This window comes from Eulemur rufifrons, chromosome 24 (assembly GCF_041146395.1).
Source record: "Eulemur rufifrons isolate Redbay chromosome 24, OSU_ERuf_1, whole genome shotgun sequence".
NCBI lineage: Eukaryota > Metazoa > Chordata > Mammalia > Primates > Lemuridae > Eulemur > Eulemur rufifrons.
The window spans coordinates 820,339-884,717 of NC_091006.1; the positions used below are offsets into that span (position 1 = coordinate 820,339).

A 64,379-nucleotide genomic window follows, 5' to 3' on the forward strand; every position below is an offset into this window, starting at 1 on the left:
GTTTGCCCATTTGTCTGTGTGCTGCCGGTGGCTGCTCCGGCTCTACAGCAGTAGGCTGCGTAGTTGCTACAGAGACCCTGGCTCTCCTGCCCAAAATAGTTATTTTGTTCCAAAATACTTATTATTTGGCCCTTTACAGGAAAAGTTCAGCAATTCATGACTTAGATTTACCAATTATTAATATTTTGCCCCATTTATTTTCTGTCTCTCGCTGAAACATTTGTGTGAGTCTTGATGCCTCGCTCCGAAATACTTCCGTGTCTGTCTCAGTTTCTTAGACCAGAAGGTGGGAACAACAGGTCTGGTGTGGGGAGAGATAAGATAACACAAAATGTTTAGCACACAGTGCTTGGCACGTAGAGGACGGAAGCTAAAAAAGGATCTGATCAAAATTCCTGGCATTTTTCTCAGAGGTGGCTGGCAGAACCCCTAACTTGAAAACCCTGAGCCTTGGTGCTTCCTGAAACCCTCTGCCTGCAGGCGGGAAGCCAGCTTTTCCCCAGAAAGGACTTCTTACGCGAGGAGCAGAAAAAGCCTCAGGGAAGCCTCATTTTTTCCACAGCTTGTGGCTTGGCTGACTCAACTTCTGCCTTTCCCTGAGTCACGAGTTTTTCCTCTTATTTGGAGGAGCAGGTCCTCCACCCAGCTATCCCCACCCACGGCCAGCGTGTGCTGGAGAGGAGGTGGACCGCTGGGCGATCAGATTCGAGCTGCCTCCAGGGCACTTCTCAGTGCTGCACTCAGAGCTGGAAGGAAGAACAGAAGAAGAGACTGAGGCCCAAGTGGGCCCTGGACAAGGCTTGGAGGGGTCTCCTGACTCCAGGACCAACAGGTGTGTGTTCTCCCTCTGGTTTTCCAGAATCACGAAAAGGCTTCCCTTTCCGGGATGTCTGCTTCTACCAGGCTCAGTGTGGGATGCAGGACACCACACCAAGACAGCGCCGCCTTCACCGGGGCCTGGGCACCGGGGCAGCCATGGAACACGGCCTTGAGGGCTCAGCTTGCAGTGCTGCACGGGTGACAGTGTGCACACTTGGGATGGCATTTCTCAGAGTCCCAGTGTCCCAGCTATAACTCAGCCTGCGGGATCTCAGACCTCGTCCCTTGCACCTCTGTGCCGGGTAGAGGCCTGGCTACGTCCTCAGGACTCGTCACTTCAAACAGTCACCCAACTGGAGGTATACAAGTGGGTAAAATGGCCCAAGGAGGAACCCACAGCGACTGTGGGGACTGCTGTGGGTGGGAGATCGCAGCCCCATTTAAAGGGGACAGCACTGTGTGGACACGAGGGCCAGCATTTTCATAACTTCTGATTTAAGAAAAGCTGAAAATCCTGATTTTATGTGAACTCTCCCAATACACAATGTTCACAGCAATGAATTTTTTAAAATATTTAAACACTTTGTGAGGCAAAAAGACATGCCGTTGGGGTCAGATTTGGTCCAGGGTGACCTACCAGGCTGTGGCTTGTGCCGGACACTCCGTAAACACTGCCCTTGCCAGGGCGGGTAATGGCAGTGGACAGCTGGTGGCCTCTCCCTTGCCAATCGCTCCACCCCTCCTCCTTCTCTGTCCCGTCCTTCCCTTTCCAGCGGGGAGAGGCACATCACCGGCTGGGCGCCCTCACGGCCTCGCCCACCCCCAGGAGAGCAGGCGCCACTGCTCCAGCCCCTGAGCACCAGCCCTGGAGGCCGGAGGAGCCCGGGCTGAGCAAAGGGTGCAACAGCCGCGCAGAGACTCCCCGAGCGGTCTCAGCCCTTCCCCGCGCTGCGCCCCTCCCGGCTGGGACCCGGCCCAGCGGGCACTGCAGGGCCCTGAGCCAGCCCCTCCTCAAAGCGCCCAGGCTCCGTAAGGGACATTAACTGCGTTCCTACCACGTGCTCAACTGTCCTGATGAACGCAGTCTGGCCCTGGGCACGCGCCTAGCTGGGGGGACAAGTGGCCTAAGGGGAGGACCACAGGTAGGGAGAGATGCTGTGAGGTTGTGGAGGGGCGGGGGTGGAAACAGAGCTCTGCTGTGGTGGCCAGGGAAGCCTCTCAAGGAGGTGACAGTTTGAGGCCAGGGAAGCCTCTCAAGGAGGTGACAGTTTGAGACCTGAGCGAGGCAGGGAAGTGCAAAGGCCTTGGGGGTTCTGAGGAACAGGAAAGGCTGGTGCGAGGGCGGCAGAGGCCGAGCGTGCGTGGTGAGGCCGAGGCGGTTTCGTGCAGGACAGGACGGAAGGGGCCAAGACGGCGGTAGCGCTACCTGCGGGGAACCGCGGAGCCGGGCGATACGGGGCCCACCGGACGATTCTCTTTCCTTCAGTGTACGTTTGAAATTTTCCTCTATAAAAAGTTTAAAATACAAAGTGCTGCTGATTTTCAACATTGTGATTATTAATGTCTGATTGTGCTGTGGGGTGACCGACGTCGGCTAGGCAGGGAGGCCGGCGCGAGGCATCAGAAAGCACAGCCCAGCGCCCTCCGGGGCGCCCCGTCTCAGGGGTCGGGCAGCCAGAGGCAGCGTGCAGCGGCCGGCGGAAAGGGAAACGGGGCGGGGGTCGAACGGGGGAGCCAGCCCAGGGGTGGGGGCCCAAGCCCACCCCGGCCAGCCTCGCCGCCGCGAGCGCAGCCCGCAGACCCGGCTGCCGCTGTGCGCCCGCTGAGCTCCCGGACGCGGCCGGCTGGCGGGCGCCCAGGCTCTGCCCGCTGCGCCCCGGGGGTGTCCAGGCTCCGCCCCTCTGCGCTCCGGGGGCGCCCAGGCACCGCCCCCTGCGCCCCAGGGCTCCGATTGGCCGAGCCGCCTGCGAGGGGCGTGTCGGGCGAGGCTGGACCGCGGGTGGGCGCCGGCCCTGGCAGGATCCGCGGATCCGGTGACAGTTCGCGCCCGCGAACCGGGCTGCGGGGCTGATCGGGCGGATCGGGCTGCAGGGCGGCGGCGCGGGCCGCTGGAGCAGGTGAGCCCCACCCCCTCCTGGCCGCTGCGCGGAGCGGGCTTCCCTCCGCCACCCCCAACTCCCAGCGCCGGCGGCCGTCGAGGGGGCTCCGGCCCGGCGGGGCGCTGGTCGTTGGGTGTGGGGTGGGGGCTGCAGGGGCAGGGGAGAGCAGGTGGGGACCCAGAGGCAGGGTGCGTGGGGGGGCGGGGAGCACGAGGTGAGAGTGGCGGAGGCCGGTGCTGCTGCGTGGAGTCGAGTCGTGGTGCTCGTCGGGCCCGGGCTCCCTGGTCCCTGCCTGCGGAGTCTGGGGACGTGGCAGGACAACTGCCCCACATGGGTAGGGGTGGGGGAGCCCAGATGGCAGCATTTTCCGGGTGTTCCTGGTTCACACCGACCCCTCATCCCCGAACCACCGGCCGGTAAGGCGTCCTGGTGGGAGCTGTCAGAGCTAGCAGGGCCGGCCTGATTTCCCACTTCTGGGGGGAAGTGGCTGAGGCCCCCAGAGAGAGGGCTGGAACCTCCCTCCCGCTCTGCTGGAGAGGTGTCATCAGCTCCCTTTGCAGCTGGGAAAACAGGGGTTGGAGTCACCCTGAAACTTGGTCTCCCGGGCTCAAGGGGACCGACCACTCCTGGAATTTGAGCAAAGCTGCTATTTCACCACCTGGGAGGGTCTGAGTCCAAGGAGGAGGGAGGGTTAGAGCTGGGTCACCCTGTGCGCAGCACACAGTTCCCACTGGTGCCTGTGTGAGCCGCGATGACTGGCTCGGGCCTGTGTCCCTGCACACGCCAGCCCTTGGGGCCACAGACACCGGCAGAGCAGCCGAGCTCAGGGACCGGCCCAGCCCACTCCACAGGACAGGGCTTGAGCAGTGTGGCCTGGAGGGCAGGGCCGCCCAGCCGGGCCAGTAAACCTGTGCAGGCACCAAGCCTGTCAGGTATTTGGAGAGGAGCCCCACCCGCCCTCTGGACCTGAGGGTTTCCGGTTCTGTCTTTGGTTGAGAAGAGCCCTCAGCAGCTCGTGCTTATTTGGGAGCCGGGCTTCCCAGTCACTTATCTGAGACCTTACACGGTGCCTCTGATGGCAGTGGTAGAACATTCCCTGCCTGGGCTTTCGTGAGGGTTAAATGAGATAATACACACCATATGCCTAACATTGTGCCCGGCCAGCTGTGAGCTCTGGGCCAACGGCACCGCCAGGGTTTTTTCCTTGTTACTGATCTTTTCCTGGGGGAGGGACCTCCAGGAAGCACAGTGCTGGGCAAGGCTGGAAGGACAGGACGCTTGCACTTGGGGAGAGTCGGATCCTCCCTCTGGCCCCTGTGCCTGCAGGAGGCCCCTGCGGCCCTGAGAACCTCCCTCTCCCCCGGCTCCTGCTGCGGCTGCTCGCTGTGCTCATCCCACCTGCAGCTGCGCCCTGGGGACTTTGCCTGGCTGGTTCCTGCATGGTATTCACGGTGGGGTGAGGTCGCTTCCTTCCAAGGCCCTCCCTGGGCCCCACTGCCACCCCACGGCAGCCCCAGCCCCACCAGGCAGGCCAGCGTGGCTCGGGCTCTCAGGAAATACTTGTTGATTTCCCTCTGGTCAGGCCCCCCAGGAGAAGTGTTCACTACTGAAGGGCCTGGGCTCTAGCTCCCTGCTGTGATCTGGCACCCAGCGCAGTGCTTGGCACATAGTAGGACTTCAGTAAACGTTTGGGAGATGAAGTCAGGCAGGCATGGAAGCAGGGTGGGCCTGGCTGGGGCTGAGGTCCTGCAGGGACAGAGGGCCCCAGGCGGGAAGCCAAGGGCCAGGTTGTCCCAGAATTCTGACTCCCTCTGTGACCATGGCCATGGGCATCCCTCTCTGATGAGCAGCGTCCCCACGAGTGACCCAAGGGGAGGGATGGACCAGGGTGCCCCCCAGCTCCTACTTTCCAGGGTTCCCAGGTCGGGGAGCCAGGCATCTCTTACTAACCCCAAAGGCTGTGCTCCCCTGAGTTCCGTCAGGACAGAGCCCTGTGTCGGGCGTGTCCCCGGAGCAGGTGTGCTGTGCGTTGTACAGTGTGGGGTGAATCCGGGGTTGGCCTCTCTGTAGAGGGCAGGTAGTAAACAGGTTAGATTCTAAGCCGCATAGTCTCGGGCACAGGTGGCTGTGTTCCAGCAAAATTGTAATGAGAAAAGCTGGCAGTGGCCAGGTCTGGTGTGGGTCTCCCGTCCTTGCTGTGGGTCCCCTATCACACCTCCACTGCCACGCACCGAACCCTGGCCACGGCGCCCGCAGCCACGCCACGCAGCGGCTCTCAGGATGCGGCTCCCAGCCACAGTGCTCAACAGAGCACCGTCGGCCCAGCCCAGGTGCTGGGATGGCAGAGCCGGGAGCCCCCCACCCCTCTGAACCCCCGGAAAGGATGCAGGTCTGTTCCTCTCCCTGCCTCCCAGGCCCACTGACCTGCGCAGTGGCCGCCCCTCTGCCAGCAGCCCTGGGGGCCACGCTGGGGTCACCACAGGTGTTATCTGAGGCCCTGAGGCTGCCAGGAGGCGACATCTTGAGTGTCTTCCTGAGGCAAGTGTCCCCAGATGAGCGGGCCAGGGCTCAGCACTCCTCCCTGGTCGCAGGTGAGGGACATTCACTTTCCCGGTGAGAGCAGTAAACCTGTCTGACTCCAGGCTGCTTTGTTTACCAAGAGAAACCTTCAGCCCTCGGCCCGACAAACCAGGGTGTGAAGGTACGGTGTCAGAGGAAGGGCGTGCAGGCGAAGGGTGTGCAGAGGAAGGGTGTGCAGAGAAAGGGCGTGCAGACGAAGGGTGTGCAGAGAAAGGGCGTGCAGAGAAAGGGCGTGCAGACGAAGGGCGTGCAGACGAAGGGTGTGCAGAGAAAGGGCGTGCAGACGAAGGGCGTGCAGACGAAGGGCGTGCAGAGAAAGGGCGTGCAGACGAAGGGCGTGCAGAGAAAGGGCGTGCAGACAAAGGGCGTGCAGAGAAAGGGCGTGCAGACGAAGGGTGTGCAGAGAAAGGGCGTGCAGGTGAAGGGCGTGCAGGCGAAGGGCGTGCAGACGAAGGGTGTGCAGAGGAAGGGCGTGCAGACGAAGGGTGTGCAGGTGAAGGGCGTGCAGACGAAGGGTGTGCAGAGGAAGGGTGTGCAGGCGAAGGGTGTGCAGAGGAAGGGTGTGCAGGTGAAGGGCGTGCAGACGAAGGGCGTGCAGACGAAGGGTGTGCAGAGAAAGGGCGTGCAGACGAAGGGCGTGCAGGCGAAGGGCGTGCAGAGAAAGGGCGTGCAGACGAAGGGCGTGCAGGCGAAGGGCGTGCAGACGAAGGGCGTGCAGACGAAGGGCGTGCAGGCGAAGGGCGTGCAGAGAAAGGGCGTGCAGGTGAAGGGCGTGCAGACGAAGGGCGTGCAGACGAAGGGCGTGCAGACACAGCGGCCTCACCACCGGTCCTACCCGAGGCCCCGCGCGGTTTGGAGGAGAGGAGCGTGCAAGCCCCTGTGTGAGGTCAGCCCAGAGCCCAGACCCCTTTCATCACCACCAGGTACCCCCCACCCCTCCTGGCCCACAGTTTGCCACCGGCAGCTGGACGGTGGCTGTCACGTTCTAGAAGGGTCTGTAAGTGACAGGCAGGGGCAGAGCAGCATGGGGGTCCCGTATGGGGTGTTCTGTGCCCTTCCAAGAGCCCAGGAGACGGTGTCGAAGGCCCTCCCCTCTGCGGCCGGGTCCGCTCTGGCTTCAGTGCCCCGACGCACAGCTCTCCCCTCCCTGGGTACCGCTCCTCACTTCTAACACACCTGGGTGGCATCTGTCGGAGGTAGACCTGGGCAAGCCGGCCCCCAGAGCTCAACAAGCCCGCGGGGCTGGGTGGGGACCACCTGCTCTCCAGGCACGAGGCCCACCTGCCTCAGCTGCCAAATGTGCAGGCTTCAGTCTGCAGCGCGGGATGGGGTTTTCATCCAGTTCTCCCGCAACCCGCCTGCTCCCCGCACAGGTGTGGTCTCCCTGCCAAGCCCAGCCCAGCCCTGCGTCCCACTTTGGGACCTGCTCTGCAGTCCCCAGCCCATGGAGCCCAGGACTCAATCCAGACACTTGTCCTGTGGTCCTTTTCTTTGTAAGGACCTTAAAATGAGAAAGAGAGAGAAAGAAACACGTTTCTGCTCCTCAGAGTTGACGGGTGTTAGGATTTCATCTCATTTGTTCTAACAAAAGAGACAAAACATCACGGAGGAAGGTGACAGGTGACATGCTCCCTGAGCCCCCGTTCCTGGTCACACCCGGGCCCTCTCCCCAGGCTGCTCCCCCTGACTTTGGTTTGTGTCCATCCTGTCTTTTTTTTTTTTACCATCTTAACCATTTTCAAGTGTGTGGTCCAACAGTGTTAAGTGTGTTCACGCTGCGGTGACACAGATCTCTGCAACTTCTTCATCTTTTAAAACTGAAACTCCATACACACTGAATGACTCCCCCCTCCCCCCCAGCCCTGGCAACCACCACTCCGATTTCCGTCTCTATGAATTTGACCCCTTCAAATATCTCCTCCAAGTGGAATCCTGACGGTATTGTCCTTTTGTCGCTGGCTAGCTTCGTGTGACATGGTCCTCAAGGTGCATGGATGTTGTAGCGTGTGTCTGGACTTTCCTCCTCCTTAAGGCTGAAGTCCACAGTGTGCACCCACCGCCGGCAGTCACCACTCAGCCCGCCGGTGGACACTGGGTCGCTTCCACCTCGTGGCCACCGTGAATAAAGCTCAGTCCTGCTGGACGTGGGTCCCACAGCAGGACTCCTGAATCACATGGTGAAGCTATTTTTAATGTTTTAAGGAACCTCCGTTAGATAGTCTTACCGACTGAGCACAAGTCTCCTAATTCTCCACATCCTCACCAACACTTGTTGTTCCCTGGGTTTTTTTACTAGTAGGAGGTTCCCTGCTATCTGTTTTTCTTCATAGGGTTCTTGAACACTTTAAAAGTGTTATGCAATTTTTGCATGATGGTGTCACTTTACGCATGCAAGTTGCTTTTTTCCACTTGGCGTTTGCTGTCTGTCATGCTCTGTGTTGACCTGTTTATTCCACTGTGTGAGTAGACCCTGGTGTTTGATCCTTTTCCCTGCTGGTGGGCATTCCAGTTGTGTCTGCTCTGTGCGGGACAGAATTCTGGTTTTGTCAGATTGTCCATCAGCCCGGGACTCTGTGATCCATCAGGGCAGGACGGCTCAGGGCTATCGGGGATAATCCGCCAGGTTTGCAATAGCAGCCAAGATCAGCAACCTAAAAATAGCAGTTCTTATGTAAGGTGGTGTGGGCCGCCCTTCTCATGACACCTTGTGATCTAAAGAGCCAGTGATACCAGACTCGGGGGGCCAGCACCCCTCTTACGCAATGCATCTGCCCCACCCCCACTCTGATCCTCACGGGGGGCCCGACTTAACTTCCAGAAGTGCAGCTCGGGGACCCAGAACACCGCGGGTGTGAGCAGCTCAGCCACGGGTGCTGTGCGTCTGAACACACGTGCACATGTGGCGGTGGGGGCGGCCCTCACCGCTTCCTCTGCAGAGGGGAGAGCTGAGTCATGCATGGCGGCCCTGGAGAACTTTGGAAAGGTTTACTCATTCACGAGCTGCTTATGAAGCACCTACTGTGTGTTTGGCATGGCTGTAAGAATTGGGGGACAGCGATGAACAAGAAAAGGCTCCTGTTCTTATAGAGCCAAGGATTGAGTAGGAGAATGGAAGACACACGAGCAAAGAATAGACCAGGAAATCCCAGGCCCTGATATGTCCTAGGTGGCGTCTTAGAGAAGGGGTCAGCAGACTTTCTGTAAAGGGCAGATGGTAAATACTTCAGGCTTTGCAGCCATGTGGTCTCCGTGACTGCCTCTGCCTTGGCAGCGTGGCCGCGTGGCCGCAGCCAGACAACAGTAAAGGAAAGAGCGGGGCTGTGTCCCAGTAAAACCTCCTTTGTGGAAACAGGCCGCGGGCCATGTTTGACCCTCAGACCATAGCTTGCCAACTCCGGTCCTGGGTCGGGGGAGAAGCCGCGTGAGCTGGGGTTGTCAGGGAGAATCTTTCTGAAAGGGAGATGGAAACCGAGAGAGTCTGGTTGCAGGAAGGAGCAGGCCATGGGACAGTCTGTTTCCGGCAAGACGAGATGTCACCTTGCTGTCAGTGCAGTGGCGGAGTTGTGGGCTGAGCAGTGGGCAGCCCATCTAGACTTGAGAGATTAAGGTGGTGAGACTTGCTGCCGGGTTGAATATTGCAGGTGCAGGAAAGAGGAGACTCCGGGATGCAGCCTGGGCTTGGTGTCTGAGCTGCCAGGTGAGCGGTGGTTCTGTGGATGCAGGAGGAGCTGGGAGGGGCAGGCCCGGGGGTGCTGGATTCGGTGTTGGGCGTGGTGAGCCTGAGGGGTTTCTAGAGGAGCAGTAGACATCGGTGCCCAAAGCTCAGTGGAGAGGCCAGGCCTGGGGGCCTGGGCCGGGGAGTGGTCTTCAAAGCCGTGAGTCTGTGGGCTCAAAGGCAGTGGGTGTGGACAGAGCAGAGGGAGGCCCGGCGTGAACTCTGAGTTAGTGCTTAGTGCTGAGTGCTTGGTGCTTAGTGCTTGGTGCTTAGTGCATCGGCAGGGGACCTGAGTGGGCTGCACTCTCCATGGGGAAAGGCAGTGGTGCCAGCCCTGGGCCCCCCACTTACTATCAGAGCCTCAGTTTCGCTCCCGTAGGGCGGGATTCTGCCTCCGAGGGTTGGGGTGAGGACTGATGAGATATAGTCATGCTTGTCACAGAGGAAGCACTCAGCTCCTGGTGCCTGTCACCTGTCACCGGGTGAGCGAGTGTCTTGCAGGGTCGCTGATGTTTGGTCTGGGGGACAGGGCAGTCTGGCCGGCTGGGGTCCCAGCACCCACGTGGCCCGGCACACGCTGTTCCAGCACACGCACCTGCATCCTTCCCGCGGACGGGGAGACCCAAGTGCCAGGTAGCGCAGCTGGTGCCCAGGGCAGGAGCAGCTAATGGGAGGCTCCTTGGCCCCCAGGTGGACACCGTTGGGGCCCGCTCTGCCCTGTCCCTCCAGGCTCCTGGGGGACTGAACCTGTTGCCCTCGGTGTAGCCCACTCAGTAGCCCACTCTTATCGCTGCCTTCCCATCCCCGTCTGGCTTCCACGGTCCCCTCCCTGGGGAGCCCCCTTCCCCTCCCAGTAATTCCTTGTGCTCCTGGCCTGAGGGCCGGTTTCCGGGGCAGTGGGTTTCTGTGGCTGGGCAGCCGGGTGGGCTTCCTGGGACACAGCGGGGTGCTAAGTGGGTTGTCTGGTGCGGCAGTGAGTGAGTCGGGGGTGGTTGGTGTGGTTCAGAGCCCCGGCCGTGCCTGGGCAGCCTGATGCCTCCTGTCTGCCCTCCGTCCACAGCCGGCGCCAGGGACGATGGTGGACCACCTGGCGAACACGGAGATCAACACGCAGCGGATCGCGGCCGTGGAGAGCTGCTTTGGGGCGTCGGGCCAGCCGCTCGCCCTGCCGGGCCGCGTGCTGCTGGGCGAGGGCGTGCTGACCAAGGAGTGCCGCAAGAAGGCCAAGCCGCGCATCTTCTTCCTCTTCAACGACATCCTGGTGTACGGCAGCATCGTGCTCAACAAGCGCAAGTACCGCAGCCAGCACATCATTCCGCTGGAGGAGGTGACGCTGGAGCCGCTGCCCGAGACGCTGCAGGCCAAGAACCGCTGGATGATCAAGACGGCCAAGAAGTCCTTCGTGGTGTCGGCCGCCTCCACCACGGAGCGCCAGGAGTGGATCAGCCACATCGAGGAGTGTGTGCGGCGGCAGCTGCTGGCCACCGGCCGCCAGCCCACGACGGAGCACGCGGCGCCCTGGATCCCCGACAAGGCCACGGACATCTGCATGCGCTGTACGCAGACGCGCTTCTCCGCGCTCACCCGGCGCCACCACTGCCGCAAGTGCGGCTTCGTGGTCTGCGCGGAGTGCTCCCGCGAGCGCTTCCTGCTGCCGCGCCTGTCCCCCAAGCCGCTGCGCGTCTGCAGCCTGTGCTACCGGGAGCTGGCCGCCCAGAAGCGGAGGGAGGAGGCGGAGGAGCAGGGCCAGGGGTCCCCGGGGCAGCCGGCCCACCTGGCTGGGGCCGCGTGCGGAGCGTCCAGCGGAGACGACGACGACTCGGACGAGGACCGCGAGGGCAGTGGGGACGGGGACTGGCCCAGCCGCGTGCAGTTCTACGCCGCGGGCGTCTCCTGGTCAGCCTTCCACAGCTGACGCCGGCCGGGGCTTCTGAGCCAGGCAGCTCCACTGCCCAGGCCCCCAGCAGGGCGGGGTGCCCCGGGACCCTACCACGGTGGTGGTGGGCACCCCGTGGGGAGCGGCTCCTCCCCCTGGATTCCAAGTGCCTTTTGCTGGACGTCACACCCTTCTAGTTCCACTTCAGGTAATTATCTCCCCGTTTAGCAAGCCCCAAAACACTCAGGCTTCTTGGGAAGAAATGCCCTGTCTCAGCCCTACAGGCTGCAGCTGCAGAAAACCCCTTGAATTAGACAAACCCAGGCGTGCCGGGCATTTGGGGACCCCTCTGACCCCAGGCAAGCACACCCATGGGAGAGCAGAAGTCCGGGAAGCCAAGGCCTGCCCACTACCACGCCGCTGCCCATCCCTGGCCGGCTGGGCCCTGCCAGTCTGGGCACGTGGGCACCCCTCAACCAGGCAGGAGACCGCCGAGCCGTGGCTGCCCACCGGGTCCCGGGACTGCAGCCTGGCCGGAGGAGGCCTCTGCCCCCTTCCTCCCTCCAGGTGTCCAAATGTCTGATGTCTCTTTCTATCCTGTCCTCCTCTCTCCCTGCAGCCAGCGAAACCGGCGTTTTCTGTTAGGACTCTTACTTGCAGGGACAGAAACCCTACCCGGGCTGGCTTCATAATAAAAAGGAAAGTTTATTGACATGTGTGGTCAACAAGTCCAGGAGTGTTCTTGCTTCAGACACGGCTGAAACCGTGCTGGTTGGCAAAAATCAACCACCGTCCACCACACTGGGTGCTCCTGGGAATGGTGGTGGCCCGGTGTAGATGGATGTCCTCTGTCCTCGTCACACCTTGGCTGGGCTCCTCGGGGAACAGGTCTGTCCGGGTGCTGTGACCGTGGCCTGGCGCCACTCACTTTGGTGTGGGCTGTCTTAACGGATGGGACGGAGGCTGGCTCTGCCTCGGCCTTCCTGGTTGAAAGGTCTGTCCCCTGCCGTCTCCCGCCTGGCCTCTGGGGACGGTGCCATCCCCTGGGGAAACTGGGCCCCAGGCAGAGCGAACAGCCTTGGCTCAGGGCGAGTGTGTGTTGGGCCCGGAGAGCAAAGCCTGCCCGGAGCCGCAGGTGCTTCTGCTCCAGTCCCTCCCCAGCGCCCCGTCGGCCTTGGCCAGAGCCCACTGTGGCGCAGAGCAGGGTCACTTTGGCTACAGGTGGTGTCTGGGGCTGGGAAGGCTCCCCCGGCCCACACAGCACCGTGTGCAAACCCCGTCAGGGCTCCTTCCCCGGGTTAAGCACCATCCTCTCGGGCCGTTCTCAGATGTTCACGGGCCAACCTGGACGGTCCGGTCAGAGTGCAGGTTCTGATTTGGCAGGTCGGGGCCCAGCTCCCAGGGGCGGCTGCTGGCACCGCCAGACTGCAGGCCACATTTGGGGTGGGAGGGCGTACTGTTGACATCTGGGCACCCCTGCCAGGGCGGGTGGGAGGGGTAGAGTCTGAAGCGCCCAGGACCTGCCCGTGACTCTTCCCGCATGGGCAGAGTGACGGCGAGGGGGGCGGGGGGCAGAGGTGCTTCCAGGAATGACTGTTTGTTTACAGGCCCTTCCCCCGCTTGGCCTCCTGGACCACACAAACTGGGTCAGGCTAGTTCTCCTTCCCAGGCAGGGGGGCAGCAAGTGCAAAGGCCCTGGGGAAGGAAGGAGCCGCGGCCCCCGAGGCAGTGGGACTAGCTCGGGTGCACTGGGAGTCACAGGAAGCTTCAGCAAGGCAGCAAGTCTGCTCTTGGCGTGCAAGATGGCTGTGTGTAGGTGGCCAGGGAGGGGAGAGTGGAGTGAGGCAGGCACGGGAACCGGGCAGCCCTCCGCACCCCCGGAGATCCCCAGCAGGGGAACTGGGCTCCACTGAGGTCCCATCTGCCGCCATTCTCGTCTCTGGCTATGGATCAGAAGCCTCAGCGGTCCCCCCGCCCCCCGACCTCACAGGCTCCCAGGGGCTGGCCGCCTCTCCCTTGCTTTGCTGAGACGTTAAGCAGGCACTTGAGTCCCAGCCTCTCGGCTGACAGCAGAGGGGACGGGGAAGCAAGATGACCACCTGGGCTGAATGTCTGTCCCGGGCCGAGTGTGAGTTTGAGTGATGTTGGTGCCCCCGGCCACTGAAGCACAGGGGACTTGCTGGACCCGGCACATGAGTGTGGGCAGGAAAGGCGCCGCCCTGGAGGCCTTGTCTCTGCCCTCTAACATGTTTGGTCCCTCCAGAGACAGCCTCATGGCCAGGCTCAGGTCAAGGGCCGGGCCGGGCTGAGCCCACCCAGAATGTTCTCAGGGAGGGCCATGCTCCGGAGCAGTAAGGACTGCGACCTGCGGCCAGGCTGCACAGGGCACGTGTCTGTGTCACCTACTTGCTGGCGGGGGCCCCTGCCAGCCCCGTTCTCAGGTGGGGAAGGTCACTCGAGGCACTGAGAGTCATCCTTCGTCAGGGCCACACGGCTGCCCAGCTCTTGGCCACCGCTCTGCCCCCACACCTGGAGGTCAGGGGTCCTCTGCGCTTTGCAGATGTTCCCTTTCCCGGGAGTGGAGCCCGAGATCTGGCAAGCGCCGGAGCTGCTGGGCCTGGATCCAGCCCTCGCTCTCCTGCCTGGGCCTTGGCTTGCAAGGCCTGGCGAGGACACAGGAACCAGCTGTCCTGCCAGCCGAGTGCTCCCGTCCACCCCTGGGATCTTGCCCCAGCTGTGCCTGGACTCCATGTCCCTGCCAGAGCCGGCCCTTCCCGCAGGCCGCACGGGTCCCTGGGAGATGCAGAGGGCCAGGGGACGGCCTGAGGGCCAGGCCATGCATCTGAGGGCGTCCCAGTCCCACCGCCACCACCCACCTCGGCATCACCTGGACCACCCTTGCAGGAACCGGCCCAGACGGGAACAGCTCCAGGTGGAAGGTGAAGTCACACCGTGACCTCAGGGCATTTGGGGACTGGTGACAGTCCTGCTTCCCTCTAGAGTCCTGCGGATTCAGGGTTCCTGCAGGACGCACACTGGCGAGGCTTTTACAACGGGGTTAATTTGAGTGGCTGCTACCTGTGAGTTCTGACTGGTGGCATTTCCAGGTGCCAAGTTTCGTTAAAGGGCCTCCCTGTGTGGGTGCTGGTAACACTGAGTGTTCCCTGCCTGAGGCCGGGAGCCAGTCGGGGGTCACAGGACCCCAGGAAGCCTGCCCCTCCTTGATGACGGTGGTGGGGTGCGGGTGCAGGTGCCCATGGTGGCAGTGACTGACACCTACTGAGGCCTGTGTGTGCACTGGCTCCGGGGACCAGAGCCAGGTCACACAAGGCCATCCTAGGGCTAAAGGAGATTTGGCCTGAGCCCTGACAGGGACAGACAAAGCCAGAGGAAGGACCTCCCAGAACAGCTGGGAGGGCTTCCTGGAGGAGGCGGTGTTTGGATAGTAGTCTCCTCGGGGACCAGGACTCCGAGTCTCTTTGTTAACTGTGCTTTCCCGACCTGAGCACTGACCATTTGTTGAAGGAATAGATGAATTAAGTAAGAAATGGGGGGGGGGGGAGTAGGGCAAAGGATGACAGTGAAATGGCAGGTGAGCCTCAGCCTGAGCCTCCTGTCCTGGTGCTGGCTCAGATCCGCTCTTCCTGGCCTCTCCATAGCGGTCGGGACCACCTGCACCCGACACTAACTCCCAGGCAGGGGCAGGGCTTGCCCACCCCACCCCACCCCACCCCTCCCAGGCAGAGCTTTCTGGGCAGTGCATTTGACCTGTGTGTGGTCTGGCCGGGCTCCCCGAGGGACATCGCCCAGGCTGGTGTCAGGGTTCTCTCCTGCCCAGCCGGTTCTTTGAACACAGCCGGAAAGAGGCTGCCGGGGGAGGTCAGGGCCACTCCTGGGCCCGGCTGCCGGGTCGCCCTGGAAGTGCTGGAGGCTGACCTAGTTCTCAGCCAGGACCTGGGGTCTCTGGGCCACACGTGCAAACCACGGCAGCCACTTCCGCTGGGGCTGCCTGACGGGCGGCAGGAAGTGAGCCTCTCGGAGGCTGAGGGCAGAGGCCAAGTGTGGCCCTTTCACGCCTGGCGTGGCGGGCTCTGGGCTGTCTGCTGCCGCCCCTGCATCCCGCCCCCATCTGGCACCCTCGCCCCCCACGCATGTGCCGTCCTGCCCTGAGCAGACTGGGTGGAGCCTGTGCCTGGAGTGGAACCAGAGGGCCCAACTGGGGCCGGGCTGGGGCCAGGGGTGGGCAGGGGCAGGAGCGGGGAGAGGGGTCCGCCTTGCTGAGCACAGCAGGCCGGGACTCCAGGCTCCACCCCACACTGCCCGGCCCTGCCCATCAGCTTGGCCCTCTCAGTGCAACCTGGCACAGATGCCACCTCCACCCTGCAGCCTTCCTGCGCTGCCCTGGGGCGCTGTGGCTCCCCTTCTGTGCTCCCCAAGGACCAGCACCCCTGCTCCTGCTCTCCCACCCTCCGCCTTCCACGAGGGGCTTCAGCTGCCCTGTGCCGGTCGGAGCTCCCGGAAGGCAGGGGGTCCTGCAGCCTCCACGGCCCCCAGCCCAGGGCCCTGCACCACTGGGCATTGCACAGCTGCCTCTCTTGGAAGGTGGCGTTGTGACCTCCTCAGCTCCTGGGGACACTGGGAAGATGTCACAGGGACCCAAAGTCCACGTGTCCCAAACCGAGGCCACCAGCTTCGCTTAACCTGCTTATCCTGCCTCTGGAGACCCCTGCACCTGGGCATCCCAGCCCACACCAGGGCACCCCTCCCACTCTTCCCTGGCTCTTCTGCCCCTCCCCGTGCCCTTCCAGGTGACCCAGGCCCAGAGCTGAGGGGTCCAGTGCTTTCAGCGCCTAAAGGAGCTTCCTCATGGCCACAGAGGTGGGTGTGGGCCAGGCTTGCTGGACCCCACTGGGTGGAGTCCTCGCCCCGAGGGAGGGCGGGTGGGCCTGTGTACACGCGTGTGCATGCATGCGCACACACCCCCTCAGCCCGCCCTCCCAGGGAGGCCCGGGCTCCCCAGCCTGCCTCCGTCCTCCCCCCCCAGGACCCCCCATCTCAGACTGGCTTTGGGGTCAGTGTGGGAGGGAGAAAGAGGGTTGAGTGCAGAGAGCTCACGCCCAGGAAAGGAGAGCGAAACCCAAGGGTGACTCCGTGTCCAGGCTGGGAGGGCCTGTCCCGGCACGGCCAACACACATGAGCAGATGACGCTCAGGGCGGGACGAGAGCGGGGGCCAGCTGTGGCCTCTGGTCCCCCGCGCCCCCAGCCCGGCGCCCTGTCTCCTGCTGGCTCTCCCCCCACCGCAGAGCCCGGCCCTGACCGGAATGTTCCAGCGCTCAAAACAGAAAGGCAGGCAGGGAAGGCACGGGGTGTGGGCAGCTGCAGCCAGACATTTCTGGGCAAAAACAAGGGGAAATTGCGATCTCTGGAGCATCAGTGCGGGGGGGGGGGGGGGGGGGGGGCGGGGTCCTGCCAGATGATCTGACCCCAAAGCACAGGCTTCCCAAGAGCAGCTCCTGCCCCCTGTGGCCCCCAGCCTGGGAGGGAGGCGGCCTGGGGCTCAGGGCCGGTCATCGGTGCCGCCCAAAGGGCCCCTGAAGCCCCAGGCTTGCTCAGCACAGCTGTGCTCACGCGGTCCTCTGGCTGCCCGCAGCAGGAAGGACTCCAGAACACACACGTGTACACACACACATACACACACGGAAACTTCTCTCGGTTTGCAAATTACCAACATCCTTAAAATACCAAAATGCCTTTCTTCACATCTGGGACAGCAATCTGGCCCCCACCCAGGAAGCTGAGGCCTTTGAACCTTTGCAGCCCAGGGCCAAGCCGGCCACTTGCCTGCACAACCAATTCCTGAGAAATCCTCTCCCCGCGGCCCGAGCTGGGGCTGGTGCAGGGAGGCCAGGGTTGAAGCAGAACAGCTCAGTGAGGAGGAAGTGGGCCCGTGGGAGCCACCGCACAGACAGAGCAGTGCAGGGGACCCTGGGCTTCTGACAAAACCCTTTGTGTGTCGTACACCCAGGACAGGCCCCCTGAGCTGTTCCCTCCCCTGGCAACCCCAGTGGCTCACAGCACACACCCACCTGCCTCTGGGGGTGAGTTCCCGGGTGGTGGGTGCCTGGCCTGCCCTGGGCAAGGTTCCCCCACCAGGGAGTCACCTTCCTGGGGGGCCTCCTCTTCCTCACCTTCAGCTGCCTGGTTTGGTACAGCTGAGCCCACCCACATCCTGGCTCTGGAAGGGGGCCCAGGACAGCGCATCCCACCCTGCCCGTGGTCTGCCAGGCCAGCAGCGTCCCCTCCCCTCTGCGCAGGGGAAGGGGTGGCCCTAAGACCACATGGACAGGTCAGGCATTGTCCGGCTCTCAGGGGGGTCCAGGGAAAGGCACTGAGGAGAGGGTGTTGGGGTCCGGATTCACCCCCAGGATGAGGCTGCCGACAGGCTGGGTGGGAGCTGGGTGGGAGCGGTGCTGTGCAGATTTCAATTCAATTAGGGAGGAATCCACCCAGCAAGGCGCAGCTCCAAGGCACGAAAACAGAACATTCAAAAGCACAATGGACACAGTGATTGTTCCCTTTATTCAAGTCAGAAACAATGGGACGTCTCACTCAGCTGCGGTCTCCTGCCTCACAAGCCTCACAAGCCACTTACCAGAGGAGTCAAAACGCCCAGAAAGGAACATAATTCAGAGGCAAACCTGATTTGGGGAAACAAAGCCACCCAGCCCTCCTCAGCTTCGGGAGTGGTTTGCGTTGCTTAAGCACCCGTCCGCTGTTAGGTCCAAGGTATTTCTGCATATTGACCTCCTCCCCAAAGGCCGAGGAATAGTGGTTAGGGAAATCAGTAAGTCTGCAAAGAAGCACTAGGAGGAAATTCGCATGGGGTTGGACACATAGTTCAGAAGACGGGGCAGCCAGTCAGCTAGCTGGGTCGTCCTCCCTTGGGATTTTTGTTTTGGTTTTTGAGGTATAACCTATGTCCAGTAAAACACACAAATTATAACCATGAGATTTTGCGCACGTACACACACACACACACACACACACACACGCGTAAGCACCAAACAGACCTCCAGCACCCCCAGAAGGCTCCCTCCAGCCCTTCCCAGCAGCTCCTGCCTCCAAGGGTTAACTGGCGTTCTGACTTCTATCACTGCAAGTTTTTCCTGATTTTTTTTTCACATCATACAAATATAATTTCCCTGTATGTTGTAAGGTTTTAAGACCGGAGTCCACAGGAGGGGCGGCACAGTCAAAAGTTAAAGCAACCTCCTGGGTTTCGGCACCAAATGCAAGGTTTTTTGGATTGGTCGGCGCCAGAGAAAGAAAGACGAGCAGAGTTGAAAGGGATAAATAAAGAGGCTTTATCAGAGCACTCCCGGGTGGGGGTAACGAGTCCCAAGAGAGGGACCCGGGCGAGCCTCCCGGGACCCACGGAGTCTGGGTGGGCTTATATACGTTTTTAGGGCTGGGGGATGGGAGTTTCTCTGGAGGGAAGGTTTCGGCAGGAACAGTGAGGAATTTCTTTGTTTCAGCTTTAGGGCGGGTATTGAGGGATAGGAGGGGCTTCTTCTTTTTTCATTAGGGAAGGGAGGGGTGCCTGCCACCAGCCTTACATATGTGTCATTCTGTTCTGACTTCTTTTGTTCGACATTGTGACTGTGAGATTCCTCCAAATCGTGGGTATCCACAATTTGTTCTTTGTCATCGTGGTCAAGTATTCTACTTTATGAACCTTCCACGATTCTTATCCATTCTACTGTGGGTGGACATTTGGGTTGTTTCCAGTTTGGGATTAGGATGAATAAAACTGCTACGAACACAGGCGTCTCCTGGTGGACATAAACCGTAAACACTCATTTCTGTTGGGCGCGTAACTGGGAGCGGAACTGCTGGACCATGGGGTGTATGTGAATTCGACTTGAGTAGAAGCTGCCGGTTTTCTGTGGTGGTTGTTCCAATTCACACCCCACCAGCAGGACCTGAGCGTTCCGGTGGCTCCACATTCTCACCCACGCTTCAGTCCTTTTCACCACAGTCACGTTGGCGGGTGACTCGGAACGCAAGTCCCAGACACTGTCCTGCAGTCGGGAGCTGCCCTCACGGAGGCGGCGGCTGTTTCTCCAGCACCGTCAGAGTGGTGCGTGGCACCAAGATCGCGCCAGTGTTAGGCTGGTTCCAGAGATGGAGTCAGCATGTTTATGGCTTGCACGGGTCGGCATGATGCAAAAGTTAAAGGAGAGAAAACTGCCTGCCAGCTTTTAAATCTTTTATTTATTAATTCAACAAATATTTATTGAGTGCCTACAAGCAACAGGGATACAACTGTGAATAAAACAGGCCAAAATCCCTCTCCTGCCAGAGCTCACTCTGGAGAAGGGAGACAGACAATAAACACAATTTTAAAGTACGTTAAAGTCTCTGGCATCTTTTCCAGCAGCAGGAAGATTCCACAGAGGGGCCACGCTATTTGGACATACTCATGCCTGCCCAGCGTTAGTCACTCAGCCCTGCTGGCGTGCTTTTTCATCTGTTTTCTGGAAAGATTCTCTCCACCCTTCTTCTCGACACCGATCCTCTCACTTGGGAACTGAGTGGAGTAGAACATCAGCAGGTGTAGGTGCTGTGGGTAATGACAAGGCAGGAGAGGAGGCCGGGGCTACAGCTGCAGGTGGAGGGGCCAGGCCAGGCATCACTGAACAGGTGAACTTTAAGACCTGAAGGAAATGAGCGGAGAGTCATGCAGATACTTGGGAGAAGAACATTCAAGGCGGAGGGAGCAGCGCGTGCTAATGCCCTGGGGTGGATGTTCCTGGTGTGGTCCAGGGTGGAGGAAGGCGGGTGGCCGGGAGACTGCAGAGCTGATGTCAGAGAGGTGAGGGGGAGAGGCGATGACGGGGGCCCCAGGCACTGCAAGGACTTTGACTTTTCCTTGGAAGGCACAGGGACCACGGGAGGGCTGTCGGCAGGGAGCGGCACAGTCCAACTCCCCTTTTAGCAGGATCACTCGTTGTGCCAGGGTCACTAAAGGAGTGAGGGCAGCTGACACCACCCAGGAGTGAGAGGTGACGATGGCCTGACCCCGTGGAGGTGCTGAGCAGAGATTAAATTATGGCCACACTGGAAGTCAGAACCAACAGAACTTCGAATGGATTGGCTAAGGGGTAAGAGAGAAGGAAAGAAGTCCAAGCAACTGCAAGGAGGAAGTTACTGGTTTCCGAGATGGAGAAGGCTGATGAAGAAGCTATTTTTGTTTGTGGTGTTTGTTTTGGTGGGGTTTTTGCAGGGGTGGGGGAGGGGGGACGGGTACCGGGAACTCTGTTTTTTCGTGTGAAGTTGGAGATTCCTGCTAGATGTGGAGAGATCGAGTGGGCTGGAGCAAAGTCTGGGCCGCCAAACACATCTGGGAGTCATCAGTGAGTAAGCCAGCCAGCGCCTGGACGCGAGCCCCAAGGGAGTGAGCGCAGACAGAGAGGGGGGGGTGGTCCAAGAAACGGGCCTTGGGACACTGCCGTGTTTACGGGTCAGGCCAGGAGGCAGCAGGCAGCCAGGCAGGGGCAGACCCGGAGCGAGGACTCCGGCCCGGAGAGCAGGGAGTGATCAGCTGTGCCCGATGCTGCCAATGGGTCAAGGAAGGGGAGGGATGAGCGGACCCTGGGTCTGACGTGGAGGTCAGTGGCGCCCTCGATAAAGATCTTGGAGTGGTCGGAGCAGCTGCCGCGGGAAGGGATCGAGGGAACAGGGGGAGACACACTGGCAACAGTGAGCACAGGAAACTCACCTGCCCGGTCCCCCTGCCAGGGGGCAGAGAGAAACAGAGCTAACGGGGAAGCAGGGCCCACGTGAGTTGTGTTTTTTATTTTTCAACAGCATTATTGAGGCATCACTCACATCCCATAAAAGCCACCCCCTTTTCAAGGTCTACAATTCCATGGTTTCCAGTACAGTCGCAAGGTTGTGCAACCATCGCCACTGTCTAACTTCAGGACATTTTCATCACCCCAGAAAGAAGCCCCGCCCCCACGGCCCTCCCCCCGTCCTTGGCAACCAGCCCCCTGCTTTCCGACTCTGCCATCTGCCGACTCCGCGCATTTCACACACATGGAATCATGCGCTGTGCGGTCTTTTGTGACTAGCTTCTTTCACTCCGTGTTTCCAGGTTTCCTCCAAGTTGTAGCGCGTGTCAGTACGTAATTCCTTTTTATGGCTAAGTAATAGTCCATTGTACGTTATAGACAAGTTTTGGTGTGGACGTATGTTTCTCGTGCTCTTGGGTATATGCCTCGGGGTAGAATTGCTGGGTCATGTGGCAACAATGTTTATCATTTTGAAGAGCTGCCAGACTCTTTCCGAAAGTGGCTGCACCATTTTATGTTCCCACCAGCAGTGGATAAAGGTTCCAATTTCTTCCCAACCTCGTCGGTACTTATTGTCTTTATCTTACCCATCCTAGGAGGGGAGAAGTGGAATCTCACTGCGGTTTTGATGACCGATGGCATTAGATATCTTCTCGTGTGCTTCTTGTTTATTGCTAAATTAGGTTATTTATCTCTTTATTGTTGAGTTGTGAGAGTGCTTTATATATTCTAGATATTAGTCCCTTATCAGATACATGATTTTGCTATTATTTTCTCCCATTTCATGGTTTTTTTTTTTTTCACTTTCTTGATGGTGTCTGATGCACAAAGTCGTTAATTTTCATGAAGTCCCATTTACTTATTTTTTCCTTTTGTCGCTTGTGTTTTCGTATCATATCTCAGAAACCATTGCCTAATCCAAGGTCATAAAGAGTTATTCCTGTGTTTTCACCTAAAAGTTTTATAGTCTTAGTTCTTATATTAGGTTGATTTTGACTTGATTTTTTATATGGTATAAAGTTGGGGGCTGACTTCATTATTTTGCATGTTGTCAAACAGTTGTCCCAGCACTATATACTGAAGAGACTATAAATTTTCTCCACGGAATTCTCCTAATACCCTTGTGAATTTTTTTTTGTTTTTTAACATGGGAGAACTAAGGCACATGTTCACGCTGACGAGACAGGACACGCAGAGGGGGGGAAATGGGACGAAGGGAGGAAGAGGAGAATGGCTGGATCAGCGTCCTCGGGTGGGAGAGGGGAGGGGACCTGGTGCCCAGCAGAGGAGGTGGCATTAGTCAAGAGTGAGGTCAGCTCCTAGTAACAGGAGGAAAGATGCGTTTCATGGGCACAGATGTCAGTACGGGGCATTCTCTTCTTGTTGCTTCCCTTCTGTTAGTGAAGCAGGAGGCCAGGCTACCAGTGGAGAGGACAGAGGAGGAAGGTTGGGGGCCCCAGGGCAGAAGAGGCTAGAGGGAGAGGAAAGGCCTGGGAGGACACAGGGTAACTGCCAGCAACCCTGCAGCCCCATCGGGGCTTAGCCACGGTGAGTTGAAACTGAGCTCAGTCAGTGTGGTCAGGTGTTTTTCCTCAGCCATATCCGGCCAGGCAGGAGCAGGTGGGCAGGCGGTGGAGACCTGGGGATGCTGTCCCTTAAGGCCTCTGTGGCAGGGTGACCTATTTGTTCCTGGGGCAGGGCAAGGCTGGTTCTTAGTGGCTGCAGCAAGAAACCCTCTCTCCCTGGGGATGTTCAGGTTCATCCAGGTAGGAGGTCTTCACCCACACATCAGGTCCACTTGACTTCCCATCTATGCTTAAACAACAGAAATTTATTTTTTCATAGTTCAGGAGGCTGGAAGTCCAGCATCTAGGAGCCAGCATGGTCAGGTTCTGGGGAGGGCTCTCTTCCTGGCTTACAGAGGCCACCTTCTGAGCCCTCACATGGAGGAGACAGCAAGCTCTCGTGTCTCTTCTAGTAAGGTCACTGATCCTGTGATGAGGGCCTCAGCCTCATGTCCTCATCTAGACCTAACTATCTCCCAAAGGTCCGACCTCCAAGTATCATCACATTGGGGGTTAGGCCTTCAATATGCGAATTTTGGGGGGACACAATTCAGTCCACAGCACCCCTCACCTGTTCTCATGGGTTCCTGGCTCTTACAGGATGTGTCTGTATCATTGGCAATCCAGGTGGAAAAGAGCAACCTTTCATTTTTATATTTTCTGCTGTGTATCTGATAGAGTTGTGATGCCAATACAGTAGCCGCTGGCCACATGTGACTTGACATGTGGCCAGTCAGAACTGAGATGTGCTGTTAAGTGTAAAATATACACCAGGTTTCAAAGACTTAATGTGAAAAAAACTGAAAATAGCTCAATCATCTTTTACATCCATTACCTGTTGAAAGGACAATATGTTGGCTATGTGGGGTTAAAGTATATTATGGAATTAATTTCATCCATTTGTTCTTTTTAAAAGTGTGGTTACTAGAAAATTTCAAATTACACATGTGGCTCACATTTTTTGCTTGTATTGTATTTCCACTGGATAGTGCTGACATAGAAGACGCTGCATCCAAAACAGCTGGCAGCAAGGCAGGGCTCTGACCTTGGTCAGTGAGCTCTCGTGGGTCACGCGATCTGGGATTGTGCTTTGGAACTTAACCTTGTGGTGGGACCACACCTCTGAGGAGGGTAGGGTCCAAAGTGGGCTCCTGAGGACAGTGCCTTGAGTCATGGTGGCCTTGGACAGTCCCTGGGAGGCAGCCCCAGGGAGGTGGGGACCCACAGCCGGCTCTCCGTAAATCTGAGTAGGCTGGTTCTTGTTTGGTTTAAGGACACATACAGGACTCACACTGTTAAACACTGGAACCCCCTCAGGCACGAGATGCCCGCCCTTCGAGACTCACGCCTGCCCCGCTCTGAGCTGTGCCTTCAGCCGGCAGCCGCGATCACCAGCACCATTTGCAATCCCTCTTTCTCTTTTTTCCCCCTCCAAGCACAGAAATATGAATTTGCTGTAAGGTCAATGTGTATGGGGCAAGTGAATCTCACACAGCCACCCAGTTTACTATTTGTTAAACTGGCTATTGGTATTCCGTAATCTTGCTCACACACAGTTTAACCATTTCCTTGTAGTTCGACATTGGAAGTATTTCCACTTTTTCCTGCTATTACAAATAGCAGTGCTATGAATATCTTCATTTTTTTCCCACTTGAATTATTTTGTTGGCACGTTTTTCCTAAAGTGAAATTGGTTGGCTGGAAAGTATATACAATTTTATAGTCCCCGTGACTTTTCCTTCAAATCACTCTCCCAAAAGACCGCACTGCTCTGTACCGCCTCCTCTGTGATTTCCCACAGCCCTGGCAGCTCTGCTTGATCATTTGTATTTATTTATACTAATTAATTGGGATATAATTGATATATCCTAGATATTATATTTACATTGGCTTAATTGCTAACGAGAATGACTAAAGTCCTTCTCTGAAAACCCAGAACAATAAATAGCCACCGTGTCAATAGTTTAGAGAAACACTTTTCAACTGTCTCCATTACCAGAATTTGGGGGTGCCCACAGCAGCCTCCCCCAGCTAATAAAGCCGTTTCTCTCCTCCCTACAAGCTGCAAACACCAGACATTCCCCTTCCCTGTGTGATTCAGACGAGTCCCAGCGGTTCTTAACTGCCAGGTGTTGATCCTTCAGGACTGGAGACGTTCTGTTTTCCAGGCAGAAAGGTTTCAGGAGACGCGGCTGACGTCCTGTCACTGCGCACTCGGGAAGGCTCGGCCTCTCCGCGCACACACGGGACCCCAAGCAGCCTCCCACGGTGCCACCCGCCGGCGGGGACTGCGCACGCGGCCGCTAGGTGGCACCTGGCGGTAACTAATGCGGGAGCAGGCTCCCCGCGCCGGGCCTGTCCCCAGGGCCTGTCCCCTGGCCTGCTCCCCGGCCTGTCCCCAGGCTGGTCTGGCCCCCGCTCTCCAAGCCAGACATCTCAAAACACAGAACAGAAAAGTTAATTCTAGCTAAAAATACACCATCTGCCTGTGAACGATCTCGCTGGGCGCTGTCATATCAACACCCGAAACAGGTTAATAACCGGCCCGGAGCAGACGGTTTCTTTTTATAATTCCTGGGGCCCCCCACGAAGGCTTCCTCCTCCTCTGCTCCCTTGCCCGCTGGCCACCCGGTGTACCCGGTGACACTGGGCGCGGCACAAACGGAGCCCCAGCCCCACCACCCGCCACTGCCAGCCCCACCGGCCACCACAGCCACCGGTGCAGCAGCTGCAGCCCCACTGAGCCCTGTTCACCCCCCGGGGTTGACCGCAGGGGCCCTGGGGGCTGCCAGCACCCAGCACCCACCCGGAGCGGGTGGCTGCCAAGGGGCCACCCCAGCGTCTTGCACAGGTAACAGCAGAGGGACGGCCAAGCAGCAGCCGGTCAGCCCCACCCACAGGCAAAAGAAACTGTAAGGTTTCTTTGAAGTAGCCGGCGCCAGAGAAAGACAGACGAGCAGAGTTGAAAGGGATAAGTAAAGAGAATTTATTGGGGTGCTCCCGGGTGGGGGTAACGAGCCCCTGAGAAAGGGACCCGGGCGAGCCTCACGGGACCCATGGTACCCAGAGAAGCTGCGCTGCCCAGAAGTCTGAGTGGGTTTATATAGGTTTTTAGGGCTGGGGGATAGGATCTTCTTCGGCCAGGAGATGTCGGTGCCAGGAGTAAGGAATTTCTTTGTTTAAGTTTTGGGGCGGGTACTGAGAGACAGGAGGAGCCGCCTCTTTTTTCATTAGGGAAGGGAGGGGTGCCTGCCACCAGCCTTACATTCCGGCCTTTTAGTGATAATAGGGCGCCGTGGTCTTTCTGGCTACTTCCTGCTTTTGAGGGGCGTAGTGGGGGCTATGGGCCAGAGTTGGCTGGTGGAAGGGTGACTGGAAGGGGAGAGTAGGGGTGAAGAAGCATCTGGTTTACTCTACTCTGGATAATTTCTGCAGGTGGCATTGTAGAAACTGAGCCAGAGAAGTGGGTTGTCTCTGCAGGGAAGTTCGTGATGTGGACGACGTGGTTTCCAGGGATAGCTGTAGGCGATCTATAAAGTCTTGGGCAGAAATAACACTGTGGCCCAGGGTGCCTCCCGCAAACCCTGAGGCTGCGATGGAGGAGACCAAGCTGAGACCTATCATGACCGGCAAGAAGATGGCTTGTTTTGAGCGGGGTCCCAGGAGAAGCTACTCGAATTCAGACTCACCATATTGAGTTAATTGAGGGACTACTATGACAGGGAAATAAGGACCCGGGGTGGATGTATTGACACAGCGGGCAAGTGTTCTGTTGTATCAGAAGAACTGTCCTGGAGCAGAAGAGGTGGTCATGGTCACAGTATGGTTAATGAGACAGCGTCCATGAAGTTGTAGGTTGGGGTCAGTGAGGGAGGTGAGATAGCACATGTGATCTGCATAAGGTGGCCTGTGGGCTCAGGTTCCCATAGGGGAGCTCGAGTGAGTGGAGTGGAGCATGAGGGACCCAATGAGGGAGTCTTTTAGGGGTAAGAAAAGTTTAGGGGAACAGCGGCCAGTAGGGAGTCACTGAAGGGAGGCACAGAGGAAACAGTGGGAGACATTACAGATTGTTTTAGAGGAGTTTTAAGAAGGCAAGGGTATGTTGAATAATATTTAGCCAGGAGGTAAGAGGGGGATGTTTAGGGCGGCAGGAATGTTGTCCTGCTAGAGTTTGTTCTGCTTCCAGAATATTGATAGATATTTGAACCTGTGTCTGGTGGGCCAGGACGTATTCACAGCTGACGTAAATAGTCGCTGAAGGGTAATAGTCATGTATTTTTTAGTATACCTTGCCTGTGACTTTAATTTTTTAATGCTGGTCTCAAGGGTCGAGGATATCTGTGTGAGAGATATCTGAGTCGGTCTCCGGAGGCTGAGGTAGGTATCTGTCTGCGTGGGCCCGGAGAAGTTGTCTGAGGAGGGAGAGATATGGGAGATGGGAGGCCAAAGGTGGGGGCTGGGCTGGAAGATAGTGGTTAGTGAGAAAAGGCCGGCTGTACATGAGTTTGAAAGGACAGTTAGGTAGGATGTCGAGGGGCTGCCCTGATCCGGGTGAGAGCTAAGGGCAAAAGGTCAAGCCATGCTTGGTGGGTCTCAATAATGAGTTTGGTGAGGTGGCCTTTGATTAGTCTGTTAGCCCTTTTAACTTTTCCTGAGGACTGAGGCCTGCAGGGAACATGAAGTTTTCACTGGACATTGAGAGCCTCACAGACCTGATGAACAACCTTAGAAACAAAAGCAGGACCATTGTCAGACTGATGGAGGAAGGAAGGCTGAAGTGTGGGATAATTTCAGTAATGAGAGTGGAGGCAACAACAGCAGCAGTTTCATTGGCAGTGGGAAAGGCTTTAACCCACCCCGTAAAGGTATCTACCAGTGTTAAAAGATATTTGAAAGACCTGTGAGGTGGCATATGGGTGAAATCTACCTGCCAGTCTTGTCCGGGGAGGTGACCATGCGTCTGGTGGGTGGATACAGGGGGTTTGAAGCCCTCTTGAGGGTTAACAGAGGCACAGATGTCACAGTTTGAGTAAACAGTTCTGATGAGAGAATATAGGGCAGGGTGTGAAAATAGAGGCTGTAAGAGGTGGAAGGGGCCCTTAGTGCCAATATGAGGTGAAGAGTAGCTAATTGGGTGGGTAACTGAAGGGCCTTGAGGAGACGGGAGATAAGGGTGGCGTTAATAACAGGGGAGCCCTTGGTGGAGAGAAAGCCCCGTCCTCTCCATATGGCAGCATGGCAGTGAGCCATCATAAACACATATTTGGAGTCCATGTAAATATTTACACTCCTGCCTTGGGCTAGGTGTAAGGCTCGGCTGAGAGCAATGAGTTCTGCCTTTTGGGAGGTGGTGCCCTCGGGAAGTCAGGAGGCTTCTATTACCTGAGAGGCAGAGACAATGGCATAGGCTGCCCGGCGTTTGCCGTCCTCCCCTGTGACAGAGCTGCCATCAACAAAGAAAGTTAAGTCCGCTGTAGGAAGTGGCTTGTCTGACAGATTGGGTCTAGGGGTAGTGGAGACGTCAACCATTTCTGAGCAGGAGTGTGAGGACAGGGTAAACAAGGAATGGGGAGCAGAGTGGCAGGGTTTAGAGTCGGGGACTGTGATAAAGTAATGGTGGGATTTTTAATAAATAAGAGATGGAATTCCTGTAGTCTAGACGGGGTGAGGAGGGCTAAAGAGCGGGGTGAGGAGGGCTAAAGTCAGAAGGTCCTGTAAACGGTGGGTGGAGAAGACATATAAGTTCTGTCCCAGGGAGAGTTTCAGGGCCTCCCTGGTGAGAGCAGTGGCCGCTGCTAAGGCGCAGAGGCAGGGTGGCCAGCCACGGACCGTGGTGTCCAGCTGTTTGGATAAGTAGGCCACTGGGGTGGAAATGGGAGTAGGTCCCAGAGGTTGGGTGAGGACTCCGAGGGCCAGGCGCTCATCCGTGTAGAGGTTAAAGCGTTTTTCAGGATGAGGGAGTCTTAGAGGGGGTGCTTGTAGGAGAGAGTCTCGAAGTTTTAGGAATGCGCGAGAGACAGCCTGAGGGTTTAAGAGAGGGCCAGCAGAGGCATCACGTGCTGCCTCATAGAGGGGTTTGGCAAGGAGAGAAAAGTGGGGATCCAGTGTCGGAAGAAACCAACAAACCCAAGGAAGGATAGAATTTGTTCAGCAGTGGTGGGAGGCTGGAGGTCGCGGAGGGCCTGCTGGCAATCAACAGTGAGATGACGGGAAGTGGGGGTGAGACTAAGTCCAAGGTAAGTGACAGTAGGCTTAGACAGCCGAACTTTGGAGGGGGACACCCGGTAGCCCTTAGAGGCAAGGAAGTTGAGTAGAGAGGCAGTGTGTGTGTGGCTGTCAGAGTATGAGGGGCTGCAGAGTAATAAATCGTCCACATATTGGAGGACAGTGCTTGGTTGTAAGGGGCATTGAAGAAGATCTTGGGCGAGAGCCTGACCAAAGAGGTGGGGGCTGTCCCTGAACCCCTGGGGCAGGACAGTTTAAGTGAGTTGTCGAGACATGTTCGTGTCGGGATCTTCCCATGTAAAGGCAAAGAGATTGTAGCTGGCTGGGTCTAAAGGAATGGTGACGAAAGCATCCTTGAGGTCCAGGACAGAAAAATGGGTGGTGGAGGGTGGAATATGAGAGAGTAAAGTGTAGGGATTAGGCACCACAGGGTGTATGGGGACAACTGCCTCGTTAATGAGTCTGAGGTCCTGGACTAGCCAGTATGAGCCATTTGGCTTTCTTACCGGGAGAGTGGGTGTGTTATAGGGAGAGTCAGTTGGAATTAAAAGTTTTTCATGCAGAAGACGTTCTATGATGGGTTTTAGACCTCTGCGGTGGGTTGGTGAAATAGGGAACCGTGGCCGGGAAGGGAAGAATGAGGGGTCTTTGAGTCGAATGAGGACGGGGGTGTGGTGTGTGGCCACCACTGGGGTGGAGGTGTCCCAAACCTGGGGGTCTACGAGTTCAGGCGGGAGTGGGTGTGTAGGACTCAGTAAAGTGGGAGAGGCTGTGGGCGGAGCTGAGGAATCTGGAGAGAGAGAGAGAGGAGGAGGGTGGAAGTTCTGGAGGAAAAGTGGAGGGTGGTGCCCAGCTTGGTTGGTAAGTCCCTTCCCAATAGTGGAGCAGGACAGGAGGGCAGGATAAGGAAGGAATGGGTGATGGGACGGTCACCTATTAGACAGGTTAGGGGACCGGTGGTGGGGGGTCGAGAGGGATTGCTGTCAATACCCACGACCGACACCTGGGAAGGATAGGTAGGGCCTGAAAAGGAAGGCAGGACAGAGTAGGTAGCCCCCGTGTCAACCATAAAGGACACTGCCTTACCTGCTACCTTGATTGTTACCCTGGGCTCAGTGAGGGTGATGGGGTCGTTGAGTCAGGGTCTCTTCAGTCTTCGGCAGCCAGACCCCAAGCTGCCATCGGCAGGTCTAGGGATGGAAGGACTGACCCTCCGGACTTCTGTCCCAAGGGGCAGTCACTTTTCCAATGTCCCTCTTGACCACAGCCGGGCAAGGCGTTGTGGGAGTAAATGGCTGTGGGCACTGCTTGGCCCAGTGGCCTTCTTTACCGCACTTGAAGCAGGTGCCTGGTGGAGCGCAGCTGGTCACCTTAGACGAAGTTGGTGGTTTCACCAGTCCCGCCGGCCTCAGGGCTGCAACCAAGGCTTGAGCCTGCAGGTGTGTCGTTTGGCAGACACGGGCCTCCCTTTGGGCCTCTGCCTGTTTATCTTGGTAATTGAAGACTTTAAATGCCATATTCACCAGGTCTAGGATAGGGGTCTGAGGGCCCTCCTCTGCCTTTTTGAGTTTCTTTCTGTCATCAGGGGAGGACTGAGTAATAAAGTGAGTTGTAAGGACAGCAGTCCCCACGGGGGAGGTAGGCTCTAGGCGGGTGTATTGGATAAGGGCGTCTGTAAGGCGGCTGAGAAAGGCCGCAGGGTTTTTGTCTGCCTGTTGAGTGATTTCCCTGAGTTTGTCGTAATTTACAGCACGGCGGCGGGGGCCTGGAGGCCGGCAAGGACACACTGCAACAGGTGGTCCCTTTGCTGCCCAGACGTGTTCCTTTTTATCAGTAGTAAGCGTAGAGGATAGTATAACAAAAATATCATGTCAGGTAAGGTCATATGCCTGTGTCAAGTAACAGAATTCTTTGGTGTAGGCTGTAGGGTCACTAGAAAATGAACTTAGGTACTTTCCAATCTGAGAAAGGTCAGAAAGGAGAAGGGAGCATGTATGCATACAAGCCCTTCGGCGCCTGCCACCTCCCATAACGGGCAGAGGAGGGGCTGGTCCGAGGGGTTTGCGTGGGAGCGAGTGTGCTGGCTGGCTGGAGACGTCGGCGGCAAGTGGCTGGGTGGTGTGGGAGGATGGGCGGGCGCCTGTGGGTATGGTGGAGGTCGAGTGGAGGGGGAGGGCCGAGGGAGTCGGGTGGATCAGAGAAAGCAGAAGGGGCATCTGAAGAGACGTCCGCGGGAGAGTTAGAGGGAGAAGAGGCGGAGGGGGGTGGGGGATCCAGCACAAGGAGGACCTGTACGGGGTGGCAGGTCAGACAGAGAGAAGGACGGGAGCGCAAACAGAAAAAGGCTTGGACATATGGGATCTCCGACTATTTGCCATTCCTGCAATAAAAGTTATTAAGGTCTTGCAGAATATTGAAACTGAAAGTCCCATTTTGAGGCCATTGGGAGTCATTGTCCAATTTATACATTGGCCAGGCAGTGTTGCAGTAAAGAATGAGGCGCTTGGGCCAGATGCCTAAATCCAGGGCCTTCAGATTGGCCAGCAGACACCCCAGGGGCGTCTCACGGGGAATTTTGGTCACCCATGTCACCTCAACCCGGATGGGGAAACAGCCAGGAACAGTATCCTGGCTACGGAGGCAGCAAAAGCCTGGGGGGACGTCTCCGCCCCAGACTAGTGTGCCGGCACGGAAAGGGGTGAGAGGAATTCAGGCGTCCCTGAATAGCCTCAGCCCCGGAACGGGGGAGCCTCCGACATGGGCCCACGGTTTAGAGGGAACAGTATCCCGGAAGGAACGGAGGCTCCTGGGGGATCCGGGTTGGGATAACACGGGCTGACTCACCCAGGCCGAGGTCGTCAATCAGGGACTGGAAGGCAGTCAGCGGAGGTCCCCGTCCAGAAAGTGAGAGTTCTCGAAAGGGGGTGGTGCAGCCAAGGCCTCAGAGCGGGCCAGCGCAGCCAAACGCCCCTCCTGGGTTTCGGCACCAAATGTAAGGTTTCTTTGCGCCAGAGAAAGAAAGACGAGCAGAGTTGAAAGGGATAAGTAAAGAGAATTTATTGGGGTGCTCCCGGGTGGGGGTAACGAGCCCCTGAGAAAGGGACCCGGGCGAGCCTCACGGGACCCATGGTACCCAGAGAAGCTGCGCTGCCCAGAAGTCTGAGTGGGTTTATATAGGTTTTTAGGGCTGGGGGATGGGAGCTTCTTCGGCCAGGAGATGTCGGTGCCAGGAGTAAGGAATTTCTTTGTTTAAGTTTTGGGGAGGGTACTGAGAGACAGGAGGAGCCGCCTCTTTTTTCATTAGGGAAGGGAGGGGTGCCTGCCACCAGCCTTACAGAAACAAACAAGACTGAGCAGTCACCCACCAACTGAGCTGCGGTTTGGACCCGACCATGCTGTTTCTCGGTGGGGGTGCGGTGAGAGGGGCCCTCCCCAGCCCTGCTGTTGGAGAGCAAAGTAACATACTGCCTTTCTGGAAGGAATTTTGACCAGATATAACCACCACCTTAAAACAAATGTTGCATACTTTTTAATCCAGCAATTTTGCTTTGAGGAATTTACCTTAAAAACTATCTATCATAACCTAAAATATTAACACAAAAATATTCACTGCAGCGTTAACGAAAGGAAACACCACCAAACATATGTAGGGTTAGCTATGGGACGTTCTGCAACCATTTCAAGTGTTTATAAGGAACTTTAAATTAAATTTAAATTAAACATCAAAAATGTTATTTAATGTTAACACATAAAGGTGTTCAAAGAGGTAAATACAGTAAAAATGCAAACCTGTTAGGGAAATACATACACAGCAGTAAAATGATTGGGGGAAAAATACCAGATTTGTTAACAGCATATTTTAGGGTGGTGCATTCTGTAGTGGTTTTTATTTCATTACACTTTTCAGGATTTTTCTAAGTTTTCAGCAATCGACACTGACAAATAAAAGGAAATGAACAGTTTTCAAAGACTGTTTAAAAGCCGAACTAAAGGAGTGCACAAGAAATTGGTGACAGCGGCTGCCTCTGGCGTCAGTGTGGAGGGGGCCCCTTTACAGTTTGTACCCTCTGGGGCCTTTTAAGTTTTGCAGCAGGCAGATATTATCTACTCAAAAGCATATAAATAAATTTTTACAAAGAAGATACAGAAATGTAAGCACTAAAACCACGGGAGCTGAGAAGAGGCTAAGGAGACGAACCCCTGGGGGAGACCAAGGAAAGTGCTCTCAGCTCCTGGGAGGGATGGGACTGGAGGCTGGGCTGGCCTCCTGGGCCCAAAGCCACCGATTTACCCCAGGACCCCCGTCGAGGATGTCTCTCGGCAACGCCTGCTCCACCAGACACAAAGCTGGTCGGCAGTGGGGCCGGCCCGCCCTGGTGTTTTTTCCTGGGGCAGAGCAGGCAGGCTGGGGGAGGGGCTTCAGTGGGTGCTGGAGCTCTGAGCTGGGACCACCTGTGTCCCCTGGGCCTGGCACAGACTGGGACCCGGTACCTGAACATGGATGGATGAGGCCCAACTGCCTGACAGGGAGAACTCTGTTACAGCCTGGTGTTTCCAGAAGGATCACTTGGAAGCAATTGCAGAAGCTGGCATGTTGTTCAAAATGGAAAAAGTACCCCCTAATTTTGAGGCACTGAACCAAAAATCTTCACTGTTTTCATTCTCATGCTGTCTGCAAATCAATGTTTTTACCTTTACAGTAAAAAAAGGGCAACATTGGAGCCCACTAACGCTACAAAAATGGGGGAAAGGGCATGCTCCGATTTTAGACCACGTGAGGGACGTATTTAGCAGGAAGAGTGGAAACGATCAGTTCAACAAGAAAGGCCACACTCAGTTTCCACAGACAGCCCCTCTTCCCACCCCTGCCCTGCCCCCATCAACTCAAGCGGCACATAAATGAGTAAAGTAGCTTCACTGACTCCAGGAGCGCGGTCTGAGCTAGCGCACCTGACTCCTGCTAGTGAGGCCAGGTGAGAGACAAAGGCTGGGTCCTTCCTCGATCGCTGCGGGTTACAAATCGCCCCGAAGTTCTTCACACACAGGGAGGTGCCCAGGTATCAAGCTCTCCTTGCAGCTGGCCCTCAGTGTCCCCTCCGCACCTACAGGGACCAGTTGGTGGAGAAAGCCACAAATCTGGTACCTTCCCTTTTGTTCCATTTGTAGGACTCCGAATGCTAGAGATGATTCACACAAAATACGTGGGAAAGTGACTTTTCAGAAAAAACTGTATTGCAGTTTGATGGCACTCAAGCTGAAAGCAAAGTGAATACAGTACAGTGTCCCTTAGTGTCTGCCGGGGCGGGGGCTGGTTCCAGGACCTCCGCTGGACACCGAAACCTGGGGGTGCTCAAGTCCTGGGTGCAAAATGGCGTGCTGTGTGCACACAACCTGTGCACATCCTCCCGCGCTTACATCACCTCTAGATTGCGCAGAACGCGCAACACAAGGCAAGTGCTATGTAAACAGCTGTGCTATTGCATTGTTTAAGGAATAAGGACAAAAAAGTCCATACACGTGTGGTGCAGATGCAATTTTTTCCAGTATTTTTGATCCAATGGTTGAACCCATAGATCCAGAACCCACAGACACAGAGGGTCAAGTGAATTAGGGGAATCTTTAGGGTGGGAACATTTCTTAGAGATGGTTTATGATCACACCACTTCCGAAGGAGCAGTATAGGCCTACCTCGATTTGTGGCACTTTGCCGATACTGGGTTTTTTACAAATTGCAGGTCTGTGCCAACCCCGCATCCAGCAAGTCTATTGGCACCATTTTTCCAACACTATGTGCTCACCTTGTGTCTCTGTGTCAGGACTTTTTAGCAATAAAGTATTTTTTAATTAAGGTGTATATTTTTTCATACATGATATTACACATTTAAAAGACTACAGTATAAGGTCAGCGCAGTTGCTCACACCTGTAATCCCAGCACTCTGGGAGGCCAAGGCAGGAGGATTGTTTGAGAGCAGGAGTTCGAGACCAGCCTGAGCAAGGGCAAGACCCCCGTCTCTGCTGAAAACAGAAAAATTAACTGGGTGTGGTGGCGCCCGCCTGTAGGCCCAGCTACTCTGAAGGCTGACACAGGATCGCTTGAGCCCAGGGCTTTGCGGTTGCTGTGAGTTGTGGTGACGCCACGGCACTCCAGCTCAGGCAACAGAGCAAGACTCTGTCTCAAAAAAAAAACAAAAAACAAACAAAAAAAAAAAACCAGACTACAGTGTGGTGTAAACATAACTTTTACAATATACTGGGAAACCAACAACGTGTGACTTTGCTTTATTGTGATATTCACTTTATTGCGGTGGTCTGGAACTGAACCCATAATATCTCTGAGGTGTGCCTGCACTTGTTACTGAAAATAGTTCATTTAAAAGGCATAATTCAAGAACCACCAAGACGCAAGGCCCTGGGAGGGGGGGAGCCTCGGCGTGCAGCTACTGGGAGGAGGGACCCAGGGCACTTGTTTCAGCCCCACCCAACGGGCTGAGTGCCCCACTCTGGGCTGTGTGCCCCACAAGTCCTGGGGGGAGGGGTGTACTCTGGAGGTAAACATGATTCCAGCACAGCCGCTCCGAGCCCTGAGACCCCGGGGCCTGCAGGGTAGGGAGGGGGCACCAGTCCTGCAACAGGCGCTGGAAGAGGCACCGTCTTCACGAGATGAGAAGGCCCCAAGGGGGGGGAATGAGGTGTCATCAGAAAGTCAGCTGAACATGGTAACGTCCTCCAGACCCCACGCCGGCGAGGATGCGGCAGACTGTCCCAAGGCCTGCAGCAGGAAGGCCCCTGCTTTTCCCTGGGTGCCAGTCACAGGGCTGTCGCTGCTCACTAGTGCACACAACCACAAAGCAGGGCGTCTTCACAAATAGTTTCTGGAACACGGCACGGCACAACAGCGGCTCCTCCAGCCGGGGACGCCATCACAGTTAAGGAAATACAGTGACGACACGTAAGTTTCTCAGGGGGACCACTGGGCTTCCGCCTCCTCCCCAGTCACCTTCCTGGAGTCAGAGTCACCTAACGAAGCCCAGCAGCCTAGTCCCCATACTGCACTTCGGCCCGCAGCTCCTTGGTGACGTAGGTCACCAGCATGGCCAGCAGCTGCTGCTGCAGGGCCTCGCTGCCCATGACCAGCGCCGTCAGCTGCACGGCGTCTGTCCAGTCCAGGTGCCGGACGATGGCAGTGGCTTCATTAAAGAGCCTCTGCTGCTCCGCGGGGGGCAGCTCCATGATGATCTGCGGGACGGACTTGAACTCTCCACTTGCCATCCAGGCACCCAACAGACCCCCCACGGCCCCCCCTAGAAAACAAGGAAGGGTTCGATTAGTGGAGCCTCATTCACACACGACGGCCCGACCTGAGCTCCCACTGAGAGCACGTCCACTGCGTGAGGAGTAGGCACGTTTGTGAGGGGGTCGGCACCGGCTCAGCTCACGCCTGCCCCGCCAGGCGGCGAGGGGGGCAAAGGTTTATGTGGCTGCCGTCCGTTTGGCTCAGATAACTGACACCCAGACGTGCCCTTCCCTGAGCTCCACGCTGAGGGATGCAAAGTGAAGCCCGCACCACCTTCTAGCCCAGAGCTGAGCTAACTAAAATCTTCTTCGTGGGCTGACGAAGGTGCCTGTGCTTCCCCTAAAAATCTCTCTCTCATCACAAAGGACAGAGCTGAGAAGCAAATGCATTTTCAAGAAAAACCATCTCAGTGGTGAGGCCCAATTTCCTCCCCCCATTCCATGGCCGATGTGCTTTTTGACCTGAAGTTAGGAAATTTCTAGTGCACGCATGTGGTTAAAGGACCCAGGGGACAGATCACGAGGTTCTTTTCTCTTGAAGCAATGTTTTTCATATAACCCCTCTGAGCTGTATGATGATAAATAACAAATTTAATGTAGTTTACTATTTCTCTTTCTGCTATCCAAAAAAGGCACAAACATTATTTCAAAATGTAAATTTATTGCCAAAGATAAGGCACGATATTTTAGGACACAAAAACCCTGTAGCAACGAAGAGTTCTACCTAAGGAGGCCACGTGCAGGACGACGCAGGTAGGGGACGTGCTCTCAGGCAGGGGTCTCAGACTCAGGTGCCATCAAGGGCCAGGCTGACAGGGGTGAAGTGGACGGGGTGGGTCTGTGACCTGGACAGCTGGGTCCCCACCTACAGGGCAGCTGCCAGCCCACGCCAGTTAATTACTACCACAGGGAATACCAGACTCGTATCTTTAAAATGTCTCACAATTTTAAACTATCACCATCAGATATTTAAAGATAAAATCCACTGTTCCACAGAGACACCCTTCCCCCCTAAGAAAAAGAAAGACGAAGCTCACTGGACTTGGCGACTCACTCCAACAAACAGAGCATGGGACGGGAAACAGGAGCTTTGTCGTGGAAAAACCCAGCAAACGTGACCTTAACCAGGCGATCAAGGTCAGCATCACCAGTGATGTCATGTCAATGTCACAGACCCCGGAAACAACGCAAGAGAAGGGCCCGTGACCTCCCACGTACCCTTTCCAAAGACCCGTACCTCCAGCCTGCTCATGAGAAACATATGAGACAAACTCACACTGAGCGAAGTTCTGCAAAGTGTCTGCCCAACACTCCTCAAAACTACACAGCCATGAACAACAAGGAACGTCCGAGAAACTGGTGCAGACCAGAGCCGAGTAAGGAAACGGGCCAGCGTGGTGTCTCAGACTGGACCCCGAAACATAAAAAAGGCCACGAATACAAAAGGGTAAAATCCCAATCAAGTCTGGAGGATGGTTAATAGCGACACATTGGTGTTGCTTTCTCAGTTTTGACACTGTTGGAGGCCCGTGTTAGCATTAGGGCAAGTGAAGCTGGGTGAAGGGTACGGGAGGATTCTCTGTGCTACCTGTGCAACTTCTCCGTGAAACTAGTACTGCTCCACAATGAAGTTTATTTAAAAAAGTGCAGCCCAGGCCCCGCTGCCGGGCAGCAAAGCCGGCACCCAGTCAGAAAGCCACGCACGGAGGGCCCTGGAACAGCCGCCACCTCTGGCACCAAGACTGGGCCCGGCCTCTTGTCCCGGAGGCTGAATACCATCCCGGACAGGGCTCACCTCCTCTCCAAAAGAAAGGGACACCCTTGGGAGGGAAAACCAGCTAACTGACAAGTTTTACTGAACTTTCCCCCTGACACCAGTGAAAGGCTGAGTCGTCAGGAGCTGCTCTCCTCTGCACTGAACCTCTCTGAGAACATCAGTCTTTGACTTAGAGCAGCACTCAGTGCAAAAAGTCACCAAGAATATTGACCAGCAAATGACTAGCTCTATGGAGAAGAGAAAATTCCTTTGTTTTCTGGGTAAAATGATGCTCCCACCCACAACCAGGGGCTGGAAGGAGTGAACCCCCAGGGTCCTCTTTGCAGACATCCTGTTCTCAACCAGCTCTTACTCAGTCTCAATGAGATATGTGCTCCCAAATGGCATCTGGGCACAGCTAGATGATGAAAGTATCCCAGCGAGCCCTGCCCTGAGTACTTAGATGGTGGCAGCAAAGATACAGAATGTCACCGAAGAGGAAGGAAATGACCTGGTCTCCTCCCTCACCGGTTCCTTCCTGGATAGCACGAAGCTGAAGTCAGGACTCACTAATTCACGGATATGGAGAGGAAACTAGGAAGAGGGAAGGTCTGGGGCCACTCACATGCTTACTTTTCTCCCCACTGTGGCCTGGGCTTAATGAAATGTCCTTGAACGTCCGTCCGTCCCGCTGCCGAAGGGAAGAACAGAGCAGGAGGCCTCGCCAGCAAGCGGGAAGAGGGGAAGCAGGGAAGTGGACGCCAACCTCAGCAGAAAGTGCCTCCCTCTCCAGCCCGTGTGCAGGTGAAGCCTGCAGCCACACAGACAGGACTGCCACCGCCTGTGAGCTCTCCGCGGCCCGGCACCCCGTGCAGCTGCCCCGCGCGCGCAGGCAGATGGCAGGCCAGCGGGCGGGCACCGGCACAACTGAGGCCGCCAGGGCAAGGCCGTACCGGCCCCTCCCCAGCTCAGCTCTGAGTGGCGGCCAGCCCTCTGACTCCGTCCTCGCCTGTGGTTTAGGCCACAGCCCTGGGCCACACAGATCTTCTGAGGCCTCGGACACAGGAATTCTTCCCGTACAGTCCAAAGGAAGTAACCTCAGCCTAGCTCCAAGAACCACGGGAAAAGCAGCCAAACTTGCATGCTTTGCCGGAAGCTGTTTCCCAAGGAGCAGCAGGTGGTCCACGAGGGGGCAGACCCCCAGGAGCAAAAGGCAGTTCTGTTGGCCTGTTGCGTTTTCTGCATCGCACTTCCTGCTTTCAGGACGGGGGAGCCGCTCTCGGGATGAGCTGGCTCGTGTAAAACGGTCACGTAGCATCTGCTCATGGTAAGTGCCTGGCAAATCCCAGCGTCCTCCCTGCTTCCCCCTCTGAAGTGACATGGTACCATGACCAGGGTAGGGGAGGCCATCCCAGGGACCCAGGACACCCTGCTATCTTCAGACTCTCTAGGACACACCCCTGGGGGAGGGGCAGGGCCAGTGAGTATTCGTCACGGGACCCCAGCGCGGGGCAAAGGTGCCTCCAGGACTGAATAACACAGACGCCATTTCCAAACGCACCTGTACCTCCGAGACACTCACACAGAAGCTTGCATTTGTAACCGGGCAAATTATATACACAAAGATCATGTCACAGAAGCAACGCTGACCCCACAGACTCCTCACACGGGGCGTGTGGCACCACTTTGGCGAAGCTTTTCTCCCTGTGGTTTCAAAGGTGCTTTTACAGCACTGCAAGGCTGGCCGTCCCTGCCAGCCTTGCAGTCCCTGCCGGACACCTGAACTCACCAACGGCTAGCCCTGGCGGACCACCGACCAAACCACCGACGAAGGCCACCGCCCCGGTGACCAGGGCGCCCTTCCCCGAGTGCTTGACGGCCGCCTTCATCTTCCTCTGCTCAGAGATGGAGCACAACAGCTTCATGATGTCATCCACCATGACGGGCATCCTGCTGCACCTGAAAGGAGACATTTCAGGGGAGAGTTAATGAGTGTGAGAGCCTGCATCCAAACGTTCCTCTTCCTGGGGCTTGGAGGAAGGGTCTACATCTTCTGGAGAGAACGGTAGCTCCACTGTGTGCAGGACAGACGGCACCCAGAGAGTGAAAAGTCCTTTGTCACAGAAAAAGCAGGGCAGAGTCAACAAGCAAACAGAAACAGCTAAGTGGACGAAAAGTCTTCTTTGCCCTCTGATCAACTTCTGATTTACGACAGATTAAGGAGCAACGCCAGCCACATGTTCTGCCGGTTCGTCACACGGGAGGCGAGTGTGACCTCTTGCTCCTGTGGACTTTCGGCCGGCTCAGACAATCCTCTGCACGCAGAGCCTGGCAGAGACCAGAAGTCCCAGACTCGTGTCCTTTCTGTGTGACGGGGCATTGGAGCTGATGCCAAGCCAGAGGAGGAGGAGGGACATGGGACTGAGGTCACACTGGCATTTGCCCGCTGTGTGACCCAGAGTATCAGATATGTCACCTCCAAGATGGAATAAGCCACCTGCAGGCTGGATTCTTGTAACGTGTAAGTAGAACGGATGTGAAGTGCTTGGTACGAATCTGGGACATTACAGGCTCTGAATGCAAGTTCTGTTACTAACACTCACCACTGGCCTCCCGAACAACTGCTCTTAAACGTCAATACGGTTCTACACGTGGGACATTAAGGCAATGAGATAAAGCAACTGGAGAATAAAATAAATCAAGCGATTCCAAGGGCTTGCGATGTATATGGATGGATGGATGGACCTTCAGAACAATGGCCTTTGAACAATTCTCTGGGGTCAGGGAACTGTTCCACGCTGGCAGGGAAACGCAGGCAAGGGCAGGGCCGGCTCTGGAGAACCCGGACACCGACGGACCACCTGGGAGGGCTGGGAAGGAAAACCGAAAGGGCGAGCCGATGCCTCTCCTCGGAGCCTCAGCAGGACACAAGGCTCCCACGGCACTTTCCTGTCTCGTCGGCACTTTCCTGTCACTGCAGGCCGCGACGTGAAACAGCTGCTAGAGGAACTTCACTGAGGAAGTTTCGGGCAGATTCTATTGCTCAAGATCTTTTGGTCATATGAGATTTTTTGACCGAAGGGTGATCCAGAACCACAAGTCTCTAATGTAAAATTGCTCTCCGGATCCTGGCGGAGAATGTTGAGCCCTCAGAACAAACCCCTGGATCCACCGTATCACCACAAAGTCAGGTTTTCAGAACTTCTCCCCAGTCCCAGGACAGGCAAGAAGAGTCCCGCACTCCACCCCTGGAAATTCCCCCTTTTCCTTGTGATGTGCTCCAGCTCCGTGATTCTCAGGGTGCACGGGAACCACTGAGGATCCTGTTAAGCGCAGCTCTTCCGGGCGGGGTGTGAGTCCGCATTTCCAACAAGCTCCCAGTGGTCTTCTGACCTCACTGTGGGCAGCAAGACCCAAAAGGGACATTATCCAGGGGTTTGATGTTTGTAACACAGTCCCCAGATTCAGAAATTGCAAACAGGGGCCCCCCAGTTGTGTCTTTTTGGCCCAGGGGGTAGAGAGGCGGCAGAAGGGCAGGCCTTGCCAGGGTTGACCAAGGGACTGGGGGAGAACTCAGGCCTGCCGGCCCCCGCTCTGGCTGCCTTACATCTGTGTCTGCCGGAACACCTGCTGGCTCCCAGGCCCTGCCCAGCCCTCTGCTTCCAGACAGACTGCAGGCCTCCTCCTCCCTGGAAGAGAGCCCCCTTGCACTATTCCAGTGGTCAAGATTTGTCCACACGCAAGTGTCACGACAATAAAATGGCGTTATCACAGCAAAGGGACTGACCATGGCAGAAGCCACCCAGAAATGGGGAGATGGAGGGTGTAGCCGATTTACCCAGTAGCCATGGTCCTGGAAAGCTACACATACAAAGTGAGTTTTATTTCAAATACATATTAAGATAACCGAAGGAAATAAGTCTACGGTAAAACCTTTCCAAAAGCTCAAAATCCTACTGTAAAATATCTAATCGCCTTCTAGCTTAGCTCTGGTTTATACCCAGCTTTTCTTCTACCCAGGTCTCAGGAAGACCCCTCTGGAGGCCACAGGGAACTTGACGGGGCGGGAGGACCCTGAGCCCTGCCATACTTGGTCCGCAAGGCTAGCCATGCCTGGACACCGCTCCTAAAGTGGGTTCTCTGCAGAATTATGGATCTGCACTCTAAAAACAACTTTTGCAGGCAAGAAAACGCGAGTAAAACAGGCAGAGAGCAGATATATACCCATGTCACCTCTACTGTCTATCCAAGAAAAGAACACAGCTTCTGACCTGCTCCAGATGACTTTAAGTCAAAACCCACAGGGGCTAACGAGGTGACCTTGAGCAAACACTGCTTCCAACCTGCACCTGCCCCCCAGCAGGCACCAAAGCACAAGCCCGGGGCGTGTGGGAGGGCAGGAGGAGGAAGTAGCCCAACTCCAGCTGGGTTTTACCAGTTGCACGCAGAGGTGGCCTCGTGGCCGCCTCCATCCAAGGGAAGGCTGGTTTGATTTCTTTGCGAGAATCACTTCGGGAGTCAGAGCATCAAGAGACTCTTGTTGTGGAAGAAAGGTTAGTAACGCATGTCCTGAGCCCTTGCTAGAAAGCTCAGCTTCCTGAATCCTCCAGGCTTGCCAGATTGAGGGGGAAGCCCATCCTGCTGCTCCTTCTCCCATCCTTGTCCCGCCCCAGGGCTGCCTTTGGCTGTAAATGACAGAGAAGCGGGGCGAGGAGGGAGGATGAGGACAGATCTCGGAGGGCTGGGAGTGTGGCTCACCCTCCCCTGCACCGCATCACACCTATTTCAGACTCGGCTGTGTCCACCAAAGAGGCCCATCTGCCAGCCACATGGAAGCCAAGTGCCACTGGATGCCCTGGTTTCCGGCAAGCACCCAGGCTGGTCTGGGATGCAGAGAGAGATGGGGATGAGCCCAGCCCGCCGACAGCACCCAGCTTTCTGAGTTTGGACCAGAGTGCGAGAGACGAAGGAGAAGAACTGGTCCGAGCTCATGCAGACCTCCACAGACCCTGTTCTTTAAAGAAAAATTATTAATAGAAAAGGAAGCCTCTTAAGAGTCAGAGGGCTCTCAATCACCTGGAATCCTTAGCAGTTTCTATTTCTCGGGTGGAAGTCACCAAACCCCACTGTTTGCTCCGGCTCTGTAAACCTGTCTTTCCCCTCCACGCCCCAGCGCAAAGGCCACAGCTGGATGCCACCAGCAAACATTTTCAGATTAGCCCACAGAGTCTTTTTTTTTCAACCAATTAATTAGTTGCCAATATTTAAAAATCAGGGGATTTCACACATGCCTCAGATTCCTAATTTCTCTTGAAAAATCATTAGACCAGGCCACCCAGGACCTGCCTTTCTGTGTGCCAATGGAAGCCAAGGCTGAGCAGGGCTGACACCCCCGGCCCCTCCGCACCAGAGAAGGACACTGCCCTCTCTGCCATAGGCCTGCACCGTTACCTGCCTATGAGGCCCATAAGCAGGTGACTTCACAGCCTCTCAAGGTTTCTTTCTTTTCCTCTCCCTCCCTCTCTCTCTCTCTCTCTGTGGTTTTCACAGCCAGGGTCTGTCGCCAGGCCAGAGTGCAGTGGCCACGCGCAGGCGCCGTGTACTACGGCTCCAACTCCTGGGCTCCGATGACCCTCCCGCCTCGCCCCCCACCTCGGAGCAGCTGGGACCACCTGGGACCACCGACACTCATTTCTTTTTGAAAAGGCTGAACTAACCACCTGTCCCCAGCAAAACCAACCCGGCCTCCCCCGTCATCCCTTCCTGAACACCCCTAAGGGCGCCCAGCTCCTCCTCCCGGGGTGCGGCCCGCGCGGGCAGGATTCCGCTCCGCACCCGCACCCCGCACCGCACCGGGTCACTGCGGGGGCCGCCGCCGCGCAGCCCCTCAGCCAGGGCTGGCCTCCAGTCCGGCTCTGCCGCCTGCTCACTGCGTGTGTGGCTTTGGCCTCTCCGTGCCTCAGTTTCCTCGTATGGAAAACGAACACACACACAGTGTCCGGCACCGTGAGGGTCAGGCCCCGGGCGGGGCGGGGCGGGGACGGCGCGTTTGAGGCACCCGCTCCCCTGGCTCCCCGAGGCGCACCTTTACCTGAGTGACAGGCGGGCTCTCCGCGCGCCTCTGAAGTCAAAGGTCGGCTCCGCGCCGGCGGGGACACTGAGACCCGCCCGGCCCCGCCCGGGCCGACGGTCGCTCAGCCGCGGCGGCTCCGGAGTGCTGGCCCCGCCCCCCAACTTCCGGCTCCGCGCGGCCTTCCGGGTCGCCAGGTCGTAGCGGGTCCAAACCCGGAGCTGGGTCCTCTGGGGGTCAGGGGGTTCCGGGGGTGCTGCCGGGCGTCCCCTCACCCCGCCCTGGCCCCGGCCTTCCCCGCCGGCGACGCTAGACGCTCGGGAAGCGGTGACCCCGCCGAGGGGTGCCCGGAGGTGCGGCCTGCGCGACTTTTGCGCCGCCACGCACACGCCTTAGATCCGGGTTCCCCTGGGTCCTGCCCAAGCCCCGGGTCCTCCGGGAGAACCTCTGTCCCTGTGGCCCGGCCTGGGCGCGGTCCGGACGCGGGAGAGCGCAGGGGCCCCGGGAGGTCAACACTAAGTTAGCACTTGATGCACGCACTGGGTCACAGCCAGGTATCCTGTGACTCCCAGGGTGCCGGAGTGTGACAGAGCCCTGCCTCACCTCCTGACCCCGCCTGACCCCGGTGCTGTGGCACCCGAGACGCTGCCAGGGCCATTCCGTTGCTCTGTCCCTCCGTCCCCAGAGTGAGGAAGCATCAAAAGTCCTAACACCAGCTCCCACTCGGGATCAGATACCCCTAATTCGCTCCAGAGTAGGGGCTTCCGCTGGAGCCTGGATGACCAAGAGTGAGTGACAGGTGACAGGGCCAAGGGCCCAGCTCGCTGCCCACCCAGCCGGGCCTGGCGCTCCTGTCCCCGCGGCAGCGCCCTCCGGCAGCACGTTTGAGAACCGGCCCTCGGGCTCCTCCCGGGAGGCGGGAGGGGTGCCCGGGCAGGGACGATGCCAACCGCGAACGCAGCTCTGCAAAGCGGGGCCGCTGCAGAAGGGGAAACCTTCAGCCCTCGGCAACTGGGACCTTCATTCTGACACGAACAAAGCCGCGAAATGATGGCACACACGGCAGCCCGGAGACTAGCACACGCACCACACTCTCCTGGTGGCAGTGGGGCCTCCTGCGAACAAGGCACAGAGCGGAGTCTCCACCCTGGGGTGGCACCTGCACTGCCCGGCATACAGCTAAGCCTTACAGTGAGCTGGGGAAGTTATTCCGTGCCTCAGTGTCCCTGTCTGGGAAATGGCAGTAACGATACCGCCTGTCTTATACAGTCGTTCTGAAGGTCAGAGGAGGTCATGGGTAGGAGTCTAGATTATCCTTGTTTACATTTCAGGGCATGAAAATGAACAGCCTCTCCAAAGTCCCCAGTGTCAGCCTCGTGTGCCTAGAGTAGCAGGAAATCCAGTTCTGTCCCAGCCCTGACAGAGCTCCCTCTTCCTGATGGGCCCAGAGTCCCCCAGGCCAATAGGTTGTGTTCTCGGGCCCAGCCAGAGCCAGAACGCAGAGCCACCAGTCTGCCCCCAGCTCCTTCCACAGGCTGAGTGGCTCTTTCAGGATGAAGCTACCGCCCAGACCCCGGCTGGACAATCCCGTGTAGATGCCACATCCATAAACCCTGCAGCCTCTTCATGCTACCTGCCCTGCAAGTGAACTTGCTGTCGCTCTGAAAGCCAAAATTTTATGATCAGTGTTCTCTTTCTTTTCTCCCAAATACGATACTTTATGCCACTGTGTATGATCAGTGTTCTGTTTATTTTGAATTACCTCTAAGGAGGCACCATAGTCTCTGTTCTTTTTTAATGTTTTTGTTTTTTTAGAATGGGGTCCCGTTTTGTCATGGTACAGTGTGCTACGTTCAAACCGTAGCACCAGGTATTCGACACCTGCCAGCTGTGACTATGCTAATCCGAGCACGTGTACACAGTGTCCGGTCCGTGCCGCGGTAAATAACAGCCTCAGGCTGTGCCTGTGTCAAGATGGGTGCGTGCACGGGGACAATCAGGCCATGCCTGTGTCAAGATGGGTGCGTGCACGGGGACAATCAGGCCACCTGCCTTCAGTCTTGGGAGAGCTTGGTTCTGAACGGGCAGTCGAAGCACAAGGTGGCTTTGGGACTGGTAATGATCTCATGCTAGGCTTCATCACTGTTCTTTTGAATAATTAATTCAGCTTCTTCCTTGGTGTTTACATCCTTCAAATATTTGTAGATGGTTATCACGTCCCTTTAGTCACCACTTAGCACCAGCTACATGTTTGCTGTCGTGTGGAGTGTGTGTTACCATCGCCGTCACTTTCTCCCGGCACACCCCTCAGTCCCTCAGCCACCATCGTCCCTGCGAATATCCTCCAGGTTCCCGACCTTTCACCTGCCAAGTTACCCGGGCTGGGACATTGAACGTCGGTAGTGGTGACGAGGGGTGGCTCGCAGGCCCTCTGGCTCCTCACTCCTCCCAAATTCTCATCAGTTTCCCCAAAGCCACAGCAAAAAACATAGCCAAGTGAAAGAGTGGGCCTGCAGCACAAACACGGCTTCCAGACAGTTCCCCGGCCCTGTTCCGGACCAGATAATCCTCAGTTTCCTCAATCACAAAATAAGGATGAGAATCCCTGCTCTCAGCAACCTGGGAGTACTGTGAGGACTAAATGAGGGAAAACGCCAAAAAGTGCTTCTTAAACTAAAAAGCAGGGAGGGTGGCAGTACCAGCCGTGCCTTCAACATACGATGGGATTTCTACAGAACATTCCGGGGTGGACTGTTCTCCAAAGCTAGAAATTCTAAGTTAGAATTTACAAATGCACTTGATAGCACTGAGATTCACCCTAAAATCTGTCCATCGCATGTAGAATATACAGAGATGCCCTACTTCAAAATCCACTAATAGATGTTCATATTCCAAATAAAGTGTGGAACTCAGAGCTGGGTGGGCCCTTGGAAACATGTCACAGATGGTCCCAACAGGACTTTGGAAGGTTACGCTGCTATAAAAGATTTTTTTTTAAATCCACCTTGTCTTGCATTTCAGACCTCGCTGAAGAGTTCTTCTGTACTCAGAACACTTATTTTCAGTCTGAGAAGAATGATTCTCAATGGTTCTGTTGAACATGCACTTCTCATGCAAGTATTTCTATAATTATCCTGTTTCAGTTATAATACAGTTTCTGGAACAATAGGACTTTATTGTATTGCCGTATCTGTTATAATAGATGTTTTATTACAGAAATTTATAGTGGAGTCACTGTTATGATTCTGAAGTTTTATTTCAAATAGCGTTTTTTCTCCCAATAGTTTTACTTTAATGCTGCTTTGGAATTTCGGGGAGGGGTTTTTTTTTCTTCTCTTTTCTTTTCTTTTAGGAACTTTGGTTTGTTTTTGTTCAATGGAAGAATGTTTTCTTTTGCTCCAGGGTTCATACCGGGAAGCCATGCCTGTGTTTCCATCAGTGCCTTGTCGGCTGGAGGGGGCCTCACCTAAATGATGCTCTGTTCACCTCAATGTTTAGGCCCTGACTAGGGTGATCCTGCGGTGATAGATTGTCCTTGGTAGCTTCTGTGGGTCAGGAATTCAGGGGTGCTGAGTGGGCGCCCAGCACCCCAGTAGCCAGTTCTACCAGGGGCCTCTCCCCTGGCCCAGGCTCAGGCAAGCGCCAGCCCCTAACCCTGGCTCCCCCCTGGTCTAGACCCCGCCGCGGGATTTCCTTTTTCAGGGGCTGTGGTGCCTGGCCTGGCAGAGCAGCTGTGAGGGGAGCAGCAAGTCCCCAGGGCCTGCTCTGCGTCCCCTGTCACTCCACCCCCAGGACAAAGGCCCCGGGCCCCTCCGCCCACCGTGCTGCCACTGGCAAGGCTGCAAGGCAGAGAGCTCAGCCCCAGGACGCCCGCAGTGGGAAATAGTTGGACAGGAAGGAAACGCAGCTGGTGCATTTGAAACGAATGCAAAGCGCTCCCAAACAAGGCCTGTCTTTGCACCCAGCTGCTTTTCTGCTAAGTTTGTAGAGTGATTTGCCTGCCATTTCAATACCATAAATGCATGATGGCCGACTCTTTGTTTTATTTCCATAAAGTCTTACTTTCCTTTATTATTGGAAGAATTCGGCCCCAGGCAGGATGCTCAGCGCGCTAAGGGAAGCTTCCTACCAGCCAGGCCCAGCCTCCTTTCTGCTGAGCGGGAGAGCCAACTCCCAAACCTTGCATTTGTTCCGGCTGCCCATCCCGGCCAGGGAATAGACTAGAACTTCAGCCCCCTCACTTTCCTAGGCCTGCTCACCTGAGTTTCTGTGTGGAAGGGGTCAGAGGGAACGGTGTTGTTGGAAGGAGCTAGAAGGTAAGGGTCTTCTCTTAAAGTTGTGTTTGCAAAGTAAGCACATTGTTTGCTAAGGTTTTATGCTGCAACTTTTTAAAAAAGATAATATTTTCTACAATTCTCTTTTCTAAACTTTACATGAGACTGAGAGAGATGTCAGTTTAAGAACAGCGTCAACGTGGCTGTGTTCCTTGTTATTTATTGCTGTATAACACATTAGTTCAAAACTCGGCTTAAGGCAAGCATGTATCATGTCTCACGGCTTCTGTGGGTCAGGAATCTGGGAGTAGCCTCGCTGGGCGGTTCTAGGGTGGGTTCTCTCAGGAGGGTGCCGTCACCTGAAGGGGTGACTGGGCTGGACCGTGTGCTTGCAGGACGGCTCACTGGTGGCTGGCGAGTTGGTCCTGGACGTTGGCAAGGAGGCCTCAGCTTCCTCAGGAAGGGGCCTCTCCACGGGCCACCTGACTTCCCCGGGACTAGAAGCTGACTCCTCCAGAGGGCCCGATGCCAGCGGCAGAGCAGAAGATCCAGCGTTCAGCTCACACACCGTCACTTCAGCATCGCTCTGGCCGAGCAGCCGGCATCTGTCAGTGCGGTCGGGCACTACGCAGAGGCACCGATACCAGTAGGTGTGGATCACAGGGGCCACCTTGGAGTCTGGGTACCACAATGACTGTCATTAACGTTGTCTGGTAGGGTTTCTGAAGGTCTGGGGGAGAGTGCTCGTTGGCCAAAGGCATCATTTCCTACCTGTCTTTCTAGTCCATGCAGACTAAATTGGCCACTTACCTTTAATGGTATCCCGGCCAACAAACATGGCCTCAGGGCCCTGTCAGTGCCAGCTGCTCTTCCAGCCTGGGGAATAGAATGACAGCCAAGAGAGATAAGGTCCCCCGCCTTGGGTCCCTGACATTCCAGAGAAACAGAAGAGAACACATGCACATAACAATTAGAGCTATTATGCTAGAAGGTGACTGTCATCTAGGGAGGTCAGGGAGGAGGCCAAGCCCTGAGTGCCGAGGTTGGAGGTCTGCACACCTCGGTCTTCCCCAAACCAGAAACCTGCAATGACCCAGGCATTCCTGGGAGCCAAACCTTTCAGCACAACATCGAAGGCTAAGATGGAGTTTTGATCTTATCACACCTCCATGGAACACGCCCCCTTTCCCAGAAGGTAAGATCCACAGGGAGAAATTTGTTCTGTCTTATTTACCCCGTATCTCTGGTGCCTGGAAGAATGACTGGTACATAAGGAGTATCACTAATAACCGTTGTTAGTAACAATTATCTAATGGCCATCAGCCCTGTTGGCGTCCCCAAGTCTTTCAGGTTTAATAGACACCCCCCTTAACATGAATGAGGAAAAGTAACTCAAGCGCTCCATCCACTTACAGTGAAGGGTCAGCCCAGAAGCTGTAAGGATCACTGAGAGGTGTGGGGAGGCCAGCTCCTCATTTCCCCTGAGCGGGAGCCCCCGAAGCCTGACTCTTCCCGGCTCCTCTCCTCACCTCCCTCCTCGGCTCCCACAGTCCTCTCTGCTCAGCGTGCCTGGCCCGGATATGAGGGGTGGGGGGACCCCAGATCCTCCCAGGACTTCCCCAAATCCTCTAACACAAGAAGGTTGGTGCTGCAGACTTTGCCTGTCGGGTCCGCAGTGGCCAGAAAGAGCTAGATGCAACGGCCTGGCCTGACCCACCAAGAGCCTGAAAGCGAATGCCGAGACACCCTGGTTCTTGAAAGTTATTGGGCCCAGCTGGGCTCTCACCGTCTTTTGGGGCCTCCTGCTACTCTCCATGGACAGACTCCAGCTCATGCCCACATCCCTCCTGGACTCACGTTCCCACATCCCTGTCAGTGAGACCTCTCCACTCCGGGCCTCAGCGGCTGGGGGCCCAAAGCTCTGCACTGGTACCTCACCTTTAGGGCGTTCAAAGTTTCAGTCTTGGCGCCCACCCTTCTAACTGGAGGGGAGCAGTGGGTACAAAGGTTTACTCTACTCCCACGATGAATTATGCAACACCCCCTTCCCCTAAGAAGACACAAGCACTCTAGTCAAATTTCTGAGTTTTTTTTTTTTTTTTAAATAAGCATTTTTCATTTGGGCTACACACAGATAGATATACATACACACATGCCCACAAGGCTGCTGCCTAACACAAAGAAAAAGTCGTCCCGAGGAAACAAATCTTAAGTTTCTTTCAAAATGCTTTGGAGCAATAGATGCTACCTCTGTACAGAACAATTATCCATGCAGCGACTTGAGGGGCTGTCTGCGGTTGTTCTCAAAAGACTGTTTATCTGGGAGGGCACGGTGGAGTTGCCAGCCATTGTGGACCGGTGGGTGGAGGAGGAAGTTCAGAGGGCATCCCGGAGCGATTTGCAACTCTCAGACAGAAATATAACATCTTCTTTCATCCTCTGCAGAGACTGGAGCTAAATTCACACCTTTTTTTTCCTTCCCTCACTTAAAATCAAATTCTCGCCCTTAATAGTTCCTTTCAGAACTGCACCAAAAATGGTGATGTCTTCTCATGCATATGAATTACCCAAAGTGTAGGAGAATCCGCCCCACTGGAGTGTGCTGACGCCTTTAACCCAACTAAATTGAGTGCTGCTAAGCCCTGGTTAAGGCAAAAGTGTCTTTTTTATTTTAGAAGACATTTAGGACCGTTCACGCCACCCGGCACAGACGCACCGAAATCGACTGTGGGGTGAGCCATAAAGGCAGCATATGCTCCTGGAACCTGTTTCCGAGCCAGGTAGGACGATAAATTCTGACGCGGGACTGAGGCGAAGGTGGCATCTGTCTGCCCTGCACACACCGGGCAGCTCCTTCTCTGGACACTGGCGTGACGCCCTCCCGTTGCTGTTTTAATGTGATGCGTTTTCAGCTGAAGCCTCCTGCTCTAGCGTGGTGCCTTCTGCAGACCACGGGGACGCACGGTTGTTTGCTGGAGGAAGGGAGGAAGCACCAAACACGAGCCTCTATTTTGAACACAGAAGTGGCACCGACTCATCCTCTAAAGGTAAATCTGTGTGTATAGACATTGATGACTTCTCCTTAGAGAAAAAGCAAGGAAAGGAGCCTCTCCGGTAACAAATTTCCATTAACCAGTTTTTGCGGAGGTAGAATTTTAGGCTTCACCGCTGGCTCAGGACGTGCACCGAGGCTGACACTAGGCGGTGCCCTAGATCAGCAAATCCAGGAACCGCTCGGCGCTGCGGGAGCTCAGGATGTTGCCCTCCTGATTTTAATCTAACAAACGGAGCATTTCACTTTGTGAGAACGTACGCCTGCTGCACCACTTCTGCTATGATGAAATTATTCTAGATCTGCCCAGTTTGAAAAGTGCGCGTAGCCTGTGATTATATGGAATTTCAAGACCAGCTGAGTTGCAGGAACGAGGTCTGAGTGGTGCACGCTTGGTGTTTGTACCTGAAGTACTTTGTGTTCTCATCCTTGTCCGCCTGAGACTAAATCCCACTCATCTACTTCAGCCCTTGGCCCCGGGGAAGTTGGAGGCCGTCCCGAGAAGCAGGGAAGAGGACCCGGAGGAAGTGACGCGGCGAGGACAAGCCGGGACAGGGGTGCGTTATCGAGGCTGGGCACAGGCCAGGGCACAGGGCTCCGTCCCTGGGGACTTCGGAGGCGCACACAGAAGGCCTCTCAGGATTTTCCGCCGAGCCCCCACTGGCTGAGCGTTCCAGGGACCGTGCCCCCCTGCCCTTCCAGGCTGTGCGTGTCTGTCGAATGGGCTCTTTCTGTCCCCCCACGTCACAGCGCGAGGGGAACCCGGGTCCAGAGCAAACAACGGGCTGGGGCGAGGTGAGCTGAAGTTTGCACTAACCTGCTCAGCGCAGCCACAGCCGGGTCAGGGGAGGCCGAGAGCGTGTGAGGCAGGGACGAGACGTGTCTGATCCATTTGTGTCCTGCGGGAGCCACCCTGTCCCCAAGTGCGGAAGGAGGCCGCCGGGGCAAACCCTGCTGCGACTGGTCCTGGAGCTTACTTGATGTTTGGCATCTCCCCCCGCACCGGCTGTTCCAGGTCTGCCTCGCTCCTGGCCGGCACTTGGGCCTGTCTGAGCTGTGCGCCAGGTGAGGGGACACACCTTCACCCGGAAGGTTCTCAGTCCGGGCCTGCAGTGTCTTTTTCGGCCCATGGCTGCCATGACGGCCCATTTGTCTTTACTGCAGGTTAAATTCACACAAGGGACATCCGGTGACTCTGCTGAGCCCCAGACGCGCTCACCCTCCCTCACTGTGGAGCAGCAGCTCTGTCTCCTCCTGGAGACCAGGACGGGTGTCCTCCCCCCCCCCCAGTGTAATCACCTTTTTTTATTGTGGTGGAATCTATACAACATAAAATTTGCCATTTTAACTATTTTTCAGCGTTTAGTTTAATTAAAGGGCATCTCCGGAGGCAGGGAGCGTCCACGACAGTGGCGAGGCCTCAGCTTCACGGCCTGTGGTTCCACACGTGTACCCCCCACCTGTCCCCGTGCCCTGCATGGCCGCCCAGGGCAAAGGGACCCTCTGGCCGTCCAGATCTGTGCTGAGGGCCCTCCACGTGCAAGCTCTGCAGATTTGTGCTGTGTCTCTCCTTCAAGCCCCTGCTCAGCTCTCCCGGGGCCTTTTCTCAGAGCTCCCCCGGCCTCCCCGGTCCCCCCTCGTGTCTTGTGCAAGACCGAGGGTGCTCCCGTCTGTTTCCCCAGGAGTGAGCCCCTCGAGGACAGAGTCATGCTGCCTTCTCCTCTGAATCCTTGGCTCTGAGCAGACGGATACAGGAGTTTGCTGAGTGACTACAGGATCACGGGCTGTCAGTGTAGCTAGAGGCCAGCACACCCGGCCTGGCAGGCTGCGTTAAGTGACCCAAAACATCCCAGCTGTGGAATGCAGTCTACCTTTGAAGACAGCACTGGCCACCCCAGAGGTGCCCAGGAGGAGGAAGAGCGGACACTGTAGGGGAAGGAAATGGAAGAGGAGAGTCCTGCGGTGGGGGTCAGGGGGAGGTCAGATTCCTCATCCCCTAAGGACAGTCCCCACTCTGGGACTCTCCCAGCCTGAGAACAAGACAAGAGCCATGACCGCCAAAAGCTGACAGATTCACAGTCATAATTCCAGAGCGTGACACTTAGTTAATCTGAAAATATTTGCCAACCTATTATGAATAACATTATTTGCGGCTTAGCGTGCTAACCCTGCCCAGCTGCGCCTCCACCGGCAAAGATGCGCTCGCCCCGGTAGAGCAGATCGACGCAGGGAGCTTTCGCCTAATTGCCGCGTCCCAGGCACATGTGCCTCCCCGGGGCCACTCGGGTAACCGGCTAAGCAAGCGCAGGAGGGTGGGCAGGGACCGAGCTCACAGGCCAGGGGGCTCACGGATCTGCGTGATGGGGAAGTTTCCTAGCTCCCCCCAAAACTCCCCATCATGGTCTAAATGTTTATGTCCCCCCAAAATTCGTATGTTGACGTCCTGACCCAAATGTGATGGTTTTAGGAGGTGAGGCCTTTGGAGGTAATTCGGTCGTGAGGGTGGAGCCCCCAGAAAGCGGTGGGTGCCCTGTTAAAGGGACCCCAGAGAGTTCTTTGCTCTCTTTGTGCCATGCGAGGGTACAACGAGAAGTCAGCAGTCTACAACCAGGAGGAGGCGCTCACTGGAACCGACCACGCTGGCACCCTGATCCGGGGCTTCCAGCCTCCAGAACTGTGACAGGTACGTTTCTCTTGCTGGTGAGCCACCCAATCGATGGTGCTTTGTCACAGTGGCCAGAACAGACTAGGACAGTCCACCCACCCCCTCCACCCCCCCCCACACCCTTTCCATTGTCACGGGGTCTCTAGGCTGTTTTCTCGGGCACCTGTAGGTTCGCAGGGACATCTTTGCAGCTGCGTGGGGGGCTGGCGAGGCCCTGAGGGTGTGCGGTCCAGGCTGTTGGCCACAGTGGGTGACCAAGGCCACTGGAGCTCCAGGTACCAAGAGCTCTGCACGTCTGTGGGGGGCGGTCTCTCTCCCCGAGGACTGGCCAGTGGCCACCCTGAGCTCTGTGACCTCAGGAAAAGATGTCTGCACGGAACGGGGGGCGAGAGCAGGCGGCAGAAGGCACAGCGCAAGCCAGCTCAGGCCTGGAGGGAGACTCATCGTGTCTCGACTGCAAAGTCCGGGGGGGCTTGCTCAGGGCCTCGTCCTTCCGAGTTGGTGCGTCCTCACGCCGCACGGCTTCCGGCTCACACCCCTGACACCCAGGACGGCTCGAGCGAGGGCCCCTTGATGTGGCCCCGGCTTAAACCCAGGGCTTCTCCCCTCTCTCCCACTGGCCCAATTCATGCCCCGCTAAACTTCCCCCGGGCCAGGGGTGGAATATGACAACAGCCCCCACCCGAGCTGCAAGGGCGCAGGTGGAGGAAGGTGGTCCCCACAGAAAAGCCGGGTGCTCCCCCAAGGAAGAAAGGAAACAGACGCCGAGAGGGGAAGAGAAGGGAGGGAGGAGGCCCCGCTTGGTGAGCAGCCGCGGAACCAGGAACTGGCTGAAATATCGTCAAAAGGGGTGCTGTGGCCGCCGCAGACAGACGCAGAGCAGAGGGGCCCAAACAGCACAGGCCGGTCCTCGGGGGCTGAGCACACTGAAGGCACGTGCAGCTAGAACAGTAACACCCCCACCCAAGGCTTACACTTCAGTTATCTGGATGACTTCAGGCAGGAATTATCAGAACAGTTTAGGAAAAGCATCTCTTGGCGGGAGGACAAGAGGGTTGTCATCTGAGTAACTAACTGTCCAGGGTTCCCCCCGCCCCCCCCCCCCCCGGCCTCTGCAGCCTCCGTTTCCTGCCCCAGCCGTGAGCTCAGCAAGGCCAGGCCGGGCGGGTCTTTCTCCTCCACTCACACGCGCCTCTCAGCTACCCGCCACTCGGGCTGTTGGGAACAGCCACCATGAGAAAGGTCCCTGCTCTCCCAGGGAGCCAGGGTTCTGTCTGGGGAAGCAGCCAACGATGACCAAGGTACGGTCGTGTGTGGCCTAATGATGGGGACACATCTGAGAAATACACCATTAGGTGATTTCGTCGTTGTGGGAACATGATAGAGATGATTTACACAAACCTGCTACACACCTAGGCTATAAGGTGTACGCACTGCTCCTAGGCTAGGAGCCCGTCCAGCATGCGACTGTGCTGGATGGTGCAGGCAACTGTAACACAGTTACAGTATCTGCGTATCTAAACATGGAAAAGGTACGGCAAAAATAGGCATTATGATCTCATAGGACCATGGCTGCCACGCTGCCCCTGTCGCTCCACTTTCAGCAGAGGCGTTTGGAGCAGCACCTGCTCTGCGCCTGGTCTCACGGGCACGGGAGACAAGGGAGGACGACGATTCAGAGACACGCTCTGGCCCCCCCAGCCTCGATGGCGTCAGCGTGCCCCTCCTCCCATTAGCCCGGCGTCTCCCCGAGACACAGAGCCCTCCTGAGGGCCTAGACGGAGCAGGGTCTAAAAGGTGTGTCACCCCCAAACCAGCACAGGGCCTCACGAAGATCATGTGCTTAAGTATTTATCTCTTCCATAAGGATTTGTCAGTGTGACAGGAATACGAGGGTACAACGATCGGATCTGCTCTGCTTTACCCAGTGCCCGGGCAGCGCAGTGCTCCTGGGGAGGACCAGGAGGTTCTGGGGTGAATGGAGGACAAGGGGCTGGGACAGCCTCAGAGGCCTTTCGCGAGTCTAGAAATTCCCCGAGACTCCCTCCTCCTTCCCTGTGGATAAGGCTGGCTCCTGATGGCCCAGCCGTGCCTGCCGCTGCCAGCCCTCAGCCCTGCCCCCCACAGACCACGCTCCCGGTTCCTCCAAGGTCACTGCTCTCTGGCCTCCGGTCCAGGTCACATGAGGGTGTGCCTGGCCTGACCAGCTGCCCGGTCGAAGGAGGAGGAAAGGCAGACATCCGAGGACAGGCCCTGTGCTTGGATAAGCCACGTGTGCAGGGGCCAACACGCCCGCGTCCTTCTCCAGGTGGGTCCGGGTGGCCTGGCCTGGGCAGGTGCAGGGAACCTGCCTGGCCCTGTCTGTGCCGGGCGGGAGGCGCCCGTGTTGCAGAGTCTGGTCGTGGGGGCCTCAGTTTCTGCTCTGTATTTTTACATCCTAATTATTTCATATGTGGCCTTCTGATGGACTCATTTACTGGGAAGCTAAAGATACCCTTAAATGCCTAAAAATAAACCTGAACTGCTAAAAATTCAGCATTTCTCTCGCTCGCCTCCACCAGCTGGGCCTGTCTGCTTTCACTCCAACACCATCAGGAGCTACAAACAAGATTTACAAAAGCGAACGAGTTTACACGGGCCTGATTAGCAGATTCTCTTTTATCTTCAATCTGCCAAAACATTTCGGGGTTGTTATTATTGAGTCTGACTTTCTCTTCTTTCCTTCTTTTCTCTTTTTCTTTCTTTTCATTTTTTCTTCCTTCCCTTCTTTTTTTTCAATTCCTTCTTGTGCCCCTTTATTTTAGGATTTAGGAAGAGTTTTGTCCAAATGCAGGCTTCCAAAAGGTCCTCTCTCTGGTCCTAGTCTTACTTCAATTATTTTAAGATGCTCTCCCAATTTCTTTGGGTACCACGTGGATAGCCCGAAGGCCAGTTAAGAATAAACCTCCTAAACTAATAAATTACGTTCACCCTCATTTCCAGAGGAACCCTTTTACATAAATATCTGCCATAGAAATAAATCAGATAAATTAATAAGAACTCCTGCCTCCCCCCAAACCAAACAGTGAACAGTAATGGTTATCAGACCAGTTAAAAGAATAAACCTATTAAATAAATAAATTTGCTCTACACCAATTTATGTCACCGATGTACTTAGGGGGAAACCTTTTAGAGGATAGATTTACAGTGCACACAGAGATCTCCACTGGGCATGTGTAATTATGCATAAGAAAGACATTACTTTTAAAGTGGATGAACGGGCGATACTTTTTTGATTTACTATTAGAAACGGAAAAATGGTAATGGCATGAAATAAGCGTTTGCAAACCCATTTCAGAAGACAGGAAACGCGTGATTTACCTAGGACACACACCACGGTCTGTGTTTCAGATCGAAGTAGATAAATGGCAAGGCAAATGGATATTTGGGGGGAAATCTATAGCCTTTCTGTCAGCTCTGCAAGTTAAATGTTTGGGATAAAAAGGCAGAGAGTGTCTACGTGTGAGGACGAAGCCATGATTTATCAGCCTTCTGGCAAGCGGACGTGGGCAGTGCCTGCCTGGGAAGGTGAGGGTCCCACCGACGTGAGGGGCCAGGCTCTGTCCACAGCCCCTGATGTCTTTAGCTGTGAAACCTGGCGTCCAGCTAGCGCTGCCCTGCCCCACCCCAAGTCACCTCAAAAGCTGCCCCCAACACTGTTCTTGCTCTGATCTCTTCCTTGTACTTAAACACCCTGCCCACACCACTGCCATCAAAAGAAAAGGTGGACACTCTGCCTGGGGCTACAGGCCTCGGTGTCACTCACTAATCAATACCGTGTTCAAGCCTTTACCGAATACCAGCTGTGCGTCTGAACTTGTGTCAGTTCCAGCTCACAGTCTCCTACGACATTTCTGCTCTCCACGCAACTCTGTGTCTCCAAAGAGGAAATCAACATCTAGAAACAAATTCACCTGGGATCTCAGAAGCCCCATCCACACTCGAACATGCGGGTTGAAACTGGAGCCCAAGCCTTGCTTTCCTAAACAGCAGTCCTCCCTTCCTGGATTGCTTATGTCATTTCAGTAACTATTTCCCCTGTGTGTTTTACACTTTTGGGCACAGGAACACGTGCCCAAAGTCAGACTGGCAGGCAGGATGGGATCGTGGCCCGGATTTCAATCCCAGCTCTGCCGTCACTGTCTAGAGATCACTTATTCTCTCTGACCTTCAGTCCCCTTGTCTCCAGAATTGGCATAACCATCTCACAGCCTGGGATGGTGAAATGAGATAAGGTATTAAAGAAACTTAGCATGTTGGGCATCAGTAAACAGTGACAACCACTGTTTTGTTGGTTTTCATCATCAGGAAGACAAGCAAAGAGTGCTGGCCTGTGACGGGCTATTTGCCTGGCCCCGTCTCAGGTGTTCTGAGGACTGGGGGTCTACACCACAGGAGCTCTGCCCCAGGATTACTCTCTTATGCGAAAGAAATAGGGACTGTTGGGCGGTATCCACTAGTGCTGTAGCAGCTCGGAGGGAAGGGATATGAGCTGAGCCTTGAGTTGTGAGTAGGGTCAGGACAGTGGAGAGAGGGGAGGGCATTCTAGGCAGTGGGCACAGCCCAGGCAAAGGCCTGGAGGTGGCAACGTCCACGGAGGCAGCGGCTGGGAGGTAGAAGGAAGAAGTGCCCTGGAGGTGAAGTACGTGCGGAGGGTCAGGGAGCTGTGGTCAGAACACCAGGAGCTATGGGGACTGCTCCTCAGAAGGCACCCTAATAACAGACAAGGTGTGGCCTCCTCTCAGCCCCCAACAGGAGCCTGGCTCAGCAGCACACCCCGCCCCCACCCCCACCCCCACCCCATTCCAGCCTCCGCTGAGCAGTCAGATCCTGCGGCCACACTGACGCTCCTCCAGCCCCAGGGACCACTCTCTGGTGGGGCCCGAGCCTGCCCTGCCTTCCCCTGCATGACTCAGCCCCCAGGCAAATACCCCCTTTACTGCTCAGGGCCGAGGACACCCCTGCCCAGCTCTGGCTGGGCCGTCCTGTGTGCCCCTGCCCAGATAGGGGGCATGCCCGGAGCATGAAGGAGCTCAGAAGTTGGCAGATTTACACAGTCAGGATGCACTAATATCTTTTGACTGGCTTAAGAATAAATACGGCCCAACAAATTGTCGTTTTTATGGGTATTTACAACGCAGGCACTTTGTAAACCTAAGAACTAATATTTCCCAGAGGAAAATCCGCCTCTCGATTCATGATAAATTACTGGAAATTCAAACCAGCCCCAGCTCAGGGGCTTCTCTATTTTTGGCTCCAGAGGACAGAAGTAGGCTTGTCTGGGTCTGAAATCACAGGCAGGGCCGAGCAGCCTCCAGGCCCTTCACGTTTCCCCCCTCTAGCAGCAGGCCGGACCCTCGTCTGCGCCCCGTCCACCCCCAGGGTTCGGGCAGGGCAGCAGGCGTTCCTAGGCTGAGACCCTGTTGGGGGGGGGTGGGGCAAGTGTTCTCAGGCCGAGACCCCATGGGGGATGGGACAGGTATTCCTAGGCCGAGACCCCAGGGCAACCTGCCCGCCCGCAGCCATGTGCGAGGGGTCGGGCCAGGCGGGAAGCAGCGGGTCCCTCCTCACTGCGGCGCTGCCGGCAGTGGGACCCTGAGCCCAGGCATTACTTCCGTGTTAGAAAGCATCTTACATCCACAGTCAGTTACAGATTGAACCCCTTGTTCTACTGTTCCCCCCTCCTCATTACTGCACTTGACTAGTCTTAAAAAAAAAAAAAAAGCATCTTACATCCATGTGTGCTGGTTTTATTTCTTTCATGCTCTCAAGCCTGGCGTTATCAAACGTCTGTTTAACAACCAATGTGAGCCCCGTAGCTACGCAGAGCAGAGAGAGTCCACGCAAGTGAATAGCCCGAAAGCAGTGGCTGTGACAAGGCCGCGTCCCCCAGGTCAGGCTTTGCCTGTGGAGGCTCGTGGATTTTGCAAGGAACCGTGCCAGGCTCCACGTGGCCCTGCCCCCCTCCTTCCCAGTCTTGATGAGGTCCAGGTGGACGGGCAGGCCCAAGGGCAGGCGGGGGCACGTTTTGGGCACCGGGTCCCCCAAGCGGGACAGTCTCACAGCTCACGGCTGCCACCCCTGCCATGCAGAACAGGCGTTTCCACCCCCTTCAGTGTTCAAGAGAACAACAATCCAAAACAAACACCCAAACTCAGCAAACATACTTTTCTGACAGCTTGAACACTAAAAACCAGAAAAGCCAACAAATGTTGCATCAAAGCAAAGCCCTCTCCCCACAGTGCTCACAGTGCAGGGAGCGACCCCTCTGTCTCGGGTGGTGGCTGTGGGAGCCTCAGGATGCTGAGTCCCTACCTGCCTGTGGCAGCCTGGGTAGGCCTGAGCCCTGGGGGTCTGAGCCCCGGTCCCTGCCAATCACCTTGCAGGCTGAGCGCAGCCCCAGAGCACCCAGGAGGGGCCACAGTGGGGGAGGCCCTGATGCTGAAGCTCACCCTGCTCCAGGCAAGAGGCAGAGGGCTGGCCTGGCAGGGAGGGCTGGTCAGGGTCCTGGGAGGGTCACTGGAGTGGCCCAGAAGGCAACGTCCACAGATCTGGGACTGACTGGGCATGAGGGATAAGGGTGGAGTCGAGATGCCCTCCGGGGCTCTGGAGACAAACAGGACAGGGGCAAGTTCACAAGGAGAGGGCCCAATATTTCGTGCTGTCGAGGACACATCGAGGGGCCAGCCCCGTGTTTAGAGTAATGTGGTTAAGGTGAGGGGGGGCTGAGGTCACACAAGAGACACCGGCATGGGCCAGACAGGTCCCCATGGTCGATCTCCCTCTCTGGGCAACTGGAAGGACCATTTCCCCACGTGGGTCCTGTGCCTGGAGCCGGCTCGGGGGATTCAGAGGCTCGCCGAGGAGGCCTGGAGGGAGGCCGTCCCTCGCACACCTTCTCTCCTCTTGCCAGCAGGGCCCAGGCTCTGGGAGGGGCTCCGGGACTCTGCTTCAGCTCCCAGTAGCGGGGTTCCTCAGTCCCCACTTCTGCTCCCCACCGGGCAGGACGTGGGCCGTGGGCAGGCAGGCCTCACGCATCCCGCAGTCCCCGTCCGTAATGTCATTTGAACACCCTCGGAGCCTCGGTACTCTGCGTGCATCCTTCTGCAGACAGAGCTGGGCTCCGGCTGTGCCGGGGAAGCCCAGCAGGAAGAAGGATTTGCCCTCCCTCATCCCTGACACGGTGCTTCTGTTGTCGCAACCAAACTGAGCACGGCCGTCTTGTCAGCCTCGTTCTGCAGACCTGCGCGGGCTGCTGTGCCTGAACTCCCGGCTCCGTTGGGCACATGCCTCCGTGACTGTGCACAGCCTCCTCTCTGTCCGACACCGGGTTTGGGGCCTGGATGTCGGGCTTTACATTTGTCTCTTTTAAGTTTGGCCATGTGACCCTACATCGGGGTGAGTGCTGAGCTGTGAGCTTCTGCACGAGGGAAGGGCTGTGTGGGGGGGACAGGGGCACAAGAGACCCCAGAGTTCACACCCTCCTGCAAAGCTGCACCTGCGGCACCTGTGTCTCTTGCACAAACCCAGCAACCCCCAGGCTTGTTACCGTAAATGTGTCCTTGTCAGCATGAGGGGCCAGGCCCTCTCCCTGTGAAATGATGTGTCCCCGTGAAGCTGGATCTGCTTCTGTTGCGTCAACAACTATTTGGTTGGTCTGAGGTCCAGCTTGGAGAAGGAAAGTAGGATAAACATTGTCTTCCTTCCCTCTATTTGCCAGTTTTCAAAATGATTTTGAAAGCAAGGGTAACTATATAACTCATTTTCCAAACCAGGACCCTTCTGAGAGCAAAAGGACAACAGGCATAAACCGGAACCCTCCAGGGCAAACGCTAATGGATGTTCATCCATCCACAGGTGACCTGTGAGGTTCCTTTTGTTTTACGTGCCATTATGAAGTCACAGATTTAAGCACGTTTGTTTCAGTGCATTGCAGCCATTATTCTTACTGATACTCAAATTGTGCCATCTTTGGCCCGTAGGAAGATCAACGCTTCTAAACACCCATCCTCATCCTAAGACACCAGCGAAGTCACAGGGCTGATGTGCTGCTCTTTTCTTTTCTTTTTTACCCACCCCGCACCTTGCCTGCCTGCCTGCTCTCTTCCTAAGCACACAGGCACAGCACTTGGAGCTGTTAAAATAAGCAGCTTTCATCCACGCACTGCCAGAACCACCCTGGGCACCAGCAGAGGCCATTCAACCCCTCCCCGGGGCACACTGAAGGAACCAGGGGTGTCAGTGAAGACAGGAGCCAACTTGGGGGTGGCCCAGGGGGCTGCACAGCCTCCAAGACGGCAGGGCAGTTGGGGAGGGGAAGCCACTCATTCTCTAGGCCCAGGAAGGCAAGGCTGCCTTGCAGCTCCGCTTTGAAAGCACTTTGAACTGGTGAGAACTGGGCCATACCGCAGGGGAACCGGCATCCCCTACGGGCTCCCCCCTGCTGTGGGGGTGCCAGCAGACCGCAGCCCTCCTCCAGCCAGCGCCTCCCCACGAGCTGAGGAGCCCACTGGCCAAGGGGACGAGCCCACCAAGAGCCCGGCCCCCCTTCCGGACCACAGGTAGCTACCTAGCCCCCTGGAACGCCCTGCTCTCAGGTACCCAGGCCTGTTTCTGGGGACTCTGCAGGCCTCAGGACTGTGTGCCCCTTTGTCAGTGATTCTCAAAGCAGGGGAGGCAATTTTTGCCCCCTGGGGGACGTCTGGCAATGTCTGGAGACGTTTTTGGTTTTCACAGCTGGGGCAGGGATGCTAATGGCATCTAGTGGGCTGAGGAAGCTGCTAAACAGCCTACGAGGCAGAGGATGATCCCACAACAAAGAACTACTGGACCCAAATGTCCCGAGTGCCACAGCTGGGAAGCCCTGCCCCAGGCCCAGGGAGGGTGAGGGCCAGTGTTCAAGGAGGGTAGGGGTGTCCTCCTGCACAAGGGGACAATGCAGGACAGCTCGGGGGCCAGGTGCGGAGGCCAGGCCAGAGCCCATCTCTGGCTCCCACATGCCAGAGTAGACTCCAAGAGGCTGAGATTTCTAAAATTGAACCTGAGCCTCCAGGTCTCTGTGAAGTTCTATGTGTCAAGGCAAGAGAAGAGAACGTATTTTGTTTAAGCGTTTGTCAGCTTGGCTTGCAGCTGTTAAATGAGTAGATACACGACACGTGGCCTCTGTTTGTGGCCTTTCTCCAGGTGAGGACCCGTGAAACACTCATTCACACTCTGGGCTCAGTCAGAGACCGAGGGGGAGGCGTGGACCCTGCAAGGGGCTCACGAGTCCTGTGGGCAGGGGCTTGGCTGGGATGACTTTTGGGATCCCACCCCCACCTTCATCACTCAGTAGGTGGGAATTTCTTGAACCCCAACTGTGTGCAGGCTCGCTGGGGGCAGGGGGCGCTTACAGTCTAGGACCAGAGGCCCATCATGGGCAAAGAGCCACCAAGGATGACTGTCACAGCGTATTGGAAGGAGATATTGGGGCACCATGAGATCTTAGGGCTGGGGCTCGGGGCCCCGGGGCGAGTGCTCTGTGGAGTTCCAGGCTGCCTTCCGTCTGCATCCTCACTTGGGCCACGTGGGTGCTCACAGGGCCCCCTCTGCCCACCTGCACCTACGGTGGACTGTCATTGTCAGAGCAGCCTTGACATTGCCAGGACCACCCTGGGGAGGGGGCTCCACTGGAGTCTGAGCCTCGGCCCACAATGCAGTGACCTCCGAGACCACCATGTGGGCCATTTCACAGATAAGGAAACTGAGGCCCCCACATGCACAGGGGGAGGGGCAGGGCCTGCTAGTGGGTGAGGAGTGGGTGAGCCACAGCGCTCTGCTGCCCGCCAGATGCCTTTCCCGTCCCCCTTTGTCCAGCCTGCCTGTGCTGTGAGCCCCTGCGGGCCCTGCGAGGCGCAGCCCGGAACACGCAGAGGGAAAGGAGGATGCGCTCGTCACAGGCTTCGCTCCTCAGTGGGCAGCCTGGGCCCACATGAGTAGGAGGAAGAAGTGCCCGCCTGCCCAGCGCCCTCCTCTCCAAGGCTCTTCCCGCCTGGCGCAGGTGCAGTTCCCGGCGGCCCCAGGCTGCTGCGTTGCCGCCACCGACCAGCAGAGGGCGCGGGCCCCGGGCTCCCGTGGAGGGTGGCGGGCCTCTGGGGAGTCCCTGGTCCAAGGAGCCTGCTGACACTTGGTCAAGAAGAAAACAGCTGGACTGGACCCTGGGCCTCCGGACCGCCACTGCCACCGTCACCAGCACCACACACAGCGGCCCGACAGGAGCTGTCAGTGCTGTTGGCCAAGCTCTCTGCCCTCCGTCCTATGTGTTAAACCTCCAGGCTAGGTCCCTGCCTTGTGCCTCACTTTGCAAAAATAAAAACTAGATCCCTCACACACAGCCCCATTTCAAACCGAGGAGATCCACAGGTCCCCACCCTGTCCCTAGGCCTGGGCTGGGCGTGGACAGGGAGGCAAGATCATGGGTGCAGGCAAGAGTCGGGGGCCAGGGAAGGGGGTC

General features: G+C 56.4%; 2 protein-coding genes across 8 annotated transcripts; one reads left to right on the forward strand and one right to left on the reverse strand.

Annotated features, from left to right (window-relative positions):
* The first annotated feature begins 2,848 nt into the window (after window positions 1-2,848).
* Window positions 2,849-11,797, forward strand: PLEKHF1 (pleckstrin homology and FYVE domain containing 1). Of its 3 annotated transcripts, none has more exons than XM_069457129.1 (2): window positions 2,849-2,936; window positions 9,140-11,797. In XM_069457129.1, the coding sequence occupies exon 2, from the start codon at window positions 10,289-10,291 to the stop codon at window positions 11,126-11,128; it is 840 nt and encodes a 279-aa protein (XP_069313230.1). In that variant the 5' UTR covers window positions 2,849-2,936; window positions 9,140-10,288; the 3' UTR covers window positions 11,129-11,797. The 3 variants fall into 3 exon arrangements, with proteins under 3 accessions (XP_069313230.1, XP_069313229.1, XP_069313231.1); XM_069457128.1 differs by having other exon boundaries at window positions 10,274-11,797; XM_069457130.1 differs by lacking the exon at window positions 2,849-2,936 and having other exon boundaries at window positions 8,781-9,195; window positions 10,274-11,797.
* Window positions 11,798-32,532: 20,735 nt separating this feature from the next.
* On the reverse strand, window positions 32,533-44,004 carry C24H19orf12 (chromosome 24 C19orf12 homolog). 5 transcript variants are annotated; one of them, XM_069458384.1, is made up of 3 exons: window positions 43,879-44,004; window positions 39,577-39,746; window positions 32,534-36,039 (listed from the first exon to the last, which is right to left on the reverse strand). In XM_069458384.1, the coding sequence occupies exons 2-3, from the start codon at window positions 39,734-39,736 to the stop codon at window positions 35,774-35,776; spliced, it is 426 nt and encodes a 141-aa protein (XP_069314485.1). In that variant the 5' UTR covers window positions 39,737-39,746; window positions 43,879-44,004; the 3' UTR covers window positions 32,534-35,773. The 5 variants fall into 5 exon arrangements, with proteins under 5 accessions (XP_069314488.1, XP_069314487.1, XP_069314485.1 ...); XM_069458383.1 differs by lacking the exon at window positions 43,879-44,004 and adding an exon at window positions 43,528-43,856; XM_069458385.1 differs by lacking the exon at window positions 43,879-44,004 and adding an exon at window positions 40,391-42,713.
* Between the last annotated feature and the right edge of the window lie 20,375 nt (window positions 44,005-64,379).

Coding starts and splice junctions, on each gene's coding strand:
- C24H19orf12 (XM_069458383.1), bottom strand. Junction 36,040..39,576: donor TCCGCCAGGGCTAGCCGTTG/GTGAGTTCAGGT, acceptor CTTGTTTTCTAG/GGGGGGCCGTGGGGGGTCTG.
- PLEKHF1 (XM_069457129.1), top strand. CDS start 10,289: ATGGTGGACCACCTGGCGAACACGGAGATCAACACGCAGCGGATCGCG.